We start from the raw sequence: 52959 nt of genomic DNA, 5'->3' as shown, positions 1-52959 counted from the left end.
TTTACCCTTGAAATGATGCTTTATCTAGTGTAAAGTGTATCAAAAAAGATTTGCTGTAAATGTCAAACAGTGCAACACTATAAACTTACAAAATTTTTATCTAGAAGTTACTGCTCAGTCTTGAGCAATCAAAGCAGTACCTCTTCATATGGAAAGCTCTAAGAGGTAATGAATATCACAAGTTATGATTGAATTCAACAGATCAACAAACATCTGATGTCAACACCAAATTCCTGATGAACAATAAAGCACAACACACTAAAACCATTCTCAAAGACTCCTAACAAATATATTACACAAACCTGCAAATGCTGTGACAGTGTGTTGTTCTTGCTTTACTGATCATGAGAGTCAAGTGAACCCTGTAAGACAGACATCCCATGCACTTGATCCATACACCAAATATAGTTCACCTAATTGATAGTAGAATATGAGAAATAGGATTGCCAACTTTTCAAAATGCCCATGGGGGTTTTACGTGCAAGAGGACTCTTGTGTTCCAAAAAAACATTTAAGGGGCTTTTAAATGCATTTTGATGTTGTTTTTTGGCTCTTTATAGCTTATAGCTTATATAAAATTAACTGTTTTGTTTAAGATTGTGGACAAAATTGCTCTTTCAAAATTTCCATTTGGGAGCTTTCATGTGGGAAATCCCCCACAATTAGTGACAGTTGGCAGGTATGAGTTACCAAGGTAACTTAACTTTGACCAATGAACCATGAAAATGAGGTCAAGGTTAGAAGAACTCTGCCAGACAGACACCTTGCAATCATTCTATAAACCATGTATGGTCAAGCTAGTGCTCATAGTATCTAAGAATCAGTCCACGAAACATAACTCTGACTTTAAGAACCAAGGAAATAAGGTCAAGGTCAGGCAAACCTGCATGACAGATATTTTCACCATTCAATCATTTCATACACCAAAAATAGTTGACCTAATTTACATTGTTTTTAAGAAACAGACCTTACAGCTCAAAACTTAACATTGACCAATGAATAATGTAAATGAGGTCAAGGTCAGATGAAACTCACAGACAGATGAAAGCATGCTACAATCTATTCATACACCAAATGTTAATTAACTTACTGCTTATTGTATCTGATATACACATGTAACCACGAAAACTAAACCTTGATCAGTGATCCATGAAATGAGGTCAAGGTCATTTTAACCCTGTCTGACAAACATATTAACTTGCAAGGAACCCATATACCAAATATTGCCATCGCATTACTCTATAATAAGTGAGAAATTAACAAGCCACAGAAAGCTAAATTTTGAAAGCATCCAAGTTATAAAGGGTTATAACTCTAGATGGTAATTGACTCACTGTTCAAATTCAGACTAAGTTTAGGTTCTTAGCATGGTGTATGATTTTCATAACATTTGGATGATAAAAACTTAAGTTAGAGTGACGAAACAAAAGTGGGACAGAAAGAAAGATGGACAAGGGAAACACATAATGTTCCCATTGCCTACAGGCAGGAATAAAAAATAATCATTCATAAGTAATTGCTTGCAAATAAACCTGGTCCATCTTACATGGAAACCACCTTAAAACCAAAACAAGATTTACCAAAAAAATATTTTATTCATAATATATATAATAACTTAAACATAAAAGCAAGTAAGAATGACTATGGTTTAGATTGAGATACTAAAATGTCTACAACTTTTAATGCAATTATAAAACTAGACAGTACAACAACAATAAAATGTATTCTATATGGTTATGAATGAATGAATGAAGTAAATGTAGTCTTTGATGTGTATTCTCATGGGTCAGAAATGTTAACTCACTAATATAAAATGGACAAAAGGATGTTTTGTATTGAAAAGATTATCTCTGAGTAAAATTCATTAGTTTTATAAAAATCCAAAATGCCACTTTCAGGCCTGTTGGTTATTTCATGGCAGCCAACAACAATATGTCAGACATCATTATGCCATGACTCAGATACAAATTTTGAACCCCTTTCAAATTATACTATCAGTTTGAGTTAAGTTTTCAATTCAAATATACAAAAATATTTAATAAAGACTTATCATAATGTTTGTACTTGCACCCTAGTCATTTTAGTGAAAATATGTTAAGTTATAGAGAATGACTCTTTTCACTAAAAAAAACTATGACAAAAAGATAAGTTAAGGTTGCACAAAACACTAAAAAATCAGCTGAACATTTCAATCCGGTTCTATTGTTAAGGAAATATTAAACTTACCAATGATCAAAACTAGTCAAACTGCTATAATCCAATGAAATGTGTCAAATAAATATCTGATTCTTTAATACATGTGTTAAAAAATTAAGGTTTCAAGTACAAATAAACAGAGATTTGCATTTATGCGAGGTATCAAATTTATTGATTTAAGTTTAAACTGAAATTTAGGAAAATGATAAAATGATACATTTTAAGGAGGTAGACCTAGGTTAAGGGAAATAACTCTTAAAATCATCAGTACGTTTGTGTCAGCCATTTTCATAAATATGTTCTAAGCTTCTAGGATACATAGATCATTTCCAATCTGTTTCAGGTTTTAAAATGCTTAAAATTCATTGACGAAACTTGACTTTTACAAACACATAACTGATTTAAAGAGTTATCTCCCTGGACCAAGGTCTACCCCCTTAAGAAAACAAATTAACAGGCAAACACACACTGATAATATACAAATCTTAAAAGTATGAGAGAAGTATACCGGTATTTCACATAATTATGATGATTGAAAATTTACAACACCATTTTTGTATTACTTCACCAAGAACAACGTTTTGTATTTACAGCATTTGCTATTAAATGCAATAATGATATAAGTAATATTAACTTTTTTCAAAAACTATTAGTCACAAACTTTATGCACATGATAAACAGTTCATAACACTGAAGCTAAACAAAGAATATACACAGCTTCTGCATTCATTGACTTAAAATGAACAATTACCGGTAATACAAAAAGTTAATTTGGTTTATATGGGCAAGACATTTTTGCAAAAGCGTTGTGACTATGGATTGCATAGAAATAATACAATTATAATTTTTATAAGTATAAGGTGTAACTTAACTAACAAGAGTAAAAAATACATAAATAAATATTGTTAAAACTTAAAGGGAGATAATCTTAAAACTTTTTCTTAAAGGGAGATAATCTTAAACTTTTTCTTTTAGTCTAATCAATTCCAAGCTGCCTGAAATAACAAACCTGATATTCAAAAAATAAATTCCTGAATTAAACTTCTGTCAAAATTTAAGATTAATCTAATGCCGATGTTTTTATATTATCTATATTGTTAAATAAAAAGGGGGGATTCCATTATATGAAAAATTACCCTAACATTTAGTTACAGTGAGTTATATGATTATTGCACAAATAAGTCAAATTTGAGTTTTACTCATGTGTTTTACTATTTATAATAGTAATAAGGGAATAGTAAAGTGATGACCTATCTTGTGTATTTTGAAATATATCTGTAAGGATAATCCAGATCATGTTTGGTAAAAAAACCAAATCCTGTGGTTTCAAAAACGATTTATTAAAGCCTGAAAACAGATATAATTTGGTGGCAAATATTTTATACTGGTCCTGTTCACTAAAAAAAATGTCTAATCTGCAGACTGAAAAAAAATCAGCTCAAAGACTTGATTTTTTTTTTATTTGTTAGCAGAGTTGTTTAATTGAGACAATTTTTCAGTCCATTATTATTTTGTTTCTATACTTGCTGAAACAATACAGGCACATATGATTAAAATCATTTCTGATTTGAAAACAAATTATTGCACTAAATATTAGTCAGAAAAATATACACATTTTAATACACATACTAAAATTTATATAAAAGAAATGTTTATACAAAACTGTATCACAACCAAAGATTTGAAGGTGATATACTCAGCTTTCAATCTTAATGGAAATACAAGGCTTTTTCTGGGCTTTTCAAGAAATAAATACATGAGATGGACAAAACAATTTTTACATTAATGCACTCTGATAATTTTTTCGTGATTATATTAACTAGTTAATCATATTTTTCAGAGGCCATGAATTTAACTTAGTTCAAAGTGCCTTTTTCCTGTCCTCTGTTAAATAGCAATATTTCTAGAAAAGCCCGTTAAGATATTGATTGATATTTAGCTAATATTCCAATTAGAATATACAATTTGTTTGATATTTAGGTGTTTAAACATACAAACCACAAACTAAACACATATTTTTCTTTAAAAAATTTTACATAGAATTCATACAATTACATACTGGTACTATTTTTCATGGTTTTGGGAGAAGTTGGAAAAAGCTTTTTCATTATTGATACTGTCGAAGCAATCAATAGTTTTTATAAATATGTAGTTTAATCATTTTTAAATTCCTATTTCATCCAAATTTACATGTTACAATACAGAAATGAATCCAAATTTGTGCATTTTCTTGTAATCATTGAGATTTTATATAAAAACGTAGGCTGAAAAGTACAAGGTAACTTAAAATAACCATTTTGTTCAAATATGGTTAATCAAATAGTGTATCACTGTACAATGTAATGTAACTAGTAGAAGATAACATAATGGGAAAAAGAAAATGACTAGTGATTACAAAAATCCACGCAAAATTAAAGCGGAGACAGTTGGTGTCAATAGGGAAAAAATTGAGGAGCAACATATTCTAATGCACAAATAAAATTAAATGAGCATAAGAAATTAAAATAAGTTGGAGTCAATAGGGAAAAATTGAGGAGCAACATAATCTTATGCACATATAAAATTCATTGAGCATAAGAAACAAGAAAGAACCACTTTCTATTCTAGGTATAATATATCAAAACACTATACCATTAAGGCCAAAGCAAAAATGAGTAGAAAATAGGCCTACAAACAAAATTTGATGTAAAACTTTTCTATGGCATGAATATAAATATTTTCAAAAAGAATTTGTGTTACTAGCACAATTTAATACAAACAAGTATTGAAGTCTATGCCCATTCCATACATAGTAGCCTGTATCTTTCCATATATCATGTATATAGGGGAATTGTATTGATATTTAATGATAAAAAATGCACAGACTTTAAAGGTTTGCAGTCTTACAACATGGCAATAAATAAATAAGCAACAAATAAACTCATCATAGATACCAGGACTAAATTTTTTATAAATGCCAGACGCGCGTTTCGTCTACAAAAGACCCATCAGTGACGCTCAAATCCAAAAAGTTAAAAAGGCAAAAACAACTATGCATTGGGATGATTGTACATGTATGTATAACAAGTACACAATTTAAACAGCTGAAAAAATCTTATATTTATGTTATGTATTCAAAGAAGAAAAGTAGTTTTTATTTATAAAGTTGAATACATTCGTAAGTTAATTGATCTGGCATAATTGGTTTTAATGGATTAGTAGATTTAGGAGATGGATGATTAGAATAATATTGAAAGTGTAATTGGTATAGATGGATATGAGGCTGATTGTTCCTACACAAACTTGCAATGCATATCCACCTCATAAATGTTCCAAAGGTCGCTGTGTTCAACAAGGGTAAAATTGATTAGACCACCAATATAGAGCAAACATTTTACTTCAAAATTGCAGTGAACAGTATTTAGCTTTTTTGTGTGACATCATTCATAACTTTTCTTTCAATAGGTATTTGTTCACATTTCACAATATAATTAACATACAAACACATCTAATAATTTTAGAAACACAATCCTACAACAACAAAAACAAACATTTCCTCTTTTAAAGAGGTCATAGTTGAGGCTAACATACTCACTTTATACTAGAAAAAAACAACCTAATATCAATTTTGTTAATTGTAACAAAAGCACTTTCTAAATTGTGTTAAACATGACGAATTGCACACCAATAGGCTTTTTACCGATTTGATTCTGTTATTACACACTTTTTAAACAAATTACTTCCCTTTGTCAATCGTAGACTGGTTCCATACCAGACAAAATTGGCTTTTGCCAATTGAAAGCGATGTATCGCCGGTTTCACTAATTTTTCATGAAAAATAATTTCTGATGTCAAAAGTATTTAGCAAAACAACAAATGAATGTAATTAAAAGATTTGAAAACCTTATAGATTACTCACATTACACAGTAAATTTGCTCTTCTGCTAGCTCTTCATTGTAAATAAAAATTAAAGTCCCTCATAAGGGAGACAACTAAAAAAGGGATCTCTAATTTCAGGGTCAATAATGGTAATTGGCAAATAGCCTATTGCATGCATACTTTTTTTTTTTTATATCTCAGAGATAACACAATACTAATTCATATCCATTCATCAAAACATTAAAAAGCAAGATTTCAACATAATATGATGTAAAAACAATAAACTAATTGATCAAATGAATATATGATTGATGTGCAAGGTTATACATTCAACTTGCAGCAAACAAATATTTGTACAGTACAGCTCCTGCCATACATATAGACTTATGATGAAATATATTGTATGAATACAACAAAAAACTATTTTTGGATTGAGAAAAATTAGTGATTGAGAATATGTGGTTAAGTAAAATATTGATCAATGACTTTTAAATGATTAGAATCTTGCTAATTTTAATTCCTGCATGATTTCTTCACACAATAAAATTAATTATAAAATGAAAGCTCTAAAAGATGTAGCATCCAGCATAAAAAAATAGGTAGATGAACATGATGAATGAACTTGAATTTGTTAGATATTTCTTTTTTTTGTCTTATAAGATATTAGTTTTCTTAAATCTTATCAAAGCAGAATTGTTTTTACAGTTTCTGTTCAGATATAACATGTACTGTGTATATCATATAAAAATAAGGAGATGTTATATGATTGTCAATTAGACAACTATCTACAAAAATACCCTAGAACAGAGATGTAAACAATAACAAGTTGTAGGTTTCTCCAGCAGAAGAAATCATTACAAAATGTAAAAAGATAGACTTGCACAGACAAAGATATCTGTTATAATTTGCAATTAAAAATTCATTTCAACCTTATTCACACCTTGCCCTTTTATTTAATATTAATAAAAATCAAATACTTCCAAATTTATTTACCGAACAAAGGTAAGCATTTAGAATGGTAGGTTGGATTCTTTGAGACAATACATGACTTTTTCTCTCAGAATTTTAGTACACACAAGTTATCCTCTTTTTACTTTAAATTCCTCTCATTCTTAAAGGTTCAGTATTTTAAACACATATCAACATTTTCATATAGGAATCAACCTGTTCTTGTTTTAAACAACCCTATTCATCATTGGTTAAATGGAAGTCAAAATATATTTTCAATTCCATTAAAAGGGGGGGGGGGGGGGATTGGAGTGGTCCTGAACCTGTAATCCCTGGCTTAAACACATTAAATCTTGAGGTCCCAAATTTTAAGAAATTTAAATCCCGACATCCCAAAATTTGAAAAAAGAATTCCCAGATCCTGAAAGGATCAATCCCGAAATACAGAGTTTAAAAACACCTGAAACAGATGCCCCGAAAAAAGTATGGCCCCCCCCTCATTAAATATTATGTCAACAAAAAGTGAACCCCACATAAAAATTCTAAGCATGCTCATCATTACCGACAAATAGTGGCAAGATCTGTATAAAGCTATTTTCTTACAACAGTATTTGATCTAACAATGGCTCACTATTTTAAAATCATGATAATGACACATGTATACATTATGAGTTTTCTGTATTATAATTTACATATTCTGCATTAAGACGATCTGTTTCAGTCAGTGGCACAGAGTTCTCTAAAGCTTCCTCATAAGTTGGAGGTAAGATTTCTGGTGTCTTTGGGTCCGTTGATCCATTCTCTCTCACCGGAGTCTGTGATGGACTGAACTCATAATAGATCTCTGGATCTAAAAAGCAAAAATGGTAAAAATTAAGTAATCTCTTCACCAATTTTATGAACACCAATTGCACTAAGACTTAGTTGACAGGTGTAAATTATAAGTGTCACTGATAATAAGAATATGTTTTATTTGTCATAGCTAAAACACAATCATCACTCATTTATTATGACTGATCACCTTACTGATCTATAATTGGATTAAAATCATTAATTCCCTTTGTCATTAGCAACAAACAGCTTACACCCCCCCCCCCCCCCCCCCCCCCCCCTTTCCCTTTTTTTCATATTTTTCAGTTTGTGCAAATTGTTTCTTGTAATTCCTCCCATTGCAAGATATTTTCTGTTTACAGTTGCACCTTTCTGTCTAGAATATCTTTTTATTGATCAAAATTTAATTTTCAGTGTTCTATTTACTTAACCGTTGTCTATTCATCCTTTTTTATTTGCCTTTGGTTTTGTCTTTCCTTCTTTTAAAATAAAATTAACGGTACCAATTTTGTTGCACCAGATGCGCATTTCGACAATACATATCTCTTCAGTGATGCTCGTGGCCGAAATATTTTAAATCCAAAGCATTTATAAAAGATGAAGAGCTTTAATCCAAAAGGTCCAAAAAGTATAGCCAAATCCGTAAAAGGAATCAGAGCTTTGCATGAGCGACATTCCTTAGTTTATAATAATTTCCATCATTTTGTAACAGCAAATTTTAATAACACAAAAAACCGAAGTACTGGCTACTCTTATGACTATTAATTCAACAGATTTTTGTTACCTTCTCATCTTTTTACATGATAGTAAAATCAATTTTAAGTAATCTTCTGCTAAATTTTCCTGCTCTTCATTGATTGATTGATTGATTGATTGATTGATTATTGGTATTTAGATTTTATTGGTGAAGGAAGATGGAATGCTTGAAGAGAATCATTGATCTTCAGCAGGAAAACTAACATAGTACATTAAGATTGAAGTATAACGCACCTGCCATATGCAGCAGTTTAAACTCAGTGTAGCCTCAGTGTGGACAAAGGCCCCTTATCTCTCTTGAATTTACATGATAGTGTGTTCTTCCATTTATGTGTACATGTACTTTTAAGCATTAAGTGTAATACAATGTAAATTTTTTTTGCAGACAAATCAGTAAGACTTGTACCCTTATTTTGCTAATTTTATCTTACACCATATTCTTAATTTCCAACTTGTTTTATACACGTTTGAGCTTAATAAAAAAAATTAGGGAATGTGTCCAAAAGGACACAGATGATGGCCCTGCTAGCATATAATGTTATTAAGGGACATAACTCAAGAACTGTAAAAGTGAAGCTGCTAAAAATTGAACTTAAACTGAGTTTAGAGGTAATAAGCATTATATACACATTTCATTAAATTTAGTTGAGACAAACTTAAGCAAGAGAACAGAAACTAAAAAATTCTTCAATTTTTCACTTGTAAAAGGGCATAACCCTAGAATGGTAATCTAAGTGCTTGTAATCAATGAATGGTAAATATTGCTTTAATTTATCAGTTGGTAGTAAAGTGAATATTGCATTGTATATATTGTATATAGCATTGATTTAAGTTGATTCAACTTCTATTCTGGACGAAGAAAGATAACTCCAATTTGCAAAGAAGATTATATAAAGCATTGGGTTTAGGTGATTCAACAACAATTCTGGACAAAGAAAGAGAACTCCAATTTATTGACTTGAAACTACACAAATGTTTGTTTTTGGCCCCTTTTTGGCCCTTTATTCCTAGACTGTTTGCCCCATAACCCTTAAAATATATCTCAACCTTCTGCTTATGGTATTAAACATTGTGGTACAATTACAGACCAATTGAAATACTTATACACAAATTATTGTTCTGACACTAGATAAACGCTATTTTTGGGTCCTTTAGGCCCTAATTCCTACACCTTAGGGACCATAACCCCCACAATCAATCCCAAGCTTCCTTTAGTGGTTATAAACATTGTGTTAAAATTTCATTGATTTCTGTTTACTTATACTAAAGTAATATCCGGAAACCATCCGTCTTTGGACGACGACGCTGACGTTGAGTGATACCAATATACGACTGCAAAATTTTCGCGGTTGTATAAAAATAATCAATTATAGATGCTTTTATACCATTATATTTTGCTTCTTTTCTTCTTTTTTTCAATTTTTCTTTGTTTAGTGACACTTCATGGTCAATTAATGCTAATAAGGAAGAGTGTATTACCAGTACACAATAAATCATTTCTCCTACAAATAAATTTGTTTCCTCACCTGGTTCCCTTATTTGTCTCGCAGCTGGTTCCTTCCCTGGGACAGGTACATAAGCATTCACATTAGATGCATTACTACCAGGAAGGTTATACAGATTTGAGGCAGACGGTGAGACATCAAAGTCCTCTTTTATTGACATCCTCAGTTTTACAATTTTGAATACAAAGTACACAATAAGTACAAAAGCTATTACACTTATTATAGCTATTCCAATCTTTACACCTACTGACAATTGACTGTCATCTTCTGGTTTCAACGGCACTGAAAATATAAAATAAATGTCATATCATGGATTCTTTATTATTCCCTATGGTCCAAGGACATACTGATCGTCCTTTGGTTTTTGTTGTCCCTGGTGTGAACAGTGTATAACTTATATTTTTTAGTTGATTCACTTCCCCAATTTATTTATTGATATTTAATGCATGAAATATTAAGTAGGGGGGTGTAAAAAATGTTAAAAAAATTTGGGTGCTGAATCTTTATGTTAAGTAGTGAATTGGTCGAGTTAAAAAAAGGTCAAATTTTAATACGTCGGAACCTGTCAAACTGAATTTTAGACCCCTTAACACAGAATTGTCAATATTTTGAGTTAGAGCTGGTAGATATTTCTACAAATTTGTCCCACTAGTAGTACACTACACTGTAAAAATCTTTGTGAGATAGAGCTGGTGGGATTTTTTTAATTTGAATTTATTGTCTAAAAGAAATGCACTATGAAATAACTGTGTTCTCGGGCCCTATGTACCATTTCTCTTTGATTTTGTGGATATAAATGTTTAAGCAAGCTTTGGAAAAAGTATGATATTAAATAAACACACATACATTTGTTCTTAAATCCATAGAACTGGTACTGATGTAATAAATGAATCTCAATGAAAATCAGTTTTCAAAACATTTCATTTCTTTGCTATACATGTACATGTATTATGTCTAAGGGTAGTTTATTTTATATACACATTATATTATGTTATTTTATGTTTTGATTTATTATATATTATTTGTATGACTTTACTCAATTTGTCTTTATTGTACAAAAAATGTAATCAGCAGTTTTTGGAGGGGTTCCAATTTGTGTTACCCATCTGTTTGTTTTGTGAGCTTGTTTTTCATTTCTGTGTCTATGTTTATGCCATAATGTTGTCATTTTTTCTCAACCTATGAGTTTTAAAATAAGGGTCTTAATGTGGGTACCTTCATTACAAATAACAGTAAGAAATGTACACTTTCATTTAGACAATGAAAAAATTGACTGATTTTGATGAATCACATTAAATTTTTTCCAAAAATAACAGTCAACATAATTATTTGAGACCTCTGACAAATCAGAATAAGGATATTTTGACAAATCACGGTATAATTTTAACTTGAACCAAAGTCAACCGAAAATGACTGTTTGACACCCGACAGTAAAAGGCATTCCAATCCTCTTATATGTCCAATTGATAATATCTGCCTCTCTTTTACAATGTGGGATATTATAAGTTATCTAAGTTCATATCCGTAGATATAAAATTGAGAATGGAAATGGGGAATGTGCCAAAGAGACAACAACCCGACCATAGAAAAAAACAACAGCAGATATTTTAACACCCTGAAGTACCCCAGTACACCATGAGGCGTAGCCGAATGGGTGTACAGGGTACTGAAAGGTGTTAAAATATCCATATCTACGGATATGAACGCAGATAACGAATTTATCCCCGGTCTTAGTCCGAATCAGGTGAGTTTTATGGAAATTCGAGTACAAAGTGTAAACGTGGAACCAACATTTTTTTCATTATCTAAAAAAGTTTTATTGAAATTTGGAAATCATAGTTTACATATTTTTTACAGGGTGTAGGGTACTACCTTTGAAAGAACCCTACAGGTAGTCAAATATAAGACGTTTTTAATACGGAGACAGAGAAAAAGGATTGAGTCAAATTTGGCGCTCAATGTTGTGAGAGCTACATCATAGATGGTTTGGCGTCAACGTGGGTCATTTGCATAGCTAGGCCAGTAGTTCCATTCCTTGAAAATGTGGTAGTCAAGTTATGCATTTAATGAAATGAGTGTAAATGATCGGCATAATAGGACAAACTCATTAATAAATGAAATATTTAATTACAAACATCATGGATAATCTACAGAATTCAATATTTCACAAGGAGCAATCATGGAACGAAGAAAAACGTGCGTGAAGATCCCCGAGATAAGGGTTAGCAACGTCCGGGGATATGGGTTAGCAACACCCAGGGGCTATGGGTTTTGTAACAACGTGCGTTAACCAATCAAAATCCTAGATATATACTAAGACGGGGATAAATATTTTTTAAATAAATTGACATAGCAATATATTTGTAATGATTTCAGCACAAACAAAAATATGACCATGATGACCAAATAATAAAAAATTTAAAAAACTTGAACCACATACCGTACTTTATTGGAAAAATATCATTGAATATATACAGTCAAACCTGATTAAACCGGACCCTGAATAAACCGGTTTCCTGTCCATTCCGGCCGAAAATGAAAGTCCCTTATTTTTCCATTCAAAGTCTTTGTTAAAATACCCTTTGTAAACCGGACCCTGTGTATTCCGAATTCCGGTCTAATTATGAAGTCCCAATACTCTTAATTACATTAATTATTACCTGTCTAAACCGGTTTGTTCAATTAATATGCAATCAAAACATAATTGTTTATACGATATGGTTTTTCGTGATAATCAATTAGTCAGGTGTCAAACTGTGAACCTAAAATTGTACAGTAGTGAGCTGTATCAAAACATTATAAACGTGTCAATTAAACGAAAAAACACCGAATATATCTCGGATTGAACTTACGTTTTAACTTGGAGAAACAAATTTAAATCGCGGAGTAAGAAATTCACATCGTGATTTCGAAATTCTGGGTTCCCTGTTGTGAACCCCTAAACAAATGACCTTGATAATGAAAAACATCCGGATGACAACAATCAATGGATATTTTACACTGTACGACAACGTTTTGGAAGTGATAAAATTACGTTTGATAATATTCTGGCTTTTTAATCGGCCATTCCAACATTTCAAATTATTGATCATGTGAGTAAATCGAAATTCTCGTCTTACAATTCAAACAACGCGAGCATTATGATGCAAATGCAAACAAGGAAAAACGAAGTGAAATTATTTTAACTTTTACATGCAAAATGTCGGACGTCACAAGTAATCAACTTCCGGTCAAAACTGAAACCTGAATAAACCGGCTCACTGTCCAAACCGGCTCTTTTTCATAGTCCCGTAGCCGGCCGGTTTATACAGGTTTTACTGTAGCAGTTTGACAAACACTTAATTTGATCATTGTGAATCTTTATATTTCCGTAGCAATAGAATTTAATTAAAATGGTCAGCTGATTTTTAGTTATCTCCCTATAGTGTTATGTACCACCTTAAAATCAGCACCAAACATGGAATTAAAGTGATCAAAATCAACGTTGGAAAGATTGTATGACTTGTATGGAAAATTTCAGTCCATATTTTAGTCTTCCATCAAGGTATCGCGGTGAATAAACAAAAAACTTGATATAAAACGATTGCATATGCAAAACCATACTTTGACCTATAATGGTTTACTTTTACAAATTGTGACTTGGATGGAGAGTTGTCTCATTGGTACTCATACCACATCTTCTTATATCTATAAACAAATTTATTGCAATTAAATATTTTTGTCAAATAATGTTCACAGTAAAAATTTACCAAAACATGATTCCTCCAATAAAAAAAAATATCCTTGAAGTCCTTGAATAAAATATTGGACCAATTAATAATAGACAAAAGGTTTCAAAAGTAAGATTATTATTCAATATCTTTCATCTCAAATGTTTTACCATCAGACTATTTTTTTAACTCACCTGAAGTTATATTTAATATGAAATTGTATCTGAGATCACTTGGATTATCTGTCTTTAAATAAAATCTCAAATAGGTATTCTCTTTGGAAAGTCTAAAAGATTGGTCTTTTGCTTTGCCTTTAGTATTACAATCAAGTGTTTTCTGAAGAAGAAAAAGAAAGTCCTTGGTGATTAATACATTCCCTCATGCTATAGTTGTATTTTCCTTACAAAATGATACATGATAAATAGTTTTTAATACTGTAGATTCATTATTACTTGTAGGACACCAAATTTCATGGACTTCATAGGTAAAAGTGAACCACAATTATTGTTTGGTCAATAAAGACCAACATTTCTATATTGCATGCTAACAAATTTTTGAAAACCACTAAATCAAAAATCCTTGAAAAATTATTAATTATCAAAGTGCTTGTAAGCACTGAAGGGTAAAGATTGTGCTAATTTATCAAAGTTGGAAGTTAAATTAAATATTGCATTGTCAATAAAGCATTGGTTGTAATTGATTCAACTATAATTCGGGGCAATGGGAGTGTTGAAAGTGATGTTAAACACAAATCTATCAATAAAATGTACACTTACTAAAAGATTTGAACTTACTAAGGATTTTTCATGCATCATTGTCGATGATATCCCTTCAGAGATGGCGACTCTAACAGCACAAGTCTTGATATAAAAGGATATAAACGTAACAACTAATGATCTGTTTTCATCAAATGGACCAACAATTAATTCACAATCGTAAATCTTTGGTGGATCATCTTTATTTCCTTCTTTGGCCTGAATGAAAAAAGGTTTTCCGTCATATACAAATATGGCGGTTTTCTTCTTGCACATAGTTTCATCGTCCATCCAAACTGAAATAAAGAAAACAACTATTATTAAAACCAGATGCTACGCAGGGCCCAATAGTTCAATTTTTGATGAAAATCAAACAATGTTTAATTTTGGACAAAAGTTCAATTTTTATTAGAATCAAAAATAAGTTTTTGAACCCTATTAAACTAGAAAATGACATAATAATCATGGCTAAAAATAAACAAAAAAGTTTCATCAGCAACATTTTATATTGGCAAATTTCCAATGAAGTTTATTAAACTAAAGTTATTGGCAAATTTCCAATATACATAATTTAAAAGCAGTTTAGGGGAGATAAACAAAAAAGCTTCATCAGCAACATTTTATATAGGCAAATTTCCAATGAAGTTCATTAAACTTAAGTTATTGGCAAATTTCCAATGGAATTTGTTAATAATAAAGTTTTTGGCAAATTTCCAATAAACATAATTTAAAAGCAATTTAGGTGAGATATTCAAATAAGTTTCAATTACCAACCTTACACTGCTTTTAAATTATGTTTTGTACTTAAGTAATTGTCCATTTACCTGGAAACCCTTTTCCCCCCTTTTTTGCACCTTATTTCTTAATGGTTTGAGCCATAACTCCCAAAGAGAATTCTTACCATCCCTTTGTAGTATTCCAATATCCAAAATCTAAATATATGGTAATATTCAGAATATCAAAGAATCCCAAGAATTCAGTTTTTGATGAAATCAAATAAAGTTCAATTTTGGACCCTTTAGACCTCACTGTGGACCAATTTGATTACTGAGCCCAAATATCATAAATCTAAATACATTTTTAGATTCAGCATATCAAAGAACCCCAAGAATTCAATTTTTGGACCTTAATGTAGACCAATTTGAAAATGGGACCAAAAATTAAGAATCTAAATACACGGTTAGATTTGGCATATAAAGAACCCCTATAGTTCAATTTTTGATGAAATCAAACAAAGTTAAATTTTGGACCCTTTAGGCCCTTAATTCCTAAACTGTTGTAACCAAAACTCCCAAAATCAATCCCAACCTTCCTTTTGTGTTCATAAACCTTGTGTTGAAATTTCATAGATTTCTATTTACTTATACCAGAGTTATACATGTAATTGTGCGAAAACCAAAAAAAAATATGCTTATTTGGGGCCTTTTTTAGCCCCTTATTCCTAAACTGTTGGTACTAAAACTCACAAAATCAATCCCAACCTTCCTTTTGTGGTCATAAACCTAGTGTTAAAATTTCATAGATTTCTATATACTAGAGTAATTGTGCGAAAACTAAGAAAAATGCTTATTGGACCCTTTTTTGGCCCCTAATTCTTAAACTATTGGGACCAAAACTTCCAAAATCAATTTCAAACTTCCTTTTGTTGTCATAAACCTTGTGTTAAAATTTCATAGATTTCTATTTACTTATACTAGAGTAATTGTGCGAAAACTAATAAAAATGCTTATTGGACCCTTTTTTTGGCCCCTAATTCTTAAACTGTTGGGACCAAAACTTCCAAAATCAATTTCAAACTTCCTTTTGTTGTCATAAACCTTGTGTTAAAATTTCATAGATTTCTATTAACTTATACAAAAGTTACAGTGCGAAAACCAAATGTCTTCGGACGAAGACGACGCCGACGTCATACCAATATACGACCGCAAAAATTTTGCAGTCGTTTGAAAACCAATGCAAATGTAGTACATGCAGAGTGTTGTTGTTAACCATGTTAAAACCTATTTGTACATGTACTTTTGATATATATTACACAATAAAACTGAGAATGGAAATTGGGAATATATCAAAAAGACAACAACCTAAGATAAGAGCAGACAACAACCTGAGATAAGAGCAGACAACAACCTAAGATAAGAGCAGACAAAAACCTAAGATAAGAGCAGACAAAAACCTAAGATAAGAGCAGACAACAACCTGAGATAAGAACAGACAACAACCTAAGATAAGAGCAGACAAAAACCTAAGATAAGAGCAGACAACAACCTAAGATAAGAGCAGACAAAAACTTAAGATAAGAGCAGACAAAAACCTAAGATAAGAGCAGACAACAACCTGAGATAAGAGCAGACAACAACCTGAGATAAGAGCAGACAACAACCTAAGATAAGAGCAGACAACAAGTCTGTTAGAGGTGTTAGTGGATTTTTAAAAAAATTTCATGTATCAGATGCTTTTGCTTACATGGACATACATGACATAAACTATACGCACAGACCTCTTCTTCAAGATGTTTTCATAGAACAATTTAAGACATAAAATGCATGCATAGTAGCAATTTAGTTTAAGGGTTAAAATGACATTTTAGTTTTGTTTTGCTAATGGTCATCATCATGATAATTTTAAGAATCTAAAATGTGGATATTGTATATCCAGGTCCCTTTAAGGCATGTATACATACTTGAAGCTATTCCTTGTTAACGTAATGTAATTTGATGTGACTGTCATACAAGTAAATGTTTAACTAGCTATAAAACCAGGCTTAATCCACCATTTTCTACATAAGAAAATGCCATTACCGAGTCAGGAATATGACAGTTGTTGTTCAGTCCTCTGATGTGTTTAATCTTTTGATTTTGCCCTTTCATATTAGGGACTTTAATTTCCATTTTGAATTTTCCTCAGTGTTCTGTATTTTTGCTATTTTTCGTTTTTACTGCCATGATTGTTTAAAATATGCATCTTCTTAAAATTAACATACCTCTTTCACCTACAACTGATGATGACTTTTGCAGAATTATCCATAATAAAAACCATTTACACAAGGCCGTACATAAGTTCTGAGACCTAAAAAATATAATAAACAAATATTTTATAAGCTGAAATTTAAAAAAATTACCTGAAGATAGCAATTATAATTTGTTAACATTGAAAATGATACATATAACTCTGAACAAAAGAAACCAACATTGAATACATTTCTCTAATTCAGTTACCTTTTCACTTTTTTATGCTTGAGTTTTTTTTTAAAACAAATGTTGTTTATATGGGGACGAAATCCCCTATTACAGTAGAAAATTCAATAAAAAAAAAAAATCGGGAAAATTTTCATTGTACTAATGAACTCAAAATCGTTCAATTTTTTTTTGTCGCGTTTTTTAATTTCCTGATCTAGGCAGAACACATAACTCTACTTCCTTCTTCCGGTCTTGTTGTCGTGAGACTTTGATTAGTCTAGTATAATATATAGGAACTCAAGGAACACAAAACCAATATTTCATTTTTAATTATCTTTGTCTTTGGTATGAATAAACGTTACCTGATGCATTGCGTTTCTTTGTTTACATTGAACATGACGTCATAACTTAATTAACGTCACAAGTAAAATCCCTAACAACAGAACCAAAATCGGAAACGTTACGGTATTTCTGTTTCTTTTTTTTAACAAATATTTAAGTTACAAAAAAATTAATTTAAACAAACTTCGTCCCCATTCACAGGTAATGCCTGCCTCATATTATAAATTTTTTTTTTTTTACTCCTACCAAGCACTTCTTGTATTTTACTTTACATAAAATATAACAAGAATACCATATTACCTACAAATGTATCAAAAAGACGATGTGGTATGATTCTCATTAACTCTCCACACAAGACCAATGCAAAATGACACAGAAATGATCATGAACAACTATACATCTATAGGTCACCGTTTGGATGTATGTAAATACCAATTTAAAACGGTATCTTAAAGAAATCATAATCGTGATAATTAACAATTACCGGTAATCATATATTCACAAAAAAATATTTCATTTAAAATTGATGAATTCCATTCATAAAAATATAAATATACATTTGATGTTTATATTCAATAAAAAAATATCTTCCAATTCAACCAGCATATGAATAAAAAAATACTATAGAGTGAGAACAGACTCAAGGGCAGAATGTGTGTGGTGAGAATGTGTTTTATGGAGCAAAAGGACCTGATAGTCAGATATTGAATTAACTCAGATGACTTCACAATACACCTTATCGCTATTTGTCCACCATTACTGAATATCACACACGTTCCTGTATAATTTTGATGTCACAAAACAAAATATCTGACACCACAATGGAAAAGTGATTGTTGTATGCATCAAAAGTTCAAGCGACCGGGTCATCGGGGATTAGTGATAAGGTGTATGAACAGGTGAAGTTTCACTTTTGATATGTGACTAAATTATATCTGTTGTAGAAGTCTCAGTATAAAACGACAAACAAAAAGCATTGAAAAATCCATTTTATTGCTACAATTTATTTCTAGTCTCATAAAAAAATAATATGGGGACGAAGTCCCCTATTACAGTAGAAAATTCAATAAAAAAAATAAATAAAAAAAATCGGGAAAATTTCCTGAATTTTTTATTGTACTAATGAACTCAAAATCATTCAATTTTTTTTTTGTCGCGTTTTTTTATTACAGGATCTGCCCAGAACACATAAATCTACTTCCTTCTTCCGCTCTTGGTGTCGTGAGACTTTGATTAGTCTAGTAAAATATAAGAACTTAAGGAACACAATACCAATATTTCATTTTTATTCCTTCTTTGTCTTGGGTATAAATAAACGTTACCTGATGCATTGCGTTTCTTTGTTTACATTGAACATGACGTCATAACTTAAATAACGTCACAAGTAAAATCCCTAACATAGTGTTTCCTACAGGTGGTTTTGGCGTGTAATGGCGCCCTGCCGCGATTTCTCGACGCCCTGCCCTTTTTGGGAAAAAAAATTGGCGCCCTGCCCTAATTTTGTCGAAATTCTAGACGCCATGCCTTTATCGTCTGTGTGCCTTCATCAGCGCCCTTCTGCCCTGACGTCATTTCCAAAAATTATCTTGTGCCGTTTTGGTGAAATTTTTATTTATGGATTTCTGATCTACAAGTTAATTACATATGATACCTGTGTGATTGCCCCCAGGTTAATCATGTCATTACAATCAATTACAATTATAAAGACTTCAAAGGTGTTAATAACTAAGTAATTTAATTAGGACAATGTATCTTTTTGTCATACTTTTGATGAATGTGTCAGCGAGTGTATTTGGCTTGGGTCGGCATTTTCGATCTCCAAGTCACAATGGAGGAGTGTATAAATGAAGACTTTCATGACTTTAGAATTGAATTGAAATCAAAATAAAACTATGCCGTTACAGAAATGCCTTCCATCTCGAACACAGTTAACGCAAACGTGGTGGAAATTGATTTCGGAGTTACTTCCCCTGTTTTAGCCTATTACAAATTTGTGCTCTAAAAATATTATCTAGTACCAAAATAAGGAATAAATTACCAATTGAATATATAATACCATAATAATGTTACCTTAAAGATATTAACTGTCTTTGAACATATTGGGAAAAAAATATTGCAATTTCTACTTTATAATTATACTTTTTATTAGCAATCCATGTTCTAAACTTTATCAAATTTGAATTGCCCAGAGTTGAATAAATTCCAACCGTGCATTGGCTGCATAGCCAGTAAATGACATTAAAACTTCTTAATATTGTAATAAAAGTTGAAATTCTTATATAAAATTAAACAAACCATAATCTTTGGAAAATGGGTAGAGTGTAGTTAAACTATAAAAACATAATAAAAATTGTATGTTGATGAAGATGTACTATACATAACTACACAAACAATGACATAAAGACTATAGTTGAAATGCATCTTTATTTAAAAAAACAACAACCTATACAGTAAAAACTGGCACCCTGCCCCTTTTGAATTCTAGCTAGAGCTAGCTAGCTAAATTGTGTTTATTGTTTTAAATATTTCATATATACACTTTTTCTTGTTTAACATTTGTTTTACTGATTGATTACATATGTATATGTCCTTTTTATAGCATTAAACTAGTATGTTTTAAATGAATCCATTTTATAGAAATTGCCTGTTTATAGTTAGTGCCCTAAAATTGTTGTCCATCGCGCTTAATGTGCCCTCTGAGCTAACAATTACCCTGCCCTTTTTAAAAGCTGCAGGAAACACTATAACAACAGAACCAAAATCGGAAGAAATTTTTTTTTAACAAATATTTAAGTTACAAAAAAATTAATTTAAACAATCTTCGTCCCCATTCACAGGTAATACCTGCCTCATATTACAAACATATTGTTTACCAATCCTTATCAACCTTGACCTAAACACAATTTGATGGAATCAAGGATTTGATGGAATACTATGCTGATATATGGTATATTTGGTACATTAATTTAGCTTTAGAATATATCCAAATCTTGTACTTAAGAAAAGTATATGGTTAAACTTGTATTTCTAATCAAATATAGTGCAAAAAATCTTACATATCCATTGTCACATTTCGGTCTTGTTTACAAAAATATAATTAGTTCTGAATTACAATAGTGCTTTTATTTTTAATACAAAATCATACTCTACACAAACGCATTGGTGAGAATGATGTAAGAGATAGTATAGTCAGATGTCGTGTTCGGGCGATATCAATTCCGAATTTAAAAAAAAAAAATATGAAAATAAAATGTTGATTAGATCTGAAAATAGATTCTTAGTAAAGTGATAGTGTTACTGAATAAATACAAATCATCTGTGTCATTAATGTCAATTACACTTTTAACTTTCTAGGATTTTTTATGACACCGGAAATATTTAATATCATGTCCGGTATCGATATTACATTATTATGAAAATTTTCCACCCACTCCCACTGACCATGTAAACAACTAAATTATATCCTGTTATTCGATATTTATGTGTTGACAGTTGTTACAATTTGAAACAATGGCTGTTTTTGAAAAGAAATTGTCACAGAAATTGTCAATCGATGACACTGTTGCGTTAACATGTGTTATTGAAGCTGCACAAAAATCAGCAGATCATATGGTTGGTTTATACCTTTATACCTTTATCTTCTGGTCGTTACATAAGCCAAAGTCTTCTACTGACCCCTCATCTTGGATTGTCGTATATGATTTCTCATCTCATAATAATATATTTATATACATGATATATAACAGTGTTCCAGCTAGGTTTTCAAAAGGGCAGGGTGCCAATTCTGAAAAAGGGCATTTAACGCGCGATATGATAATATGAAAAGGGCATATTTTAATAAAAGATGTTAATCAAACATTTGTGTTTATTCGTTGAATCACAGGTTATACAAGAACAACATCTTTAGCCCATATAGAACTCTATCTTTCTACTTTTAAGGCTGAAAAACTTGTCAAGCAGCTTGTCACAAGTTTTTTTTATCATTGCTTGGCACAGTTGAACTTTATATGCAGTATGTTTTGAAAGGAGATCTGTTTCATACTGTTTCTATGGTCTACCACATTTTACCAGTTTCACCTTTCTACCCCTGCTGTGCTTGATGGCAATACAGCACAAAACAGCTGTGCTCAGTAAATTCACAATTTTAGGATATAAAGCAACAGTGAAAAATAGTATCAAAAATAAAGAATACAGAAAAAGATGACCAAGGCACCCTACCAACACTGCTACTAAGACCCTCTTTAACTTTTCCCATAACTCAAAATAAATACCTAAACATATATATTCTTAAGCAAGAAGTATGGAGACACATTTTAGAATATGTAAATGGGTTACTCAATGCTAGGAAAAAAATCAGATTGAGTTATCTTTCTTTATTCGGGTGTGCTCCTTCTTTGGAGGATTATAAACAGTACGTAAATATGATGTAAATATGATCACAATATGGCGGCCGATTTTGTTATTTTCGTATAAAAAATGAAGGCAGTCAATGACAAATACGTCTGAATTTTCTGTTTATTTTACAGAAAACAAGTAAAACAATGTCTTCAACGAGTTTATAATGGTTTTCCAACTTTCTGTCATTACGTTTCTTCCATGAAACTACGGTAAACATCGCAAATTGTGCCCAAGTTGTTGTATGCACATTTCTTCAAAGATAATTGCCGACTGACCGATTCTATTTGAACGAATTAATGTTGATGATCATTAATGACCCATCCGATAAACGGATTACCTATAACAACAGATTATGACACCAGTTGTAACCATTGATTAGCTTGGGGTGGTAAACAAAGTCATAATCTTTTCCCCAGGTAAAATTTAGTAATTAGCATATCATATCAATACGCAAATTAATATGCAATCGATCTTCAAAAAAGGCAGGGCGCCCTGGAAACTGTAAAAAGGGCACAGGGCGCCACTCGGAAAAGGGCGGGCGCCGCGCCCTCTGAAAACGGCCTAGCTGGAACACTGTATAATGTATTAAACTTATCAAAAATGTTATAAAAACCAGAATTGGTAGCTACGACGTACCCATACAGGTGTGCCCAGCTGAAACACTTAACACTAACATACATGTATGAATTTATATGGGTTCCAATTTTCGCCATTTAATGAAGACTTAAAACTATTCAGAGTCTTTGCCGTCACCGTTAAATCTGACAGGTTATTCCACTGATCCACTACTCTAATTGAAAAAAGTATTAAGTCTATGTGTAGTCTTACACTGTATTTAAAAAAATTAATGAGTGAACTCTAGTATTATTAGATGGTGCTAAAGTAAATAGGCTCATCCAGTCGATGTCATCTATACCATGCAACGCTTTGTGGACTTGTATCATATCATTCCTATCCCTACAATATTCCAAGGTTGGCAAACCCAATGAACGTAGCCTTGTCTTCACAATTAAGATGTCAAATATTTTTTTCCAGTTTTGTGGCCCTTCTTTGTACAGATTCCAGTTTGCGGATGTCTTTTTAAGATACGGTGACCAGACATGTGTCGCATATTCTAACAGCGGACGCACTATTGATTTATAAATAATAAGAAACATATCTTGATCCGTGTAATCAAAAGAATGATGAATAAGAGATAACACTCTCTGCGCTTTGTTATAAATATCACTTATATGTTTTTCAAATTTAAAATTAGACTCGAAACTTACTCCCGGATCCTTTTCTTCGTTCACTGTAGATAATGCAATAAATTTTCAGGATTAATCCAACAAGTTATAATGATATTGCAGGTCATTGTCAGGATTAATATGCAATACTTTACATTTAGCAGCATTACATTTAAATTTCCACATACATGACATATCTGACCATTCACATAATCTGTCAAAATTTTCCTGTAACTTACATCGCTCATAATCTGACGAGACTGTAGAATAAACTCTATAATCATCAGCAAAAACTTTCACTATGCCCTCTACTACATCAGGAAGGTCATTCATAAATGTTAAGAAAAGAACTGGTCCTAAAACACTTCCCTGAGGTACACCACTCACCACGTCTGACCATGTTGAAGTTGTGTTATTTATACAAAACTTTGCTTACGCCTAAAAAGTAAACTTTTTATCCAATTCAAAATGCAGCCCTTTATTCCAAGTTATTCAAGTTTCAAAAATAAACGCTGATGTGGCACGGTATCAAACGTCTTGGAAAAATCAAGGAAAATGAAGTCCAGTGGAAAACCACTATCAATTAATTCTGACCACTCATCCAAAACCTCTAGGAGTTGAGTAACACATGATCTACCGGGATGGAAGCCATATTGACTACTAGTAAATTATACCTTTACTCATTTAAGAATGAAAGAATAGAGTTATAAACACTAAGCAGGAAACACACTTTATAACAATCTTCACATGCACATGATGCATTTGACATGTTCATGTTCAAGCACAAAAAACTTAATATAAAAATTGCCAACATATTACATGAAAATAAGTCTTCACCACCCACATGAAAGGTGTAGTTAAATTTGTTTCTGTTTTGCTAGCCACCAAAGCTAGCCACCAAAAACTTTTATTTGCATTTAGAATAATTTGCTTGAAATTCGTCTTGTTTAACTATATACATGTACAAACGTTCGTCCAGATTACTGTCTTGATGGTCTGGGAATATCAGGCCTGCTTACCACTTATAGGTAGACACATCTGACAGAAGAATACATTGATCAAGTTCAGACCATTAACTGCATTTATTATTTTTTGGCAAATGCTAATGACAATTAAGGTTAAGGTTAAACTATAACAAATATATAATAAATTGATATACAAAGAAAATCATTTTTAAGAAGTTTAAGATATGCTTTCATTGACTACTTATTTGCTTCACTCTTGAAATAAGTATCAGAATAGACCCCTTACGGTTAGAGTATCATATTTCATACTAAATGACACAAGAACAAGTCATATTGGTCAAATTGAAACACCTTATAAGTGTTATCTTTATGTAAAAACTGAAATTTTTATAACTGTTACATGGTTCTTTAGTCTTAAGAAGTTATGCATCATTCTTCAGAATAGACCACTTTTTGAGTTATGTTATTCATTGGAAAATTTTTACAATTATGCACGCTTTTATGACGACATTTACCCTGTTTACCAGATAGAGGGGATTGCCTGTATCCCTGTACTATAAATGTTCATCGGGCGTTTTCCTAATAGTCATTATGCAGGATAAACTAGAAAATTCGTAGGAATAATTTGTGCAATTTAGCATCATATTTTTTTTAAACGCTTGCTGAACATGGGAAGGAAGTGACAATCTCCCTAAAATTGGCCTAAATGTATGAATGATGGCCACTAAAGCCAAAGTTATTGAAGAGAATGCAACAAATTCAAAAGTGGTCTATTCATTCATCATGTTCATAGTAAATATGATTAATTTGATACATCCAGTTTCATAATTTTTTGATTTCAACTTTTGCCCTCCCCAATTCCATATTTTACACACAAAAAAGAGTAAGAAATTTGTTGTTGATACATGTACTAAGAAAATTTGCTACAAGATTGTTTTATTTTATGATGTAGATTTTGATTTTAATTTCAGAGGCATCAATATGTGTTTACAAAACATTGAAATATTAAAAGTACATGATAGGGCATTAAACGTGAACTACATTTTTTGCTAGGCAATGCTAGCACTATTAAAAAAAAAGCTCCTAAAATTTACACTGGTCTATGACAAAAGTCTAGGAAGTTCAAGGAGTAGCAAATCCTAATCAGGTTTCATTAGCTCTGTGTATGTCTTTTACATATCCCATTTTTCAATACATGAAATTTGCGAAGTACTACAATTTTATGTCCTTGTGTTATTAGGTATACAGTGTCAGAATTCAATATGGACCAAAACCTGAGAATAGCTGGACATTGCAGAAACGGTACAGTGATTTTGTAGCATTAGATACAGAGCTCAAAATAGCAAATATTGATGTACAACTGCCACCTAAAAAAGTCTTTGGAAATTTTGATAGGGAATTTGTAGCTGAAAGACAACAAGGTCTTCAGGTATGTCAAAACATATTTTTAAAAATTATTTCATTTAACAGAAGGTAAGGTATTTGATCAGTTCAAAAAGCTCTCTTTGTCTCATAAGGACTAAAGGTAAAAATGGAAAAAATTTTGTCTCTGAAACTGACAGCAGGGTCAGATACCTGTGTACCTCCTTTAACAACAGAGTCGCTGGTAAAATATTGTGAACTTAAGCCATCTATGACCAATCTGAGATAAAAGCATATAAATGGTACAAGGGTCAGGCTTTAAAAAAAGGAAATACAGGAAAATCTTTTGAATGAAATTTTCAGCTAAAACCGAAAACCAAAAATGTTATGTTATTTCATTTTTTCTGATGGAAATATTCTTAATTTTTATTAGAATATTATTTGAGTATTAATAAATGCTTAGTTCTTTATATTTTCAGAAATATATTGATACCATTCTTGGTCATCCTTTACTTGCTAACAGTCAAGCTGTGAAGAAATTCCTGAGTCCAGACAATTATACTATAAACCAGACAGGTCAGTATGTGTGTGATTTACAGGTTTCCAAATAAAAATCTCTTTGAAAGAGTTTGCTTTTAATATTGATTAAGGCCATGTTTAGATTTTGAAGGATTTAATATATAGATATAGGAAGATGTGGTATTAGAGCCAATGAGACACCTCTCCATCCAATTAAAATTTATAAAAAGAAAACCATGATAGGTTATGGTACGGTTTTCAACAAGGAACCTTGGCTCAAACCAAACAGCATGCTATAAAGAACCCCAAAAATGACTAGTGTTTAACCATTCAAACAGGAAAACCAATGGTCTAATCTGTATAAAAAAAAACGAGAAACACTTGTGAATCACATCAACAAAGGACAACTACTGAACATCTGATATGCATTTAATTGGTTTTTATCTAGATTGGTATTTTATTGCATTTGCAATGGTCAATCAGACAAACTTTATTTTAAAATTTTTAGTTTTTTTTTTCACTAAATATTTCTGTGGTACTAATTCTGATATACCTTCCATTCTCAATTTTATTTATATTTTTTTTTCTTTAATTTCTCAAACAGCAATACCAAATAGTAATCTGGGCTTATCATGCTTATAGGTGTCTATTACTTTATTTGATTTACACAAACATGACCATGGCTAGTTTTGCAAATATTTTATTTTTCATGTTTTATTGTGACTTTGTTAGACATTATTGCTAGATTTTTAGTATTTTATAAAACATGATCATTAGTAATACATGTAATAATTTTTATTTATAGAGGGTTACACAGTTAGCTATAAAACTAATCTTCTATGAGGCCCTAATGAAATGCAATGAAATAGAACAAACAATTACAAAATATTAGTGTATTGTTAATGCCCTTAATATTTTTTCAGAGATTGCATTGCAGCATGTTTCCATGGTGTTTAGGTCTGAAAACAAATGGGATGTTATAGAATCTTTACCAGATATAGGTATATAATTTACACTTATCAGTCATTCTATTTGAAGAAGGTATGTGAATTTTTACCTGTTCCCTGAATAGGGTCTTCTTTTGTGAAATATTCTTATATTTGCACTACCAAAAGAGACCCTGTTCATTACATTGTTTTGGACATTCTTATGATTACTTGAATTTCATGCCTCATGGTTATTATATAAAACTTATATGACTGTTCAAGACTTTGAGTCATCGTTCATATATATGTGTTTATTTTTGGTTGTAGGTCTTTTCTCTCTTAGTATAGGCATTGATGGTTAATGTGGTTTGTTCTGTTCAATATTTTTGTTAATATAAATTTTTTATCTGCATTTCAGTTGTACTGCTATCCAAAAACAGGAGTTCTTGTTAAGCAATGGCCTGCATGATTCAGTATTTGTTTTCTTCATTACAAATTATTAATTCTACAGTAAAGATATTATATAAATTTCAGGATGGAGGTTAAGAAAAGAATATATTTTAGTTAAACCAATAGATCAACCAAAAATTAAAGAAATTTTAACATGGGTAAGTTTTCTTTTTTTAAATAAGGCCACACCAATTTAATTTCTTGTTCTACGGATTTTTGGACTCCAAAAATTGGGGCGAGCGAGCGATTTGAAAATTTTAATAAAAAAATATTTAATTTGAAATTTTTTGAGGCGAAGCTGGAAAAGTAAAGGCGAGCGATTATAATTTTTTTTTGTAAACATAAAATAGTAGGTTTTGACAATATTAAAACTCAATTTATGACTTGTACTTTGAAATTTCTTTAATTTATGAAGTATTTTTTCCCTGTTCACCATGAAATAATTGTATAATTAAATCTGGTCTATGTATGTGGGACTGACAATTGGCCAATTTTCCATCTACATTAAGTCATAATCAGGTTGGGAACAACCCCTTAATGTTATAATCTAAATATCCCATTTATGAGGGGGTCAATATATTAAAGTCATAATATATTTCTTTGTAAAAAACATCTTTTAGTACAAAAGGGCTCATATGTTCCCAAAGAACTATATATCTATCTTGTATTAAATGGTCAAAACATGTCCAAGAATTTTGTAATATTCCTGGACTTAAACCTATTAACACATTTACTTTATAAACAGTTTATTCAATATTATTCAAAATAAGTGGACCCCTCTTTTAGAAAAATTGTTTAAAATAAAAATTATGATGTATTTCTCCTCTTTTTGAGTAAAACAATCTAAATTTTCAAAGGTTTTGAATAGTAGCACTATCCTTGGTATTTCTATTTTCTTTTCTACAACAGAAAAATTACCCCTTGTCTGAGGGAGGGTTGTTCACAACCTAATAATAACAATCATGACAATCACAGGTCAAATACGGCCTTTTACACAGGGCTTTGATCCAGACCAAACAGCAAGCTTTAAGGGACCCCACACTTATTGGTGTACACAATTCGAACAGGAAAACCAACTATCTAATGTATATATCCAAACGAGAAAATACCAATGAACCACATCTACAAACGATAACTGCTGAACGACAGGCCCCTAAATCAATCAGGACAGGTACATAAACATGCAGCGGCTGTGTATAGTTTTGTTTCTCCAGCATACAATATAATCGCAGGTGAAGGCAAATCCTTCAGAAGTTCTTTTTACTTTATTTTAACAACGAACATCTTTTGATAGGGAATATAAGTAAGGGGGAAAGAAACCAATGTTTTGTTCTGTACAGGTATTTCCGCTTATATATTTATATTGGAGCACTCTCACGTTTCATGCTGAAACAAATATTTTCACAGATATTTACACAGTGTTATGGGGTGCTTATAGGTTTAAAATCGTTATTAACAGGTTTAGAATGTGATTTTAAAAAACAAATGTTGATTTTATAATATTTACAAAAAAAAAACGGTGCGGGAAATGGACAAGATTACATTTCCGGATGCGGGAAGCGGGAATATAAAAAAAATAAAAAAATTCTGTTTTGAAAAAAATAGGTGCGGGCGGGTCCGTCGAACAAGTAATCAAATTGGTGTGGCCTAACTTTTACATTTTATTTTGATACTTAAATGTCAGTGGTGGCATTTTTAGAAAAACAGTAACTCTGAAAGCCTTGTAAGGATTGTCAGAAAAAAAGTGCTTGCCATTCAAAGCAACATGATGAAATTTAAGAGAGAGAAAGTCAGCCTATTTAGAACAGAAATATAAAGATTTGTATTCCCTCGCTGCTCCTGCCCCACCAAAAGAGTGTTGCCATTGTCTATCTCTTCAGAAGAATGTGCGTCAAGAAATTGGTTTTCTTCTCTTACTTAAGTTTACCTCTACTAAATGTTATGAAAGTTATAAACAATGATTATAAACACAAATCAGGATATAATTTAGGTGACGTCACTTTTACTGTTCTAGAGTTATGTCTCTTAAAAATGGTATACAGGGGTATGCAACTGGGAGCAGCATCGGTGTCCAATTATTAACATATTCTCAATTTATTTTATACTGATTTCATTCACAGTTGATTTGTGAAGGGCTGTAAAAGGTACACTTTTGTATATAAATTTTAACATGAAAACATGTTCTCATTGTTTAAGTCCATACGGTTGCCTATAATTGCTTACATTCACTTCATTCGATGGAATTAGGTGGAAAGATGACTCATTCCCAACCATAACACATCTTCATATTTTTTTATCTTGAAACAAGATTTTTCTGATTTATATTTAAATAAAATTAGATGTGGGGATATACATCAATTATACTGACAGCAAACCAACAACACACACATATTGGTCATATGATTCTATATGTAGTGATGGAATCAGAGATTTTATATCTTATGATTTTATTTCAGTGTGATTATGGTCCTGACAAATTTATGCCAGAGAAGGAACTGGCAGCTGTGCTGAGGATTTTCCCATCAATACAAGTAAGTTCAACTTGTTTCAATTAATCATGATTCATGAATGCCTAATTTTGATGAAATATTGTAAATCAACTTATTTTTGCAAACGATTTATTTTCATGACTTTTGTGAAAATAAATCGTCTTGAATATGTAAAATTTGGATACTTCCATCTTAACTGCATAAAGTAAATTTGAGAATCGCGAAATTAAATCGCCAGGAAAATGGGCTAGAAAGGACTATACAAAATATAAGGTATCCAAAAAAATAAGGTTTACAGTAATGTTTTATTGGACTCCTGACCAGCAGGACAAGTCACACCCATTTATTGTAATGAAACACTCATCTATAAATACTGTTAAAAGATATTCTCTGAGACTTTTAGCTGAGAGAGAAAAAAAAACAGTATACAAAAAATAAAGATGTAAAATGTGGATATTATTCTGCTATATTATTTATAGCACCTGAAGGCAACTGATGCCTGTCCAATTTTTACTATCATTAACCTTCATCAGAGACAGATGATGCTGCAGTCACTAGTGGTTCCATACACATCCACTCATTCCACTGTTGTCAGGCCCGTAGCCAGAAATTTTCAAGGGGGGGTTATTTGGACCCACAAACTCGACTTTAACAGTCACAATTCGAACAGAACGTTGACTTTAACAGTAAAATTGAGAAAGGAAATGGTGAATATGTCAAAGCGACAACCACCCGACCATAGAGCAAACAACAGCCGAAGGCAACCAATGGGTCTTCAATGTAGCGAGAATTCCCGCACCCGTAGGTGTCCTTCAGCTGGCCCCTAAAATATGCATAATAGTACAGTGATAATGGACGTCATACTAAACTCCGAATTATACACAAGAAACTAAAATTTAAAATCATACAAGACTAACAAAGGCCAGAGGCTCCTGACTTGGGACAGGCGCAAAATTGCGGCGGGGTTAAACATGTTTATGAGATCTCAACCCTCCCCCTATACCTCTAGCCAATGTAGAAAAGTAAAAGAATAACAATACGCACATTAAAATTCAGTTCAAGAGAAGTCCGAGTCTGATGTCAAAAGATGTAACAAAAGAAAATAAATAAAATGACAATAATACATAAATAACAACAGACTACTAGCAGTTAACTGACATGCCAGCTCCAGACCTCAATTAAACTGATTGAAAGATTATGTCTTCATCATATGAATATCAGGTACAATCCCTCCCGTTAGGGGTTTAGTATCATACTATCATAAAATATATGAGAAGAACATAACCCGTGTCATGCCAACAACTGTTTTTTTTAGAAATAAATGTGTTTAGTTCCGATGCAAAGACCCTATCAGTGAATCAATGTTAAAGCCAAAATATGCAATCTTTAATGACCTGACAACAGTATCGTAACTATATCCCCTTTTAATAAGTCTATTTAAAGGTTTTGTTAGTTTCTGAGGAGAATACTGACATTTTTGTGCTTTATAAAGAATATTTCCATAAAATTTTGGATGTGAAATACCTGAACGTATAAGATGTCTGCATGTTGAGTTATATTTACGAATTATTTCCTTATACCGGTGATAAAATTTAGTAAATGTTTTGACCAGTTTGTGATATCGAAAACCCTGGTGTAATAATTTTTCAGTAATACATAAATTTCTCTCGCTAAAATCTAATACATTGTTACATACACGAGCGAATCGTACAAGTTGAGATATATAAACAACAGTGCTTATTTGTTTCGAACCCCCCTGGCTACCTGTATGGTTGTAAATCAATAAGAATCTGTTTAAAATAAATATATAGCAAAAAACCATTAATGAATTGTCTGAGGGTGCTCTAAAAGTCTGAAAGATATACTCCTGAAAGGGTGATTTTTTATTTTTAACCTGAAAAGCCAGACGTTTAATTGTAACAGACCTACATATAGTTTCTACACGTGGACCAGCTCAGCTCACATAGAACTATTTCCAACACAATCACTTAATACAAATATTGAAAACAAATATACATGAAAATGGTTTGAAGAAATGCAAATATATTTTACCTCAAAACATGTTAATTCTATAGACAGCGGTTTTTGGCAGTAGTAAGAATTCGATGTCTTACTATCTGTCTCTAATAATGATCTTTTTGTTCCAAGACCAAATACAAATTTTTATAAAAAATCTATTCATTATTCTGCAACCAAAGTATGGAATAATTTACCACTCGAAATAAAAAAATGTCCTAATGTGGAATTATTCAAGAAACATAGTTATAATCATTTTCTTGAAAATTATATGCAAGTCAACTAATTTGTTTTCCTCTAACAAAACTATATCAAATATTGTCATTTATTACCCTTTGTATATTTCAATGATTGAATTGTGTATATACTAGTAATATATATTGTAAATTAATGTATGAATGTATGAATGTTAACTGTATGCATGTATTTTGTTTGAGGGCCTCAATGAAAATTAGACTATTTCTAATTGAGGACCCTCTTTAAATAAAGAATTTATTATTATTATTATTATAATGAACTTGTGGGAAAACATCACCTGCATCAGAAACAATATTGTTGGAAGTAACACATAAATGTAATGTTCTATATATTGTAACGTCACCTTGATGTGACGTATTGACTTGAGAACTTGAATAGAGATACATACATGCTAGATGCCTTTGTTATTGTTAGCCTTATAGTTGCCCGATTTACCCACTTCACGATAGATATGTTGGAACCAACAGGACAATTCAACCAGGAATGACATATGATCCATCACCTGTTCTGTATGAACATTGGACCAAAAAAACAAATTATTCATCTCATGTGCTGGAAACATGGAAAAACTTGCCTTAATTAACCTAAAAATAAATATTGAACCAATGATATCTTTATAAAGGCAATAACTAAGGAGGAATGTTTGGTCATTATTGAGGCAGCGACACATTTTGAAACTTTTTTTGATCACTTTAAAATACATGTATTAACAATACCTTTGTGACACAAATGAGTTTAATTATAATTCTTTTCTATATTTCAGCATCCAAATATTTATCCTGTGACCTTTGCTACTGCCAATGAAAGTGGAGGACTTTTAATACAAAGTTTTTGTGAAAAAGGAACATTAAGAGACCTTATATGTAAATGTAAACCAAAGATTCATTACTTGAAAAAATATGGAAATCCTAAATCTTACTCAATATTAGAGCCTGTGGCAATTAAAACATTTGGAAAACAGATACTTCTGACATTAAAATATTTACAAGAAAAATGCATTCCTTACGGTAAGTAATTTCAAGTATATACAATAGCACTTTTGCATTGCAATTGATAACTGAAAATTGTTATGCCCCACTGTAACTAAGGGATCATTAAGTTTTACCCATGTCTGTCCCTCTGTATGTATAACCCAACATTGGTTTCTGTTCTTTAACGTTAGTGTGCCTCTATAAAATGTTATGAAACTTATACACAATGCTGACTACCACAAAGCACAAATCCAGTTTGAATTTTGGTGCCATCACTTTTACTGTTCTAGAGTTATGCCCCTTAACCAATGGAAAAATTGCTGAATTTGTCCTTTCTTTATATAAATTTATTTAAGGAAAGTTTGATAGTTATGTTGTCTTTCAAACAAAAACTGACATAATAGGTAAAAATGTAAAAAATAGGGGTACATCAGTCAACAATGTGTTATAATCTTAGCATTATTTTAATATTGTTACATGTATATGAACAATCAAATTACCAACAATCCTATAAATATGTTACTTGTTACATTATATTATATTTAATCTAAATGTAAAATCTGGTGAATTCTGTTGTAGGTCATTTACATGCTGGAAATATCATAGTTGAAGGTCAAGTGTGTAAATTTCTGGATCTTCAAAATTGGTTTCTAGGGTTACCATCATATTACAGACCATTTTTTGTACAGTTTAAGAAGATTCAGGTTTGTGATATAACTTTGATAGAAGAATGGGTTTTACTTTGTTTTGATTGGTGGAAATATTATGCACTTGTATATATTTAAGGATTGTTTGTTTTTCCTGTGTAAAAGTTGTTCTGACAGACACCAAGAATGACTGTTTTAAAACATTTTTAGTGCTTTTACCAATTATCATGATTATCTTCAAAACTAAAAAATATATGCCAAATTACTTATTTCACAGTAACTTGACATGGAAATATGATTATAACTAGAACATACCCGCAAAATCGCAGGCATTCAGAGTGTGGTTGAAAGTATGAATGAGTTATAGGAAGAATTTTGTAAAAGATTTAATGACTGTAGAATTTCAGGAAAAGTATAAAAAGTATTCATGAGTCTTATGTAGACGAAACGTGCGTCTGGCGTATTTAATTATAATCCTGGTACCTTTGATAACTATTAACACCACTGGGTCGATGCCACTGCTGGTGGACGTTTTGTCCCCGAAGGTATCGCCAGCCCAGTAGTCTTCTCGTTTAATAGTATAGATAATGCAATTGAGGCGTCATGTGTTTTGAACGCATATTCTTGTTCCGGCAATTGCAACATTTTTACTGTAATATATTTGCTTTAAAAATAGTAATAGATTTTATACTGACAGAAACAGTATTCAGCGTAAAAACTTTTCAACATATATTAAAATAATGTCCTGTAATTGTGTGACAAATTGAATCCCTGGTTCACCTGTACTGGGTTTCTTGGGTACAGGTGAACCAGGGATTCAAAAGTTCCAGGAATTACAAATTTTCTAAAGGCTATTTATGCACAGATTGCCATAACAATGGAATCAAATATCTATGAAAATGCAAATTTTCCTGAATCCATGAAAAATAGATAACCATGAAATTAAATGAATCCACAGTATCTATTATTGTATAAATGATGTTTTATTTTACAGACAACAGAATCTATTGATGTATATTGTTTTGGACAGTTGTTGTATGAGATGACTTTCGGTTCTCAGCTATACGCTGCCACTTGTGATAATTTCCCACCATCCTGCCCTCCACAGATTAGTAAGTCCTCAACTCATCAGCATCTGTATTTATGAATGATTTGATATTTGGTCTAAACTTTTTTATGATTTGTTAAACTGAAATTGATTTTCAGATATGCTAGGCACTGTAAATTCTTATAAATTTCCTTATACTTACAGGATTTTTTTCGTTATGTCTTATTTTTTCAAAAAAAGAAGATATAGTAGGATTGCCAATGTGACATATATATAACTCTCCACAAGAGACCAATTTAAACAAAAATTAACAATTATAGGTCACCATACGGCCTTCAACCATGAGCAATATCCATACCAAATAGTCAGCTATAAAAGCCCCCAAAATGACACTGTAAAACAATTCCAACAAGAAAACTAAAAAACTTATCTTTTTTAAAAAGGATTGATATTAAATTTGGTTTGAAACTTAATAAAATCATGAGTTGAACCATGTTAGCAATTTTCAGATCAGCATGGCATATTTTTTATGTTTGACATGAGTTTAAATTTTAATTGACCATACATGTGAGCATGGAATCTATTCTCAATGTTTGTTAACCCTTTCCTCCATTTAAATTTTTTTTTGCATACTTGATTCGCATAGGATTTTTTTAATAAAAAGCTGAACATATTGTTTTAAAGTATTAAGGCATTGCGAAAAACAACTATTTCATCAAATGAATTTAAGTCAGATATTCCAATGATATTCCTTTTCATATTGGATACAAATTTTATAAAGTCAACTGCAGACACTTTGTAGTCAAAGTGTTTCAACTGAGGTACTACACAGGCGTCAAAAGGCGTCATTATGGAGTAAGGGGGTGGCGTCAAAAATCTTCATTATGGAGGGAGGTATACTAAGCATGAAGTTTTATAAAAATTAGAAGATATGGTATGTTTGCCAATGAGACAACTCTCCACAAGAAACCAAATAACACAGAAATTAACAACTATAGATCACCATACAGCCTCCAACAATAAGCAAAGTCCAAACCACATAGTCAGCTGTTAAAGGCCTTTAAATATAAAACAACTAAAAAACACACAAAAGTGAACGTAGATGGACACTTAAACATCCCCACAACAAAAAGACACTAAGTACAGATCTGAGAGTTCAAAGCCAATAACAATCAATAAAAAAGTTCATGTATCCAAGACTAAAACATTGTTCATTTTTGTTCATGTCACCTCCAAACAGAAAAAATATATAACCTTGATACAAATTTTCTAAATTTTTTTTAGGATCTGTTTTGGAGTCTATTTTAACCTCTGAGGCCTGTAAAAATGGTTTACCAACGGTAGCAGATTTACTGTCTCATCCGTAAGTATAATTTTTACATTCTGTAGTTGTACATGCATGCAATGACATAAGTTATTGTAATAAATACCTATGTTTTGGCATCAGCCCTTGATATGTACAAGATGTAAATCATCTACCAGCATTAAGATCTCCGGCTATAAATATAAGAAGATATGGTATGATTGCAAATAAGACAACACTCAACCAGACATCAAATGACAAAGAAGTAAACAACTATAGGTCACCCTATAACTTCATCAATATGCAAAAGCCAGACTGCAAATTCTGCTGTAAAAGGATGCGAAATGGTAAAGGAGTAGGTTCAGTAAGACCCCTTTTTAGCCCCAAAATATAGCAGTTTTACAAAATTGTTAAAATGTAAACTTTTAGCTATTTATTGGAAAGAAGAAGCTTCTTCTACATGAATATGGGCTGTTTTTTACAATACAATGCACATATATTGGGTACTAGCATCATTAAATCATGCTAAATTACAGAAATCTTCACAATTTTAGCATTTTAGTTAAATTTTAGATAGTTTCTGTCTAGGATGAACATGGATGCGGTCACTTTCATTTTTGACAGAAACCATCTGAAAGTGACATTTTTTGGCATATTTCATAGATTTTCATATTTAAGCTTGAATCGGAGCGTTTTTAATGTCTAAAGTAGTTAAAATCTTTCACATAAACTAATTGAATCAACTGAAATAGAAACTTAAGTGTTTAAAAAGTGTTCAAAATTTTTCGTTATATGAACCTGAAATTTCAGACCAAAATCAGCCCTTACCAGACCTACTCCTTTAAAACAATAAAACTAAAAGCCTCATTTAGCTGTAACTTTATTTTCAAACATTCTGCTGAGGCAACTATAGTAATAGTTCCTATATCTTTATTGTATATGATGGGGATGATTCTTCACCACCACTAGCCCCCATTGGTTGAAATGAATTGCATGAATTTCCCAGGGAAATGAAAACCAAGATTTCACATGTGAAATAAATGTGGTTATTTCACTCCTCTGATGTAATACAACAATAGGCCATGCCAAGACATTGTTGACAAGGTCAAATCAAAATAAATGATGGATGCATTGAAAAAAATATAGTTCCTTACATTTTCTACTTTTAATTCCACTAAAAAAATTACAATGTGAATGTAACAAAAAGAATAATTAATAAAAAAAAATCAACTTGTGACCAAACAACACTGATAATTAACTCATGCGCTAGACTCATTCTTGAATTTAAGTGTTATTTGGTCACTCATTTAATATGTTTTCTCTATTTGAATTCTTCTATTAGATATTCTATAATTATTAAGGATGAATCATCAGTTTTTAACATTAGACTAAAGTTGATATATATTTAAAATGTGTGAAAGTCTTAAAATTTATTTTAAGATGTTTTTTTCTGCATTGAACATTACAAAAATACTATGAAATATTAAAGAGCCAATATTTGAATTATTAAAAAAAAAGGTGAATGAAATAAAAATAGAATTATTATTAATTTCTTAAATCACAAATTAACTATTCTGTAACATTAAATTGCCTGCAAATAAGACATTATTTTTTATTAATTCAAGCAATAATTGATTAATCATGAACTAATTAATTTATTCACAAAGATCAAAAGATTTCTCCAGATGTGGTGATTACAGTTAAAATGAGTGATAATTAGTAATTGGTAGTCATGATTAAAGAATCATGTAATCATTGATTGTTTGATTAATCATAAAGATCGATAATTTATCTGAATGGTGAATACAGTTTAATTATAATTAGGTGAACACATTTGACCTTAATGGTAGGATTATTACTATTGAAATGTTTAATCACAAAGATCAAAAGAATAATTACAGAATAACAGAAGAATGATTATGCATGATTATTTTTTATACATTTTACTGATAATCATTATTAAACATCAATTAATAAAAAGAAACAAATTTTATAATATTTAATTTTCTTATTCAAACTATCTTTCAAAAACATTTATTATTTTATTTATTTACATTTACTTTTTAAATTAAAATCAGAAAAAATAAAAGTTTTTTAAATATTAATGTAGTAGGTTAGAAAAAAGGTTGGAAGCACTGATCCAAATAATTTTAGTATACAACATCTGAAATGTGATATAATTTGCTTTTTAAACCAGGTTTTTTTTTGAAAAATATTGTAAAACCCAAATCATAATTAACTTTGTCAGTTCTCAAATAGTCACTATCTAAAAGTTGCTAGTATTTATTTTTGAATATTTTGCAAAAAATCCTAAATGATGATTTTGCACTGTAAATTGAACTCAATTTTTGGATATTATGGTACAAACAGGTCATTGTTATTCATTTAATTTGGAAGAGTGGTTTAACCATGTTTAATATAAGTCTTAAAAATATTTTCATGCATAAAAGTGATATTTTATAATCATTGAAATTCTTTGGAACAGGATACATGTATTTCATAAAAAGTATTATGGATAGTTTTTGTAAATACTTTATGATATGTATAAGATGTAAGTTATGAAAATTATAATTCTTGATTAAAAGTTGTGCAAATATTTTACTCAACATTAGTATTCATAATTTTAAGATTTGTAATAATTAATAATCAAGATTTTTTTATTTTCAAATAATTGATTTTGATTGCCTATGATTAGAATAATAATCACAGTGATACTTTGATGAGTCCAAGCTAGCTTATGTTAATCACACTGAACAACAGAAGCCAACTTCTTGGCCAATAAAAATGCATGAATACTGTTCATCATTACTTTCAACCAATGGAAATCCAGTGTTTGTAGGTTATCACATGTGACACCATATAAAAAAGTGTCACTTTTGACCCAAATCATTATTCACTTGTCAACTGCCAATTTCAATCAATCATTGTACTATTACTTATCAATCATTATAATCATGGCTGATTTCCTTGACTTCCTCTTGGCATCACCTACCAAGTCTCCACTACCCATTGAGATCACATCTACTACCACACTAGAGGACATCATAGCTGCCACCATTCAACCAGACACCCCTATCTCAGATGTCACAACTCAACCAGAACCAACTACTACTGCTGAGGCTACCACCACCAGCGAAGATGACGATGAGGCTTTAGCTGCTGCTATCCTTGAGGAAGCAACAGCTCTGGAGCCTGAGACAGAAACTCGCCTTGCTGACTCACTCTTTGATCTTCTTGGATCTCCACCACCAGAGCAACTACTCACCAACAACTCAGCAGTCCTAGAACTTCAGTCACTACTCAAGACAGAACTCAAACAGCAAACCATACCACAGACTCTGATGAGCTTACTACACAAACCCAAGACCAGTGTATTCACCAGAGAGCAACAACTTCAACGCCAGTTTACCAAACTTGAAGTCAGCAACCCAACACAGGTGTCTCAGCTATCCAGCTTCTTCAAGTACCAGTCTGCTGTCATCGAGACAGAGCGTTACCAGTTACTTCACCAGAATGCTACCAAACCACACCTTCAACACTCCATCAACGACCACTTTGATGAGCAACTACACAAGGCTATAGATAGGGTTGAGGTAATATAATAATTCTTTGAATTTAAGAAGTCTCTTAAAATATTCAAAGGTTAAAAAGATATTTAGTTTTATATTTGGTCAACTGTAAAATATTCAAAGGTTAAAAAGATATTTAGTTTTATATTTGGTCAACTGTAAAATATTGAATTCAATAATTTAACAGTATTACTTATTTATTTAGATAAATTATAATGTTTAATATAATAAGTAAGTTTCTTGTGTATCAAATAATTGTATATTGTACAAATGTTTTGACATATTTACTTACTATCCTCTCCTTTTACAGGTCAGTGTCTCTAATCTCCAGCAGACAGTCAGCAACCAGATACCCACTACTACTACCAAGATGTCCACTACCAGACCCAGCACAGTCAGGTCTCGTCCACAGCTCTCACGCCGATCTGTCCAACTCATGGAAGAATGGTACCACTGCAACGTAGACCACCCATACCCAGACTCAACCACCATCCAATCCTTTGCACTACAGGGTAACATCAGAGAAGAACAGGTCAAGAAGTGGTTTGCCAACAAACGTAACCGTTCACAGAACACTCGTACAGCCATTACTTCTCGTAAGATGTCATCTCGCTACAACAGGAACTCCTACTACCAGCCTTACTGAATAACAATGATTTGAACTTTATGTACATATGTCCCAAGTGCTAAGAATAGAGTTGTGTATAAGTGCTATGCTTTATATTGTGTATTTTATGATAAAGTGCTATATTGTTATTGAATTATTTCATGTGCTAATAAATGATAGATATTATATATACTTTCTTCTTATTATAATGAATTATCAGAGTTAAAAACCCAACAACAACAACAAAACAAAACAACCCTCAACAAATAAATATCCAACTCAACATCATACAACAATAAAGATTGTAATAAACCAAAGACATATGAGTTACCAGCTACAGTCAAATAGCAGGGAATTATGTAAAAACAAAAACCACAAGACTAACAAGATGAAATGCAAGTAATCAATATAATGAATAGTAAGTTGTTCACCTCCTAAGAACGAAAAAAAAATTAGGTTACATTACATCATTTATATGGTCCTCTAACTATAAATCCTCGGGATCATCTAACATCAAATGTTGGAACTGTGTGTGCATAATTTTTTCTTCCTTTGTTATTACTAGGATAAATGACACTATAAACAGAAAATGCTTCAGTGTGATTGCATAAAATTTTCTTGCATATATATGTTAATCATTTATTAGATAAATGTAGAAGTAAAATTGCCCATAAAATTTAAAAAAGTTTTACTGCATTGAAAACAGCAGAATGAACTGAAAATGAGAAAAAAAGAATTGATGATATAATCAGTCAGGCTGTTCAATTGTACAAAAAAAAATATAAGTAAATTCCTATTTTATCATGTACAGAAACTTCCTAATTTAGGGTAACATTTGTAATTTGAGATTTAATGATTGTTGGTATTAAGACATCTAAATATGACTGCCCTTTATTCTTATGTGTCAAACAGTTATTTTTTGGCTACTGTTATTGTCTAATTGGTTAAAATTTTACCGTTATTTGTCAGGGGTCTCAAATAATTATTGTTACCATAATTTTTTGAAAAATATAATATGATTGATCATTCTTTTAAGTCAGTTGATTTATTTATCATCATGCACCAAAAATACTATGAACATCATTTTGGCAAGAAATTTTATCGTTTTTTATCAAAAAAATTCCCCCATTCTGACCATTGGATAAAACTGTCTGTATCTAAATATACACTGGGTAAGGTCTCAAGTTGTAAGTGTATCTGACGTTCTTTTTCTCTTTCAGACTATTTTCAGATATAACCCTGCCATTAATGGACAAACCAATACTCAAAATACCTAGTAAATTAAAAGAATTCATCAGAACAGCAAAAGATGATGTGGAAAAGAGGCTACATGATGAACAAAAAGTGGTGTGTATTATTTTAAATGATTCATCAACTGTTCAGTATGCAACCCAGCAAGCAACAAAATACCTTTATAAAAATATGGACAATGCGACAACTCTCCACTAAAATTCATATGACGTTGAAGCAAGCAATTATAAGCAATCTTACAGCCTTCAACTATGAGAAAACCTATACAGTATAATTAGTGGCTATAAAAGTCCCTGACTTAAAAAATCATTTTAAACCTTTCAACTTATTTAAGCTGTTATTGGACCATTTGCACATTGTCAGTACAAATGAAACAGTTTTTTCTGTATTTCATTAAGAAAGAAGAAAGACAAAATGCAGGAGTTTTTTTCCCCACAACTATAATCACATTCAGTTCAATATGAACAAGAACCATAACTCCTGAACGGTAAAATTCAAAATCGCCATTATTGAACTTGACCTTCATTTAGTTGTCAGTAACAACATATTAAAATTTTAAAAGCTTTGGTTGAACGGTTCATGAGTTAATGCACAGACAACATTTAATTGCCGCCCGCCCGCCCGCCCGCCCGCCTGCCCGCCCGCCCGCCGTACATCCCCAATTCAATAACTGACATTTTTGTCACAAAAATCCAGTTAAAAATGCTATACTGTAAATAAAGATAAAATGTCTTATAGAGTGCTATAGTGCTCTTTTCAAGGTTTGTATTCATATCATGAACTATGTTTAATGAACTGAATATCATTCTTTTAGATACATAAAATTAAGAGAATGTCCAAAGCTAAAGAATTCCATATGTCAGAGGAAGAAAAGAAGAGGAGAAGGAAGTCAAAGAAAGTAAGAAAATTTACAGAAACTATTATGTGCTTATTTTCATTTAGGTCGCACATTGAACAATGTATTTTGACAACATATTCAAAATGTGATAAAGAATGGAACATATAATGTACTCTCATTTTGATATTTGGGTTTTTTTTTGGCATTACAGCAGGTTTGTTTTTTTAAACTCACCAAAGTGTGGCTGTTTTGATATTTTATGATATAGTTTATCTCAAAGCCAAACTTTGACAAAACTAAACCTTCGGTCATTAATACTGTTGCATAAAGTTGTATTGCATGGAAATTGCAAAAAATATCTGTTTTACAGTAGAATTTTTCTGGTCTGTCTCCATTTCAAAGTGTTAAGGCTGTGTCTATTTCTCCAAATCCCATGCTATTATATTTGAATGATATTCCATCATTACAGTTTTTTTTTGTAGTACAGCTTTATCAAGTTTCATGTTTGATACTAAGACTTACAGTCAGGATCCTACTTCGTCAAAATTATCTCCCCATTACGCCAGTTCATTTTCACAATCGTAAAAATGGAAGCCATTGTAGCGATGACGCGCTACCAATTTTGCTCTTGAAAACCGATAAATTTATCCACATTGCACCAATACGATCCTTATATGTCAGTTATATTTTAAAAGACAAATGTATCAACTAGCTAATGAGCATCAGTTAATGATCTTGTCTGCATTGATTCAACTTAAAACTATTGTCTAATCGGTTGTTAGGTGGAATTTTCGAAAAATCATAAACATTTAAAAAAAATCTAATTAAATATTTCGTGGAAGGGCAGACTAGATTTTTTTAGTGGTTGAAGACTATAAACCCTAGTTATCACACACACAAAATTAGAATTTTTCGAAGATATGCATTTTCATCATCCAACTTGTAAGACTGTCGTCAAGTACTTTCAGTAAAAAAAATAGCTATTCGAACACACCTTCCCTGTTTTTGTGACTCATTAGATAGGTATTTCACTTGACCCATATATTTCATCTTTTAGTACTGTTATTTTTTTGTGTTATAAAGTCAACCTGTAGCTTTAATATATAAAAATGATAGAATCTGAAGCGAGACGATGTATGAAATATTCTTACTTTGAACGATATCAAGACTAAATACTCAACTCAAACACGCCCTAACATAAAAAGGTGCACTCGATTTTCTCTTTTCGATACAATTGTTACCTATTTTTTGGAATTTTTTCTTCAGTCACATAATGGAAGGGCAGACACGAAAATTACTGAACTAATAGATTGATATCTTTTCCGTCCGTGGTAATTTTTTCCAAAAAATCGGAGGTTATGCATTTTTGTCATCCAACTTGAAAGATACCCATGTCGTCGACTTGATATCTAATTGTTCTGCTTAACTATGTACTAGATAAATTGAAAACGTATGCAAATGGTGTTTTTGAAATAAAACACCTCGTAATTGAGAAGAAAATTGCAGTTTTGTTTGTTTCTATTAACTTTTTAAAAATTTGTCACTATAGTAAACAATACAGTAAACATTTATCGCCTTCTCTAATAGAGAGCTTCGATTCTTTTGTTCTATTTCAACCTGGTTTCCGACTGCTTATACTCCATAATTGTTTTGAATTAAATTATTTTCTAAGAAGCTTATATATGTGCAAACAAACATCAATAATATTTTATCATCATATTTTGCATTTTGTAATGTTTAGCTGAAATAATTATTTTACAGACTGGCATCAGAGTGTTTCGTTCATGTCCCCCAGTTGGATAATTAAATAATATCTCATTGTTTTGTTGTATCAAATCTGAAAAAAAACTAACTTAAAAAATAGGAATAAAGGTATTCAAAACCAGTACACAATATTAGCTTTGCCTAAGGATTCCCTGTCCCTTCCCACTACAAAATAAGATAAATCAAATCTATTTCTTATCCTTATTTCATTATATTTTATCAGAAAGCAATGGAAAATGGTCAACCAGAGTCATCATCAACAGCAGTGACATCTAGTGAGAATCCTACATCACCAGTATCACCCACTACTCCTGCTGCACCAGGTATGGCAACCATCTGTATACAACACAAAGTTTATAGTTCACATAGTTTTTTCTGCCTTCTTCTTTTTTTATATTTGTTTTGTTTAAATAAATTTTTTACCCAGATTAAAACAACAAAGCAGGGAAGTTAAAAAATAAGCTGTGTTTGTCACTAAGCTTTTTCAAGTCAAAGATGATTGGCACCTGGAATCAAATGGAGAATTCATATAAAAGCCTTCTGTCATACAGTTCTAACACAAGAATTTTGTAATCTGACAAAAGTGCTACTGGGCTGTCGTATACTGTGGATTCATTATTATTTGTGGGATACCAATTTTCGTGGTTTTCATTGAAACAGGTAAACCATGAATTTAAATGTTCAACGAATCACTAACATGCCATCGGCTTGTATGCAAATTTGAAAAAAAACATGAAATCAGATATCAAAGAAAATACAAGATTTCCTCAGTCCAGGAAAATTGATACCCACGAACATAAAAGAATCCACAGTAAATAAGATAATGCATTATGAATTTTGATAAGGGCTATTTCAGAAAAAAAAATGTAGGGGGGGGGGGGGAGTTGGGGGGTTGGAAGGCAGTTTTTGTCAGCACCCGCCACCCAGACAATTGTAATTGAGAATTATTGGGCATTATAGTGTGAAAAGTTGCTCTGATACCCATCACCCATGTATTATTAATATAATGTGCCTTCCAACCCCCCAACCCCTCCCCCATACATTTTTTTTTGGAATAGCCCTAAGTATCAGACTTCAATTTCATTCATACAAAACTCATTTAGATGAAACTCCTTAGTCTAACAAAATTTTATTCATAAGAATGTTTATGCCCAAATAGGTATACTCAGACATGGTGTTGATGAAGAATTTTTCAATTAGTTTTATAATAGAATCTCTTTTCTTAACACTTTTGTTTCTACTCAACAAAAGATCAAGTCGGCAAGATATATACATGTTACTTTCAGTTCATGAACAATGCACTGCCAATTTGTAGATAACCTTTTAAGAAATCTTATCCTCTCAACTCTTGCTTAGATAACAAATTATGGAAATTGAAAAAAATTGACAAGTTATAGTCAGTCAATCATTGTTTCTGACCTTGACCCCATTTTTATACTCCAGTGGTAAAGTTAAATTCTCATGATGAGGTCTGTTTCTCTGCAATTGTATTGAAAAGTCAACAATGTTTGGTATGTGAATACCTAAACATTTGTGAGGAAATTGTATATCTAATTGATGTGATACCATATTGAATGTATGTGATACCACTTTTGATGTATACAATTTGACCTTGTCCTCATGAATGTGCTCCAGTAAACAGATATTTTTTTCCGAATGAAACTTTTTCTTAAAAAATGATATATGATAGGTAAACAATATTAAGTATGTAAATTGAATGCAAAGATATGTTTCTTTGACATATGTTATAGCCTTGACCTCAATTTGAACTCCAGTAGTAATGAAGTTCAATATTTAGGATGGAGTCTGTTCTTCAGTAGCTATACATAGTTGATAAATAATGTTTAAGTAGTTGATTTGTTGTGAGGAGTACATTTCTATCTTACTTATCGGTATATCAAAGGGCCTAGACTTGATTTTTACACTCCTTAGGTAAGGTTTTCAGGTTGGGGTATATTCATATTTAGTTATATATAATAGGTCAACAGTATGTGGTCTGGATTTGAGTAAGGATTATTTGTCTGTCCTATATATTTCATATGACCTTGACCTATTTTCTTTCTGCTTTGTCAAGGTAATCTCAATTCATTACCCTTTAAAAAGAATTATGAAGCAGACAAGACATTTGTGTGTCAACTCTTTGTTTTGATTATTGATAATCTTAATTGCTATTTGGGTTAGTGATACATGTATTAGAGTTGTTGATTGAAAACATTATTAATTTCTCCATGGATATTTTTGTGTGTGAGCTTTTAACATAATTGCAGACTTATTAAATCAATAATTTTATTCAATAACTGACATTTTAGTCTTAACTTGAATAATCTTATTTTGTTTAATTTTTGGAGTAAGTGTCTATTAACTTAAACATTGCTAACCAGTTTTTATAATTCATGATTTTTTTTTTCAATATCTAACTGATAAATTGTTTGATTAAATGTTACCGGTATTCATGTTTTCAGAATCATCAAAGAGCTCCTGATCTAGGTACAATGTCACATGCATGTTTTCATTACAACATCTATTAAACTTCATTGTTGTGTGCATCTATTCTCTCTGTATAGCTTTTAGTTTTTAATGGAGTGGGTTCTTTGACTTTATAAAAAATGTTCTGCTCCTTTTTTACAAAGCTTAAAGCAAGAAGATTTTCTATTTGTAAAAGCAAGTTTTATATCATATTATTTTACCCTAATTTTTATAGTTGTGCAAATTTTTATCCTATGATGATTAATGTTGCAGAGAAGTATACAACAAACTTAGATGTTCAGAAACAACTTCTGGATTGCCAAATTAAAGTTCTACAACTCTCTCCTCCTTTATTATCAAGATTGATTTACAATAGAGTCTTCCTCATAGAGGTGAAGAGATGACTTTTTAATTTGGAATGAAGCAAAACATTTTTGAATTTGACATGCATTAGAAGAGTGCTATTAACTTAAGTTGGGACCAAATAGATTTTCCAAAACATCATAAACTTTTAATAGTTATTAAAAAATCATATGATATTGTTTTAGAATTGGAAATAGTAAAAAAACACATTTCATTATCCTGAATAAAGTTTGCACACTTCAAAAGTTAGAACTGTATACTGTTATGTAAGAAATTATTGCAAGGTTTTTATCAATGCAAAATGCAACTGAATGAGTGTCACAATAATAAGAAATTTTATTATGATATCTGATTCCTGCAATCACAGTATTAATCTCATATTTTACTTGGTTCAATCAAAATTGCGATAACTTCAATCAAAATTGCGATAATTTCTGAATTGACAGTACTTGATGGAATATATGTATAATTATCAATTGCTTTAGCTAGGCTTTGATATCAGATTATATTTCAATTTGGTTGTCAAAATGTATACATTGTAGTGTTTTGATATACTAATAATAGATCTTGGAGAAACTAATATATTTTAGAAGAGCACTATTAACATAACTTGGGACCAAATAGATGTTTCCTAAACATAACCAATTCTTCATTGATATCACAAATCATATGTTATTGTATTATATTAATTGAGTAAGAACAAAATAATTCTCCTTAAAATATATCTGCTCATCGTACAACTTTTAAAAGGTATGTGAAGATAATAAAAGTTTGTACTTATAACTTGGTTTGTACTTATAACTTGGTTTTCATCTCAGATTTGTTTCAAAAAAATGGAATAAAAAAAATTGAAATGAAACTGTCAGCTGAGAGTAGTAAGAATACATCTGTAAACAATAAATGTACATTGTGAGAAATGTAATATTTGTTGTACGAGCGTTAGAAACAGCAGAAAAAACCGAGGCTTATAGAGCTTTTCTCTGAATTCGTAGTGGATATTTGACAATATACATATCTTCTTTTCATCCTGAAATAAACACATGGCTCTTGAAGTTTTAGTTGTTTAAATTTTGTCTTCAATTTTTCATAGAAACAAACATAGCTTAAATGTAGACCATGAAGAGGACCCCAAAATGAACTGTTCCAAAAAATAAGTATCGACATTACTGCATTCTCTACATGGAAGTGGGTTAACCGGAGACTTTATTTGTGCAAGTAAAAAAAAAAAAAATATTTGAGTACCTGTTATATGTATTACAGTTGGCTGATTGCAGGATAAACACTTTTATTTTGACTGCTTGATATAATCCCAAGACTAGCCATAGACACCATTTTAATGAAATCAAATGCATGTCTTAACAATTATAAATAGCATCATATGATCAATCAAATTGTGACAGTCAATTTTTTTTTTAATTTGACATCTTTCATATAGATATCATATAACATTATTAATCTTAAATTGTAATTTACCTATTTTCTTATTTTTCAGCTCCTCCAGCTGCCCCTCCAGCTCCCCCTGCCCCACCCCCTCCTGGTGCTCCACCACCACCTCCCCCTCCACCAGGTGCTCCAGCTCCCCCTCCTCCTCCCCCACCAACATCTGGGCCAGCAGCACCCCCACCTCCAGCGTCAAATGAAAGAGGAGCTCTACTAGGATCGATACAGAATTTCAGTAAAGGTGGACTGAAGAAGGCAGTGACAGTAGATAAAAGTGCTCCAAAGGTTTAGGAGGAATACAGAATAATCAGTATTGAAGACATTAACTACAAAGTCTATTTATAGGTTGAATTTTAAATCCGTTAATTGACATTCATCAGAAACGTTGTTTTGTGCATTTATTTTTTAAGCTTTAATTTAATGTTGTTAACTGTATTTCCAATCAAATCAAATTGTTGTAAATCATGAAAGTAATATTTAATTTTCATTTAAATACATTTTACTCTGTTGTACTTTTGGATTATGCAATGTCACATTTGTCTTTTGTGCTTTATCCAATAAAATATTTGTAATTTGTAATTAGAGTCACTATAACCAGTGCAGGGATGGATTCAGGATGGGGGGCATTAATTGAAATACTTTTTTTTTCACAAACTCTTTCTATTGCTGTTATCAGTTTATTAAATATAATTAATTTCTGGAATGGGAAAGGAAAAAAGGTAGCTGTATATATAGTTATTGTATTGAAAACTGAGCGTGACAATTTACAATGAAAACTAATTGTAGTCATCACAAAAACCAGAATCAAACCATTTTTTAATTAGTTGTATTTGTATAAAATATGTGAAAAATATGAGATGTAATGCTCTTTTGTGCAGTGAAATAGTATTTTGACATATTGTTATTATATTTTGTTTATACCATATCCATATAATCAGGTATTTTTGCAAAGTGCTTATTGAAGAAGACTTTTTTGAAAACTGTTATGTTTTTGAATCTTATTGCATAATAATTATAAACAAATACTGTATGCCCTCTTTTTAGTGAAAATAATATATTATTGTAGATTGCATATTTTATGATTCAGGGCCACTTGTCCTGCAAAGGGTAGTTTAAATCTCTAAACACATATATATACAGTAAATTAAAAAGAATGCCAAAAATTTGTGATAGAAATGATCATATTAGAGTTGTTTTATGTGATCCACTTGCTGATATCAATTTGTTTCAAATTATGTCATGCCAGCTTTGTTACTCTAAAATATATTTCTCTTTTCTTACATTTTGGGTCATTCAAATTTAATATTAGTAGTATTTGTGTAGAGGTAATGGTGTTTTCACCTCTAAAATCCAGTAGAGTTATCTTTCCTTTGATGAGGTACCTATGTAGTGTAATGACAAAGGAATATCTTAGTGCTCTGTCAAAGTTAGGCATAATGTTTTCTGGTCTGTTTGTTGTCTTGCTGTCTGTCAGCCCATCAAGTATCAAGTACAAATATTTGTGTTAATACTAGAGAAAAAAGGAATTGATAAATAAAGAAAAAAAAAAGGCTTGAAAAAATTGATCAAGATAACCATGTCTTAGTTTATGTGTTTAAGGAGCAATTAGTTTTCAAATCGTTGCTTCAACATTTGTCATTAAATGGAAAATAATACAAAAAACGTTTTGGTAAAATCTCTCAAAGGGAAATAACTCCAACTGTACTTGAATTTTGAAAGGAAGAAATAGCTTTGCTGTAAAATTTCAAACTGTTAAGTGTTTGCCTGAAACTGTATAAAACCTTTGTCTGTGATATGTTATAGTGTTAGTAGTTTAAAAAAAAAATGAAATATTGTTTTATTACTGTTTTGATTTACCAGTAATTATAATTAAACTGTCTGGCATACCTTAATTATGAACTTTATGGTAATTTAGCCAAATGATGAGCTATCGGAGCAATAAATATAATTACGAGATTTTGTTATAATATGACCTGCTTCGGATAGAAATGAACCTTATGCAAATGAATATCATAACATCTGTTTAAATATTTTAGGTTGAAAAAAAATTCTATGCATAGCTTGCAACTTTTTCTAAATTGAAATGATATAAAAAATCTGTAAAACAGACCAAAATTCATCTTTTATTTCGTATCTGAATATTCCAAAATCCATAAAACACTTATAGGCCTACTTGTACATATGGACTTGCATACGGTTAATTTCTATGCGCCGCAGCTCATATGTTATGGTTTATAAATCATGTTTGTGCCATATTTTACTTATAGGCCTACTTGTACATATGGACTTGCATACGGTTAATTTCTATGCGCGGCAGCTCATATGTTATGGTTTATAAGTCATGTTTGTGCCATATTTTACACTGTACTCATGTTTACTCAAAGAATTTCCTTAATACAACCATACACATAGTCTTTGTTTTACTTATTGATAAATGTTGGAGAAGTTGACATACAGGTTTATTTTATTTGTTGTCAACTTCAACTATTTACACCAGCATTTGAGTGGTTATGATTATAATTTAATGCAGGTCTATTTTGAGGTTGATGCAAAGTGTGGGCACTTTCAACTGTGCAGATGAAGACCAGCAATTAAAATGACGTTTTAATGATAAATGGGTATTTTCCATCGTATCATGAGATTTTTATCTTTTCAATATCTATTTTTAATTGTTTTATGTTTTGTCATGTCTTAGCATTTAGATATTTACTATACAGTATGAGTTTTGCTCATTGTTGAAGGTAATTCAGCTCTGTATAATTGTTTCCATCCTCATCCCTTGGTTTCTGGTGGATAGCTTACTTCTTTAAAGCTTTATTTTTTAGAAAGTGGAAGAACTGGATGCTTCATACTTTGTATATTGATGCCTTATGTAAGATCATGTAACGAAGTTTCCGTCTGTCATATGTCTATTGTCCTTGGCCTCATTTTCATGGTTCAGTGATTACTTGAAAACAAGTTAAAATTTTTTGTAATGTTATTTTCTTTTTTATTATGAGTAAAAGGATAACTATATTTAGTATGTGCATACGTTGCAAGGTTCTAATGCCCTTTAGACAGCTTTTATCTGACATCAGCCTGATTTTCATGGATTATTAAACAATGTTAAGTTTTCATGGTCAAGTCCATAAAACAGATACTATAAGCTTTATGTCTTATATTTGGTATATAGAATGATTGAAAGATGTACATGTCCATCTGACAGGTGTCATTTGACCTTGACCTCATATTCATGGTTCAGTGGTCAAAATTATGTTTTTGAGTTTTAGTTTTTATTTATTATGATACTATATGCAATAGGTCAACTCTATTTGATGTAGGAAAATATTTTATGATGAACATGTCAGTCTCGCAGGTTTGATTTCACCTTGACCTCATATTCATGGTTCAGTGGTCAAAGTTAAGTTTTTGAGTTTTAGTCTTTTATTATAATACTATATGCAATAGGTCAACTATATTTGTTGTATGGAAAGATTATAAGCTTCACAGTACATTCTCGCTGCGATATAGCCTTTTTGTGCTAAAGCGGTGTAAACAATTCACCAACCAATTAATCAATCACAGAACATTATCCATGTTTTTAATATTGGTGAAATTCAAAGTAGTCACTTACGATGTTATAAAACCTAAAAAATAAAATGAAACCTCATAGCATGGATTATTTATGAGCTGTAAGGTTAAAATTTATTCAAATATTTTTTAATTGACTGATTAATGTCTGCTCAAAATTCAGCTACAGTGTTATGACAAATATTATATACATGTACTCCTAATATGACTTTTAGAGATATGATAGGTAGATACTTCACTTTACAGTAACTTGTGTAATAAAAATAAAGGTAGTCTGGCATGCTGTTAGATTTTTAACTTGCCAGATTTCTAACCATCTACCGAAAGATTTTGTACTTTTTCTCCACTACTCAAATAAGTTATTCTGACGCTGATCAGGCCAGCATTTGCCTTTACTCCTAGTCAGAAATGAATTATTTGTGGTTGGGACATCCT

The 52959-nt window shown here is 31.1% G+C and overlaps 3 protein-coding genes across 5 annotated transcripts; 2 read left to right on the top strand and 1 right to left on the bottom strand.

The window, feature by feature from the left end:
* Positions 1–6693: 6693 nt before the first annotated feature.
* Positions 6694–21211, bottom strand: LOC139512218 (uncharacterized). 2 transcript variants are annotated; one of them, XR_011662208.1, is made up of 7 exons: positions 21135–21209; positions 17541–17626; positions 14600–14856; positions 14000–14141; positions 10117–10377; positions 7100–7853; positions 6694–7001 (listed from the first exon to the last, which is right to left on the bottom strand). XR_011662208.1 is itself a non-coding variant. In XM_071299661.1 (6 exons), exons 1-6 carry the CDS (start codon positions 21140–21142, stop codon positions 7669–7671), a joined length of 939 nt encoding a protein of 312 aa, XP_071155762.1. In that variant the 5' UTR covers positions 21143–21211; the 3' UTR covers positions 6694–7668. The 2 variants fall into 2 exon arrangements, 1 of the variants encoding a protein (XP_071155762.1); XM_071299661.1 differs by having other exon boundaries at positions 6694–7853; positions 21135–21211.
* A 270-nt stretch (positions 21212–21481) lies between these two features.
* On the top strand, positions 21482–52580 carry LOC139512203 (PX domain-containing protein kinase-like protein). Of its 2 annotated transcripts, XM_071299635.1 has the most exons (15): positions 21482–21690; positions 25908–26096; positions 26509–26605; positions 27472–27549; positions 28009–28082; positions 30381–30455; positions 33451–33694; positions 34238–34362; positions 35300–35417; positions 36638–36716; positions 42053–42179; positions 42898–42981; positions 44909–45008; positions 47148–47172; positions 49007–52580. In XM_071299635.1, the coding sequence occupies exons 1-14, from the start codon at positions 21589–21591 to the stop codon at positions 47165–47167; spliced, it is 1512 nt and encodes a 503-aa protein (XP_071155736.1). In that variant the 5' UTR covers positions 21482–21588; the 3' UTR covers positions 47168–47172; positions 49007–52580. The 2 variants fall into 2 exon arrangements, with proteins under 2 accessions (XP_071155736.1, XP_071155726.1); XM_071299625.1 differs by lacking the exon at positions 47148–47172.
* LOC139512209 (homeobox protein ceh-40-like) lies at positions 38324–41018 on the top strand. Its single transcript, XM_071299649.1, has 2 exons — positions 38324–40249; positions 40536–41018. Exons 1-2 carry the CDS (start codon positions 39611–39613, stop codon positions 40869–40871), a joined length of 975 nt encoding a protein of 324 aa, XP_071155750.1. The 5' UTR covers positions 38324–39610; the 3' UTR covers positions 40872–41018.
* Positions 52581–52959: the final 379 nt, after the last annotated feature.

Source organism: Mytilus edulis, chromosome 1 (assembly GCF_963676685.1).
Source record: "Mytilus edulis chromosome 1, xbMytEdul2.2, whole genome shotgun sequence".
NCBI classification, from domain to species: domain Eukaryota; kingdom Metazoa; phylum Mollusca; class Bivalvia; order Mytilida; family Mytilidae; genus Mytilus; species Mytilus edulis.
This window is presented reverse-complemented; position numbering and strand designations above follow the sequence as displayed.

Excerpts from the sequence above, each read along its gene's own strand:
- LOC139512218 (XM_071299661.1), bottom strand. Across the intron at positions 10,378-13,999 it reads CATATTAAATATAACTTCAG|TGCCGTTGAAACCAGAAGAT; the intron begins GTGAGTTAAAAA and ends TTATATTTTCAG. Across the intron at positions 7,854-10,116 it reads GAGACAAATAAGGGAACCAG|ATCCAGAGATCTATTATGAG; the intron begins GTGAGGAAACAA and ends TTTGCTTTTTAG.
- LOC139512209 (XM_071299649.1), top strand. The coding sequence starts at position 39,611 with ATGGCTGATTTCCTTGACTTCCTCTTGGCATCACCTACCAAGTCTCCA. Across the intron at positions 40,250-40,535 it reads AGGCTATAGATAGGGTTGAG|GTCAGTGTCTCTAATCTCCA; the intron begins GTAATATAATAA and ends CTCCTTTTACAG.
- LOC139512203 (XM_071299625.1), top strand. The coding sequence starts at position 21,589 with ATGGCTGTTTTTGAAAAGAAATTGTCACAGAAATTGTCAATCGATGAC. Across the intron at positions 21,691-25,907 it reads AAAAATCAGCAGATCATATG|GTATACAGTGTCAGAATTCA; the intron begins GTTGGTTTATAC and ends TTGTGTTATTAG. Across the intron at positions 42,982-44,908 it reads GGAGAAGGAAGTCAAAGAAA|AAAGCAATGGAAAATGGTCA; the intron begins GTAAGAAAATTT and ends ATATTTTATCAG.